The sequence below is a fragment of the Sprattus sprattus genome (assembly GCF_963457725.1).
Source record: "Sprattus sprattus genome assembly, chromosome: 15".
In the NCBI taxonomy this organism is placed as follows: domain Eukaryota; kingdom Metazoa; phylum Chordata; class Actinopteri; order Clupeiformes; family Clupeidae; genus Sprattus; species Sprattus sprattus.
Genome location: NC_137913.1, coordinates 5,961,143 through 6,033,231, shown reverse-complemented (window position 1 = coordinate 6,033,231; position 72,089 = coordinate 5,961,143). Strand labels below are relative to the sequence as shown.

At 41.4% G+C, this 72,089-nt stretch overlaps 8 protein-coding genes across 8 annotated transcripts in view; 1 reads left to right on the top strand and 7 right to left on the bottom strand.

Moving 5' to 3' along the window:
• Positions 1-9,611: 9,611 nt before the first annotated feature.
• LOC308376219 (prolactin-releasing peptide receptor-like) lies at positions 9,612-15,966 on the top strand (the record flags this gene model as incomplete). The annotated part of the gene is made up of 2 exons (XM_080852515.1): positions 9,612-10,105; positions 15,327-15,966. 2 exons carry the CDS (start codon positions 9,612-9,614, stop codon positions 15,964-15,966), a joined length of 1,134 nt encoding a protein of 377 aa, XP_080708641.1.
• A 2,325-nt stretch (positions 15,967-18,291) lies between these two features.
• On the bottom strand, positions 18,292-23,690 carry LOC308376218 (tripartite motif-containing protein 16-like; the record flags this gene model as incomplete). Its single annotated transcript, XM_080852514.1, has 8 exons — positions 18,292-18,834; positions 19,515-19,627; positions 20,979-21,038; positions 21,549-21,581; positions 21,680-21,845; positions 22,053-22,286; positions 22,522-22,617; positions 23,100-23,690. The coding sequence occupies 8 exons, from the start codon at positions 23,688-23,690 to the stop codon at positions 18,292-18,294; spliced, it is 1,836 nt and encodes a 611-aa protein (XP_080708640.1).
• A 3,962-nt stretch (positions 23,691-27,652) lies between these two features.
• LOC308375783 (E3 ubiquitin/ISG15 ligase TRIM25-like) lies at positions 27,653-43,710 on the bottom strand (the record flags this gene model as incomplete). The annotated part of the gene is made up of 5 exons (XM_080851959.1): positions 27,653-28,150; positions 41,164-41,307; positions 41,692-41,793; positions 42,158-42,253; positions 43,120-43,710. 5 exons carry the CDS (start codon positions 43,708-43,710, stop codon positions 27,653-27,655), a joined length of 1,431 nt encoding a protein of 476 aa, XP_080708085.1.
• Positions 43,711-48,521: 4,811 nt separating this feature from the next.
• On the bottom strand, positions 48,522-50,211 carry LOC308375782 (stonustoxin subunit beta-like; the record flags this gene model as incomplete). Its single annotated transcript, XM_080851958.1, has 2 exons — positions 48,522-49,039; positions 50,208-50,211. 2 exons carry the CDS (start codon positions 50,209-50,211, stop codon positions 48,522-48,524), a joined length of 522 nt encoding a protein of 173 aa, XP_080708084.1.
• A 2,156-nt stretch (positions 50,212-52,367) lies between these two features.
• LOC308376155 (E3 ubiquitin-protein ligase TRIM47-like) lies at positions 52,368-64,682 on the bottom strand (the record flags this gene model as incomplete). The annotated part of the gene is made up of 8 exons (XM_080852430.1): positions 52,368-52,402; positions 60,205-60,309; positions 62,071-62,127; positions 62,488-62,520; positions 62,627-62,798; positions 63,025-63,258; positions 63,492-63,587; positions 64,092-64,682. Coding segments are annotated over 8 exons (1,323 nt in total), but the record flags the coding sequence as incomplete, so codon positions are not given.
• On the bottom strand, positions 52,498-54,374 carry LOC308375687 (uncharacterized protein; the record flags this gene model as incomplete). Its single annotated transcript, XM_080851871.1, has 5 exons — positions 52,498-52,520; positions 52,641-52,812; positions 53,024-53,257; positions 53,467-53,562; positions 53,898-54,374. The coding sequence occupies 5 exons, from the start codon at positions 54,372-54,374 to the stop codon at positions 52,498-52,500; spliced, it is 1,002 nt and encodes a 333-aa protein (XP_080707997.1).
• Positions 59,027-59,937, bottom strand: LOC308375686 (stonustoxin subunit beta-like; the record flags this gene model as incomplete). Its single annotated transcript, XM_080851870.1, has 2 exons — positions 59,027-59,547; positions 59,910-59,937. 2 exons carry the CDS (start codon positions 59,935-59,937, stop codon positions 59,027-59,029), a joined length of 549 nt encoding a protein of 182 aa, XP_080707996.1.
• Positions 64,683-68,350: 3,668 nt separating the features above from the next.
• LOC308375780 (tripartite motif-containing protein 16-like) overlaps positions 68,351-72,089 on the bottom strand; it is a gene marked incomplete at both ends in the record, with an annotated part of 6,888 nt that continues 3,149 nt past the window's right edge. The window contains 4 exons of the mRNA XM_080851956.1: positions 68,351-68,871; positions 69,537-69,579; positions 70,993-71,052; positions 71,736-71,885. Coding sequence (XP_080708082.1) covers positions 68,351-68,871; positions 69,537-69,579; positions 70,993-71,052; positions 71,736-71,885 — 774 coding nt within the window. The remainder of the gene's footprint in view (positions 68,872-69,536; positions 69,580-70,992; positions 71,053-71,735; positions 71,886-72,089) is intronic.

The following is a 72,089-nucleotide window of genomic DNA, read 5'->3' as shown; positions in this document are numbered from 1 at the left end:
GCTAATGATGTGCAATCAATAGTCATTCTCACCTAGACTGGAAGCCATTGATTCCATTGTTGTGTAAGTCTGACATCTTGGGGGACCATCTGCTCTTCGAGACTCACAGCATAGATTCCCCTGGGCAGCCAGATAAGGTCCAGTGATGCAGTGGTGTAGTGGTCCCTGGAGAAGTGGGTGTAGCCTACTCTTAATTTTTTTGAAGCAGCCTATACAACACAGGATAAACGCCCTGTTTTGAGAAGTGGGTATACGCAATGCTGACTGAAAAATAAGTGGGTATACTCTTTATACCTGCGTATACCCTGGACTACACCACTGCAGTCATGTAATATCCATTTGTGCTGTTGGAGAATAGTGTTATGGTAATATGGACCAAAGGAACTTATCCTTCAGATCATCCTTTGCAAGTCTATTCATCAAGATATTTGCTTGACGTGGAACATGCATGTTATGTTAGAAAACGTTTTCCAGTCTTGTGACATGTCTTCTTTTTGAGTGCCCGAGAGCAGTTTGGATTGTTGGTCCTGTAGCACAGCTGTTCGTGCTGATGACGTGCAGAGCTGTTTAAAACACACGTTGACAACCCGTAGAAACCTGACGCCTTTCATCAGATTATCTGTATGTTCATCAGAATGGGCTTTAAACATAAATGAAAAGGTTTTTATTAATGGGAATGAAAAATGTACACACACAAAGAAAACCACAGTATTAAATGAGGGCTGGAGTTCATGCCTGGGTCTCAGATCAATGATTCTCAAACTAGGTATATAGAAACTGGAATGCCCTTTCATACCATTTTTCCACATTGCCTGTGGTTGTTATGTGGTTGTTATGTTTGCTGGACCAGTTTATGGCCATTAGGTAAATTAAGCCTTACAGGAGGTTGAGGTGCAATCATTTTTCTCTATAGCTGTGCTAATAATTCTAGCCGTTATTATTATGATAATTCTAGCCGTTCTAATGGCCCAGCGTGATTGTACCAGCTCTGTTCGCATTGATGTGTTAGGTAGGTAGGGTAGGAGGCAAAACAAACACGGTTGATGGAAAGGAGGTCTGAAAACAGCACATGCAGCAAATTAATGTATGTTTCACCGGCTCCGCCACCCTGTCACTGAATGGGTGAACATATCATCTCAATGGACAGAGCATCTTTCTCTGCTCACAATTTGCAAAAGAAAAACCAAATCGCGTCACACTGCCCTCCCTCTCAAATCTCCGTTTAATGGGAGAGAAAACTTTGGCGCGGTGTTTCCTGGCAATAATCACACCGTCAGGGATGCGTGTTTGGACTGGACGTCTCAGCAGTTTTGCAGTGTGGAACGTGGACATCGGAGACAGCAAAATAAACGGACGTTTATAAGGTGCGTTTGCTTTTGTTTGTCTTTTTTATTGAAGTTGAAGTATTCCTCTTCAATTTATATGATTCGATCGATGTGCACGATGTGATGTGAATGTGAGTTGTTTCAACACAGTTGTAGCCAGATTTCGGTTGCAGATGGCCAATGTACAGTATAGATTAGTTTGAATTATAATATAGGTTTGTACAAATCAGTGTTCATATTCTGACTGAGACAAATAAAATCCAAAATATAGTCCAATCTCCAATATCTTCGACTAGGCATCCCCCTGTAGGATTATGTTACATATGGTCACAGTCAATGTTTTAACGCATGGTACTACGATTGTGCAAATTAGTGCATGTATACACATGCGTGCAAATATGTTTAACTCTTTTCACAAAAGCGCTTATTGCCTAGGGTCATGTTGCCTCAGTAGCGTGTTTCTTTCAAAAACATCTTAGAATGAGGACATGTTCCAAAGACAAACACAGGTTTATTAAAACATCTTAGAATGAGGACATGTTCTGGACACAAACACAGGTTTATTAAAACATCTTAGAATAAGGACATGTTCTGGACACAAACACAGGTTTATTAAAACATCTTAGAATAAGGACATGTTCTGGACACAAATACAGGTTTATTAAAACATCTTAGAATAAGGACACGTTCTGGACACACACAGATTTATTAAAACATCTTAGAATAAGGACATGTTATGGACACGAACACAGGTTTATTAAAACATCTTACAATAAGGACATAAGACAAAGACAAAGACAAAGACTCAGAAAGAAATGCAGAAGAGGTCAATGTTGCCCCTTGTCAAAGAGCAACAAGTGCATGTCCTTTTGTTTATTAACCCTGTCAATGACCTCCCATAGCCACACACTGTTCTCTGATGAAGGTGTGTGTGTGTGTGTGTGTGTGTGTGTGTGTGTGTGTGTGTGTGTGTGTGTGTGTGTGTGTGTGTGTGTGTGTGTGTGTGTGTGTGTGTGTGTGTGTGTGTGTGTGTTTGTTTGTGTGTGTGTGTGCTCTTACTGACAGACCACTCATTTGTCTAAAATGACCATTTTTATTTTAGACTGCAATTCCAAAGGCAGTTGCAGTCTTGGGATGGTGACAGAGACATCCACTGAATGATGATAAATCCACATGTTCATGGAATCATTCTCTATCCACCTTTCATGGAATCATTCTCTTTATGTGTGTGTGTGTGTGTGTGTGTGTGTGTGTGTGTGTGTTTGTGTGTGTGTGTGATGATGAATCCACATGTTCATGGAGTCATTCTCTATCCACATGTTCATGTAATCATTCTCTATGTGTGTGTGTGTGTGTGTGTGTGTGTGTGTGTGTGTGTGTGTGTGTGTGTGTGTGTGTGTGTGTGTGTGTGTGTGCGTGTGTGTGTGTGTGTGTGATGATGAATCCACATGTTCATGGAATCATTCTCTATCCCATGTCTAAGCTCACTACCGAGTGATGTGATGTGCAATTTGCAGGTACAGGATTTAGCCCAGCGTTTTTTGTGGAAGTGTGGACAATGAGAGTGTGTGGTGTGTGTGTGTGTGTGTGTGTGTGTGTGTGTGTGTGTGTGTGTGTGTGTGTGTGTGTGTGTGTGTGTGTGTGTGTGTGTGTGTGTGTCAGTGGTGTAGTCCAGGGTATACGGAGTATACCCACTTATTTTTCAGGCTGTGTTCGTGCTTGCACACATAAGCCATGGAGGGGCCATGCAGGGTTTGAATATATATAACAGCAAAGCACTCTTTTATGAGCAGCAAGCTATTGAAATGCCAGTCTTCTGTCACCCCACTCTAAGGGTACATTCATTTTCAAGACATGCTGTTTGCATATATCAGCCTTTCTTAGAGAAGAGAAAGGCCTTTGAAGTCGTAATGTGAAGTTAAATTGTGGCAAACTTTCATCTTTTAAAAAGAAAATCCGACCATTGTATTTCTTGAGCAGTTTGGAGCCAAAATCATTTGCATTGCGCTTGTTAATAGAATAGGACATTTGCCATGCAATCACATAGACTGGCTTCATTCTCACTGTCACTGAGCCGCATTATTCCTTTTAGTTCAAAATGATGCATTATCAATAAAAAAGCAGAGCATCCCAAATAACGAACTATCCTGCTGAGCAAAGCATGTTTTTTGAACTAGAAAATGCATTTCCTGAAGGAAATACCAGTGCATGAAATGCAAAGGTTAAGAAAGGAAGAAGAAAAGAGAGAAGAGTGAAAAAAGGAAAGAAGAAAGGAAAGAAGAGTGGAAGAAGGAAAGACAAAAGGAAAGAAGAGTGAAGAAAGGAGAGAAGAGTGGAAGAAGGAAAGAAGAAAGGAAAGAAGAGTGAAAGAAGGAAAGAAGAAAAGAAAGAAGAGTGAAGAAAGGAAAGAAGAGTGGAAGAAGGAAATAAGAAAAGAAAGAAGAGTGAAAGAAGGAAAGAAGAAAGGAAAGAAGAGTGTAAGAAGGAAAGAAGAGTGAAGAAAGGAAAGAAAAGTGGAAGAAGGAAAGAAGAGTGGATGAAGGAAAAAAGAAAGGCAAGAAGAGTGGAATTGAATTTCCCTCACGGGATTAATACAAGTTTTATCTATCTATCTATCTTGATGCGTCCTGAAATCACCATGGAGCTCAAGCAAGAGCTGTGCCTGATCAAATCAGTGCACGGTCCGCCCTGATAACACAGTTCTCTGCTTTGAAAGCCTTGAGACAAATACTGATGATGTCAGATTGAGATGGAGGGTAATAAGAAAAAACAAGCCCTCTGGGCCATGGAGGGATTAGATAGAGACACAGAATAACAGCCCTGGGGTTAGGATGAGGGGATGAGGGGATGAGATAGAGATATAGAGAAACAGCTCTGGGGTTACGATGTGGGGTTCAATGAAATGGGGTTGTCAGACCAATCAGTCACCTTCACCCTCATTCTATCCATCATTGGACTGGAGAAGGTGTGAATGTGTCACACATCAATGTGTGATGTGTCCTACTCTCTTCAGACCTGGAAGACTGGAGAGGGTCTGATGTGTCCTACCTGTAAGAGGGCACAGACAAATAAGCCATCTATGACATATCCCTGGGATACCTCTTATAAGGTTCTAATTTGACAGTAAAATGGGTGGTTAGGAGGATACCTCTTATAAGGTTCTAGTTTGACAGTAAAATGGGTGGTTAGGAGGATACCTCTTATAAGGTTCTAGTTTGACAGTAAAATGGGTGGTTAGGACGATACCTCTTATAAGGTTCTAGTTTGACAGTAAAATGGGTGGTTAGGACGATACCTCTTATAAGGTTCTAGTTTGACAGTAAAATGGGTGGTTAGGAGGATACCTCTTATAAGGTTCTAGTTTGACAGTAAAATGGGTGGTTAGGAGGATACCTCTTATAAGGTTCTAGTTTGACAGTAAAATGGGTGGTTAGGAGGATACCTCTTATAAGGTTCTAGTTTGACAGTAAAATGGGTGGTTAGGAGGATACCTCTTATAAGGTTCTAGTTTGACAGTAAAATGGGTGGTTAGGACGATACCTCTTATAAGGTTCTAGTTTGACAGTAAAATGGGTGGTTAGGGACGTACAGTACGTTCATAAATAACTCTACAGGGTACTGGTCAGAGAGAGCACGCTGGGTTCTTAAGCACAAGCAATAGGATTTCTACTAAGACGCTGCCCTTATATTACTTATATAATCATAAGAATATCATATCTAGCATTAAGTTAGCTAATAGACCAGCCTAATGGTTCTCTTGAAAGCCTAGAATATAGCAGCATTGTTTTTTTTACAAATGATTTACTGGGCAGAGTTGCAAGCCGGTGGAGAGCCATTTCCATGAAAAGGGATACAGCGTATGTCATCACCGGTACAGCACTCTGAAAGTTCCCCTTATTCACTTATTATTAAGCAGAGCTTAATTATATAATAATATATACACACAGTATAATTATTTCTCCACCTGGTGTTCACTGCTTCACTCCTCCGACCATTCATTTCAAACGTTCAACCATTGTCAGGTTTTTTCTTCTGGGGAACACATTTTTAAAACATAGTGTATGGGCTTAAAGCCCAGAGGGGTTTCTGACTGAGCACTTAATTGACGCGCTTGTTGGAAAATAAAATAACGCTCCAAATGTGCTTTCTGTCTTTTATAATGCAAACTTTATTCCTTGTAGAACGATCCAGTTCATAAGCATGTCCATACATCCAAACTACATATAAAACACCTTTGGTAATATAGATTAAGCGGTCAAAAAACGATATGTACTCCCTCTCCGTCAAGCAACACCTGCTTGCTTGCATGAACTTTCACCATTATATTGGGTGAGCCCAATTAAGGTGGAGCGCAATCTAGTGTCCCAACAAAATTAAAACATGAACCCCAAATGGCTCCTACACATAGTATTTAAGCTCTGCTTAATAATATGGGAATAAGGGAATCTTTCAGAGTGCAGTAGCCGTGATGACCTACGCTGTAACCCCTTTCCAGGAAATGGCTCTCCACCTGCTAGCAGCTCTGCCCAGTGAATCATTTATAAAAAACCCAATGCTGCTGTATTCGAGGCTTTCAAGAGAACCATTAGGCTGGTCTATTAGTCCACTTAATGCTAGCGATGATGCTAGTAATGTGATGAAGTGCACGGTGTACATCAATCCGCCTCTCGACACAAACAAGGCAAAAGAGCTCTGTCCTCTTCCCAAAAAGTATCTATTCTCATCTTCCTTGAGGTGGACAACTGGACATGTGATTCACAGGCTCTGCATCTTAGGATGTTGCTATAGTTCAGTGGTTCTTAACCTTTTTGGAGGTACTGAACCCTGCAAGCTTCATCAGTGCATTCGTCGAACCCTTTGTAATTTGAAAAATAAAATATGATTTCTTCAAAACTACATTGTTAGTGTGAACCAGGCTATACTGTGTGTGTCTTGACACCTGCGGAACCCCTGAGAGTGGCTCAACGAACCCCTGGGGTTCGATCGAACCCAGGTTAACACTCTAAGGTCCAAGGCCTTTTAGACTTTTCTAAGTTGTCTGACATGCCTTGATGTTTTTGTACATTTTGCTTAACTAAAAACATTGATGCACAAATGGAATATATGATTCTATTGTAGAAGACCTCAGCAATAATATTAGAAAAGGGTTCAATGTTTCCGTGGTTGTTCTTTTTATGTCTCTAAGACGAAAACTCAAAAATAAAAATATCCCGGACGAGAGATATAGACCTTTTAGTGTTAAGAACCACTGCTATAGTTGGTTCATTTGTGTGCAGCACACGTTGCCTTGGAACAATCAAGCTCGAAGAGGCACTTTTTTTCCTTGTGCCTCGCGGTGATCACAGACAATCGTTTTCTTCTCGTATCGAGACTGTTGACAGCATGAATAGCAGAAGAATAGGCTAGGGGGCTTTAACAAAGACATCCGGATAATTTACCCGATCGTTATTGTACCTTTAAAACACATTAGCGGGGTGACGCAGGCCGCATACTTTGCAACACAATGATGTGACAAAAAATTGTGAATGTTGGCTGAATGAACATCTGCCACTGTCTTATGCGAAATGACACTGACTGAACCTCACGTCCAAGTGAGCCTACATGTGAGCTTTTTGTCTCTCGATGCCAGGCCCCCATGCTTACTCTCTCAGTCTAAATGGTTACATTATTCAGAAACAGGCAGTGCTTGCTGGTCTGCATTGTGTCGCTCCTGCAGTGGGTTTGAATTGAGATGAGCTGATACATATAATGACTCACACCAAATGTCTGCAAGGGACCAGGCGCAGCTGCAGACACAGTGCCGGAGTGGGGGGCTTTAAACATCCACTGTGGACGTCAGTCTGACATCAGGTTAGACCCCCCCCCCCCAGCACTGCCAACACACACACACAGACACTCACACACACACACACACACACACAAACTCTCACACACACACACAAACTCACACACACACACACACACACACACACACACACACACACACACAAACTCTCACACACACACACAAACTCACACACACACACACACACACACACACACACACACACACACACACACACACACACACACACACACACACACACACACACATACACACACACACAGACACACACACACAAACACACACATACACACACACACACACAAACACACACACACACACACACACACACGTCACACGTTGACATTTTCTAGAAACCATTTTCATGTGGTGATGTATGAATCTCATGGAGGGAACATGATGTGATGGCCTATGTTTCTCTGTCTGTCTCTCTTTCTCTCTCACCCATTCACTTGCTCACTGACTCACTGATGCAAACATACACACTCAATGAGTCACGGATGAATACATACACTCTCACACACAAACAACTAAACACGCTCACACACAAACAACTAAACTAGCTCACACACAGACAAACAAACACGCTCACACACAAACAACTAAACTAGCTCACACACAGACAAAAAAACACGCTCACACACAAACAACTAAACACACTCACACACAGACAAACAAACATGTGCACACACAAACAACTAAACACGCTCACACACAGACAAACAAACATGTGCACACACAAACAACTAAACACATTCACACACAGACAAACAAACATATGCACACACAAACAACTAAACACATTCACACACAGACAAACAAACAGGTGCACACACAAACAACTAAACACGCTCACACACAGACAAACAAACATGCTCACACACAAACAACTAAAAACGCTCACACACAGACAAACAAACTTATGCACACACAAACAACTAAACACGCTCACACAAAGACAAACAAACATGTGCACACACAAACAACTAAACACGCTCACACACAGACAAACAAACATGTGCACACACAAACAACTAAACACGCTCACACACAGACAAACAAACATGTGCACACACAAACAACTAAACACACTCACACACAGACAAACAAACATGTGCACACACAAACAACTAAACACACTCACACACAGACAAACAAACTTGTGCACACACAAACAACTAAACACGCTCACACACAGACAAACAAACAAACATGCTCACACACAAACAACTAAAAACGCTCACACACAGACAAACAAACATATACACACACAAACAACTAAAAACGCTCACACACAGACAAACAAACATGTGCACACACAAACAACTAAACACGCTCACACACAGACAAACAAACATGTGCACACACAAACAACTAAACACACTCACACACAGACAAACAAACTTGTGCACACACAATTTTAGTTTGAAGGTGCCCTCTTTGGTTCGTCCAGGGACATCCAGTGAAAATGTGTTTTTGAAAGTGTGACTGTATTGTTTTCTGCTTAACTTTATTCCTGTGAAGACACACCATGCTCCCTCTCTCACACACACACACACTTACACTCACTTTCTCTCTCTCTCTCTCTCTCTCTCTCACACACACTCACAATCACTTTCTCTCCCTCTCTCTTTTTATCCCTCTCACACACGCACACACACACACACACACACACTCTCTCTCTCTCTCACACACACGCACTCACACACATACACATGCACACACACACACACACTCTCTCGCTCACATACACGCACGCAGACACAAACTGTTCTCACACGCTCTCGCCGCTTCTGTTTTTTTAGCATTTTGAAAATGTTCAGTCCACTGGTTCATCTTCAGTCACCTCCCAAACAAACTTATGCACACACAAACAACTAAACACGCTCACACACAGACAAACAAACATGTGCACACACAAACAACTAAACACGCTCACACACAGACAAACAAACATGTGCACACACAAACAACTAAACACACTCACACACAGACAAACAAACTTGTGCACACACAATTGTTTTCCTTCCCTTAACATTTGTTGAGACCACAGCAAACTGTTATTTGTAAATCAAGTATTTCTATTTAGAGTATAATAACCAAGACATCAGCAGACATTAGAGCATTACGTAAATGATCATCAGTGAAACGTCCTCGGGGCACGTATACGCGATGATCACCTTTTACACCCTTCTGCGTCACAGAGCGAAGGTTGAGCTCGGATGATGATTCATGTACATCTGCTTAAAGTATAATAACCAAGACATCAGCAGACATTAGAGCATTAAATGATCATCAGTGAAACGTCCTCGGGGCACGTAAACACAATGATCACCTCTTACCCCCTTCTGCGTCACAGAGCGAGGGTGAGTTCGGATGATGATGGCTATTCACAGCATGACTGTCTCACCCCTCTTTGCACAGACTAACAACCCGCCGTGATGGATGGCAGCGGAAGCGGCTGGCCCATCAACACGGCGCCGGCCTGCGCACCAGGCACCGGTTCCTGTGAGAACAACGGCAGCAGCAGTGGCAGCGCGGAACAGCACGTGTTCGAGGTGGCGGTGGCGGTCCAGCAGAACATCTCGTCCAATCACAGCCCTCAGTTTGTCGGGGTGGAGCTGCTGCAGTCCTTCAAGAGCCTCATCATCCCCTGCTACGCCCTGGTGGTGCTGGTCGGGGTGTTCGGCAACTACCTGCTGCTCTACGTCATCTGCAGAACCCGCAAGATGCACAACGTCACCAACTTCTTCATAGGGAACCTGGCCTTCTCGGACATGCTCATGTGCGGCACGTGTGTGCCCTTCACCCTGGCGTACGCCTTCAACCCCCGCGGATGGGTGTTTGGCCGCTTCATGTGCTACCTGGTGTTCCTCATCCAGCCAGTCACTGTGTATGTGTCTGTGTTCACGCTTACCGCCATCGGCATTGACAGGTAAGGATTGGTGTGTGTGTGTGTGTGTGTGTGTGTGTGTGTGTGTGTGTGTGTGTGTGTGTAGGTGTCTGTGTTCACGCTTACCGCTATCGGCATTGACAGGTAAGATGGGTGTGTGTGTGTGTGTGTGTGTGTGTGTGTGTCTGTGTGTGTGTAGGTGTCTGTGTTCACGCTTACCGCTATTGGCATTGACAGGTAAGATAGGTGGTGTATGCGTGTGGATGCCTGTGTTTTAGTGTGTGTATGTGTGTGTGTGTGTGTGTGTGTGTGTGTGTGTGTGTGTGTGTGTGTGTGTGTGTGTGTGTGTGTGTGTGTGTGTGTGTGTGTGTGTGTGTGTGTGTGTGTGTGTGTGTGTGTGTGTGTGTGTGCGTGCGTGTGTGTGTGTGTGTGGTTGTGTTATTTCATCTAGTAGCTGCAAACACTTAGGCAGAAATCCAGGCATCTTGTCTTTAATCACTTTTTTGTGCATTGACATTACCACAGAATTTGATGTGGCTGTAATGAGAAAACTATTTAAATCCTGGCCTGCAAGAACTGTGATTATCAATCTAATTAAAAGATTCCTATCATGAATTAAATGACCTTCCTGATATGTTTGGAACTGACAGGAAGTGGTTTTCATCCAAGTTTTCAGCCTGTGAGTAGAAATGAAAAACAGCAAACAGGCAGCCAGCTCACAGGGGGTGTAATAGAAAAATGGAGAGGGGGTTGTAGCTCACACTGGTTATTCTTCTGAGTACTGGTATCTTATACTTACTTTCCTAGTTAGTACCACTATAGGGAGCTCCAGAGACTGGGTACTCATTGGTCAGTGCATCTGGCCCCGTGCATTGACACCTGATCAAGGGCAGTGGATGAACCGCCATGGTTTTGAGACGTGGAAGATCAGCTGGAGAGAACGCTACACGCTATAGAGGCTAACTGCATTAAATTCATCGGGGTAGCCACTTATGATGTCCCCCCACGTCTCCAGAACCTCAGTGGGTCGGTGAAGACGGACTCATATGTTGTCTGGATGTAAATCTAGCCTGACCCAGGGTCACTACACATGGAGACATAATCAGGTTTTTAAATAATTTGCGTGTTTATTTGAGAATAAATAAGTTGAGGTTGACTCTTTGCCCAGGGCAGCGTCAGAAATTAGCGAGGGCAAAGGGCAAAACTGCCCCTAAGAAATATAGTTTTGCCCCTAAAATGACTAGGAGAGGGGCAAAAAATGCCCCCATAATTTTGTGTAATAATAATTTAATGAACGTGTCAAAAACATCGTAGCCTATATGACCCGGTCAGTTGCCATTAAATGTTTTGATTTTCGCCTTGACTGATTGTTGCGTGAAGAACCGAACGTTCTAACTAAAAATATTTGGAGCGCTTCCTAATCAGACCTGTGACTGCGAGAGTGAGGAGGAATGAGGATCAGCGCAGTCTCTGTCACTATCTCAGGTTCTAAAAGATCAAATTAATTCACACACCCAGCGACTGTCAACATTTTTAAGTTAGATTGGCCTGGGGTGGAGGATGATGACGACGACGAGAAAAAGACCAGATTTTTTTTCAAGGCATGTCGGACTTGTGGACAACGAGTTGCCCAAGTCGTTGTCAGCACAGGCAAATGTTTCTGCTGACTTCTTCAAGGGGAGCGAAAACATACAGAAATCCATGGCCTTTTGTCACCAGGCGCCAAGCAACACGCCATCGCCTACGGTGAATGATAACTAGTGATAATACTTTTAGAAATGATTTAGTTCGGTTAAGCTAGTTAAATGTTAGTTAGCTAACGTTAGCTATCTCTGATTGTGCGTTAGCTACAAAGGCTTGCTTGCAAGCTAGCTTACTAGTCTTAGCCTATCTGTATTTCCTGTAGGCCTACTATGGTAGGTATAACATGATTAAAGGTAACACAAAAATCCATAAATATAATGTGTTATTATTATTAAAAAAAGAAAGAAAAAAACGATTGTTTATAGTTGAATAATGAAATAACAATACATAATAATAATATAATAATAATAACAACTAATAACCACAAAGAAATAAGAATAAACGTGAATATGATATGATGTAATTTACGTTGTCTGTTTGGTTTTTCTTCAAAAAATCTAAGAAAACACTTTGAATATGTAGACTAATGCCTAATAGTCTTATTATTGCCATTTAATGACAATTGTTCATATACTTTAAAGTACTTTTTGAGGTATGGTTTTATAGGCAACTAGTTTTGGTACCATCCTCTAATTCATTTTGATAGCATATGGTCATGTGAAGGACAGATCAAGACCTGTGTCTTTCCCACTAGCCATCAAAGATATGCCCTATGTAGTTCTGTGTAATGGGCTGGAACACCCTGCAAAAATGGAAGAAAAGCTTTCACATGCATGACATGCCAGGTACTGCAAAAATACACCAGTTAGTGTGTTGGCAAGCTTCTATCTGTGTCAGCTGGGCTGTTGGTGGTGGTTACAAGGTTTTTGCATGCCTTTTAGGTAGTTAGCGTACTAGTTTTGGAACAGAATTCCGTATTGCTGCTTTAAGCCTAAATAAGTGTGTTTATTATTTTGAACAAAGGTTAAATGTTTTTCACAAGTTTCTAAAAGTGCCCCCAATTTTTTGTGAAATGCCCCTGGATTTCAGTAAGTGGGGGCAAAAATTGCCCCCTAAAAAATATGTAAATTTCCCACCCTGGCCCAGGGTCACTACACATGGAGACATAATCAGGTTTTTAAATCGTTTGCATGTTTGTTTGAGAATAAATAAGTTGAGGTTGACTCTTTGCCCAGGGTCACTACACATGGAGACATAATCAGGTTTTTAAATCGTTTGCATGTTTGAGAATAAATGAGTTGAGGTTGACTCTTTGCCCATTAATGGCAGGGACAGTAGGATTTATTTTGTGCGAGACGGGGACACCAGGCGCATACAAAGTGTAATGACCAGAATGGGGCAAAGTCCAGGACGGGAGATTGTTGGCTGATGGTGTAGTGTATTCTGACTGTGAGCGCATTGTTTACTTTATTCTGTTAACAATTCTCTTTGAAGGTGCAATCGAGGAAGATTTGAAAGGATGAAGCTAAAGTATGCAGAACTGGTAGCAGAAGCGAGGCAGTGAGTTTGGCAAGCACACACAAGAATGGAGATATTATGTTAGAGACTTTGTAGCTAAATCTGCAGGCTTTTTAATTTGTATTTTTAATTTTTTTTTGGATGGTCACTCTAGCTTTAAAGGGAGTTTGAGGCTGCTGGAAAAGGAAGCCAGTGGTTGTGGTTGAGGTGTTTGCAGACTTTTGTCGAGGTGTATCTTGAATTTGTTCTTCTCTGGTAGTTCTAACCCATCATGAGTATGGAGGGGGGTGGGTCTGGGTGCCTTCTGGAAGGGTCATGGACCCAATTCAAAGAAACGCTAAAGAAAGAAGGTGCCTGCTTGAAAACTCCAGTGAAATGCTCACAAAAGGCAGCTTTGTTGATGTTGTTGTATCCTGCTGCTCATGTTCTATGGTCGGGCAGTCGTATTGCTGTGTTCAGCACTCGTGGGCTGCAGACAGCACGTGTTGTGTACTGTGAAGAAAAGCCTTTAAGGATCCCGGGTACAACATGCATGCACGTGTTGCGGCTCTCTCCAGCCAGTTGTGCCTAGTTGTTGTATGCTGCTGAGCTGGATCTATGGTTGGGCAGTTGTTAGATTGGTAAGGTTGCTGGCTGTGAGTAACTGCATGTGACAAGTCAGAGGACTGGCTGCTGTGGTAAGTCCCCAACAGATAGCAAAAGGTTTTTAATGTATTTTATATTATATTATTATGATTTATTATTTCATTTATTAACTTAAATTATGTACCATTTTTGGGGCGCTCCAGAGACTGTTCAGTGGTCACTGACAGGTCAGTGGCCATCAGCCGGTAACTGACACTTAACATTTCAGCAGGAACAACTACTGACACTGTCCAGTGGCCATGCAGGGGTATTTCTGTTCCTGCTGTTCAGGCAAGCATTATCAGGTTGTAATTGAAAATGTTACTGTGCGGTGTGAAATCTATTTACATCTCTGAGCATAGCATCTTCAGATTACCGTCTCACAACAGGGTGGAATTGGTCAATTCCCAGTGCTATGCAAATGATGTCTGTGTGAAAACAAATAAATCACACATTTTTGAAAGGTGATATTCTCTAGAGGGGGCAGGAAAAGTAACAAAAAAGGCTGGTTCACTTCCTGAAATAAAGTAGCACAGGGTCAGTATATTATATTATATTATTTCATTAACATGGCACTGGCTTTTTCTAAAGTCAGCATTTAGTGGAAGTGTTTCAACAGACCAACTAAGGTGCTCTATGAAATAATTAAAGGCACCCAGTGCAACTTTATAGGCTTGAGACACGAAAAATAAACATTCAATTTCTAGTCTTTTTACACGTAGTAAGTTCAAATAACTCCATACCATTACATATCGACATTCAAGGAGCAAAGATGAGACGTCGTTGTGTGGTGAGAACTGATAGAAAATCGTAAACAACAACAATCGCCGGTGGGGAGAGGCCATTTTTCCATTGACTGGAATCCTGCTTTATTTATTGGTGGCACCAATATTTGGAAAAAAAATGGCGGCGATTGTTGTTGTTTACGATTTTTCTATCAGTTCTCACCACACAAGGACGTCTCATCTTTGCTCCTTGAATGTCGATATGAAATGGTTGGAGTTATTGAAACTTACTACGTGTAAAAAAGACTAGAAATTGAATGTTTATTTTTTAAGCCTCGAAAGTTGCACTGGGTGCCTTTAAGAGGCCCTCCTGCTGAAATGATCACTGTTAGTCGTAAGTTGATGATGGTACCCCAGACCAACTAATGTTCAGAAACAGGTGTCAGAAGCACTGATAGAAAGTAACCATTCCCTGGAGCTCCCCCTTCCCCCTTGAGGTCATCTTCATCCACACTCTGAAAAGCAGCCTGCTGTGCAACACTGACAGTACCAGAACATTCTCTCTGACAGTACTAGACCATTTTCTCTGACAGTTCTAGAACATTCTCTCTGACAGGGCTAGAACATTCTCTCTGACAGTTGTAGAAAATTCTCTCTCACTGCTCTAGAGACCATTCTCTCTGACAGTTCTAGAACATTCTCTCTGACAGCACTAGAATATTCTCTCTCACAGTACTAGACCATTCTCTCTGACAGTTCTAGAACATTCTCTCTAACAGTGTCCTTCATGCTCTTGTACATCATCCCTCTAGATACTACGCTACTGTACACCCGCTGAAAAAGCGCATATCGGTGGTGGGCTGCACCTACCTGCTGTCGGGGATCTGGCTGCTGTCCTGCGGCCTGGTGGCACCGGCCGTGGCGCACACCTACCACGTGGAGTTCAGGGACGAGGGCTTCACCATCTGCGAGGAGTTCTGGATCGGCCGTCAGCGCCAGCGGCTGGCCTACGCCTACAGCATGCTCTTCATCACCTACGTGCTGCCGCTCTCCACGCTCTGCATCTCCTACCTGTGCATCTCCGTCAAGCTGCGCAACTGCGTGGTGCCGGGCCACCGCACCCAGAGCCAGGCGGAGGCGCAGCGCGCCCGCAAGCGCAAGACCTTCCGGCTGGTAGCGCTGGTGGTGGCGGCGTTCGCCGTCTGCTGGCTGCCCATCAGCGTGTTCAACGTGCTGCGCGACATCAACATCGACCTGATCAACAAGCGCTTCTTCCTGATCATCCAGCTGCTGTGCCACCTGTGCGCCATGAGCTCGTCCTGCTGCAACCCCTTCCTGTACGCCTGGTTGCACGACCGCTTCCGCGCCGAGCTGCGCAAGATGTTCACCTGCCGCCACCGCCGCATCGGCATCCCCGCCAACCAATGCGCCACCGGCAGCGTGGTACTGTGAATAGACGAGGTGATGGTGAGACCGTGGCTGTGATGTTTATATCGCGGTTCAGAATGTGCCACCTCAGACACCGTAGCAACAATGTTAAGCCCCAGCTCACAGTCTTGCTGGGCTCCTCTAATGGTTTAATGCTTTGGGAGGTTCATTGAATCTAAACGAACTGAAGTGGAATTGATCTTTGTATCAATAAGCTGCAAGCTGTATTTTGAAAAGAACTCTCCAGTAAACACCTTTAATTGTGTAGTGGTTAGAAACATTATATGACATACAAGTTGGGAAGTTATTGCAAGAGCAAACCTTCAAATTCACCCAACATCTTTCTGCGTTGTTGAAATGGAGAGTGTGAGCTGGGAGCTCCCCTTAGACGGAGGTCTCAATATCTTAATCGTTTCTAAGAGTTTCAATGAATACTGATCTTGGCAGATTATTGCTACATAATTGATTAAATTGAAACCTCTAATTGAAGCAGCTCAGATTTCTTTTGCTCATTTCAGTATGAACACATTTGGACAAATGTACACTGTGGATCAAAGAAGCATCTCATGTACTATTTAATGAGGGACTCCAGGTGAAACTGAGCTTTGAAGAAAAACTACAACTGCAGCTTGAAACCTTTTGAACTCTAAATGAGATGGGACTGACATGAGCGTGACATGAAATATAATTTCCTGTGAACTCTGAGGCTCATCAGAGACAATGCAGAAGGCAGACGGGGGTGTGGACAAAAAGAACAAAAGCTGTAAGACATCTCTTCAAGTGGAGCATCTCTTCGAGTGGACCTATCTTTTCATCTTCTGTAAGGCGTTCTTAATTTCACTTGTGGGTTGAATCTTGTCTGCAAATGTTTTGGGGTCAAGCTTTCATTTCATTTCTCTGGGTAATGGCTTTAAAGAGCAATCTTTTTCATTTGCTATTGTCATAAAGTGATTTGTAATCACACAGGCAGTAACTACACAGAGAGAATTTGAATGTGCAGATGAAAATGATGTATTTTAGTTGAAAAAAGATGGATGAAAATTGCACATACTGTAGGTCAATAACACTGAACCTGTCTACCCTCAAACTAGTGTTTGTGTGTGTGTGTGTGTGTGTGCGTGCCTGCGTGCGTGCGTGCCTGCGTGCGTGCGTGTGTGCGTGCTGTGTGAACAGAAGGGCTGACAACAGAATAACTTCTACTCTGAAAACATCAAATCTTTTTTGAAACATCATGACGCTTAATTGAATTGTTGTGACAGTTGTTGCTCTGTCATTCCTGGTTGATCTGTATGTTGTTGAACTGTTTTTATGTTATTGAGGTGTTACTTGAACTCAAACTAAATTAGCATTCGTAGACATCTGAGACATGCCTTGTTCTGTGGTGTAGTGGAACATCTGAGTCATGCCTTGCATATTGTTTATAATGCTGTGAAGTGAGAGATATTAAATTCTTCATGTCAAACACATTTCTAGGTTTACACTGCAGAGCAACCCTTTGTGTCAGAGCTTTATTGATCGCTTGTCTTGACAAGACACCACATTTATGACTTTCTTTCTGTGGTGATTTTAGCCTGGCATTTCTGATGGGGCAATTTTTAATGACGTCATGCCATCTTCACAAAAATAGAGCTAGCTGATTATTATATTATTATATAAACACTTTTTTCAACAAGGAATATAAACTGCATTTTGAGTGCTGGCAGGGAGCAGAAATCCTACTTCAATTACATTCCACATGCTTCAGTTCTCAGCGTCACACAAAGATGTCGCATAAAATACAGCTACAAAGTAAATCAAACACATCATAAACTAAATCAACTAAAAAGATTAGATAGACACATAGTTCAAATAACTTGCATGCTTTATTAAGCTTGTGCCACACGCATACAACATGAAGGGAAAGGTACAACTGAAACAAATAACAGCAACAAATCATGCTGTTAAATAAACAAAACTTACATAAAATGTTGTCTTATAAACAGAAATGATTTCAGGCTGCAGCCAGAAGGGGAAGAACAGCAGAGAGCAGGCAGCATTTCACATAGCAAGCACAAACACAGAACCACACACAAATCAAATTACTCCAAAACAGCACTATAATGCTTGTGAGTCTAGTTTATTCACACACACATTTACAATGGAATCGCTACTTTGCATATAAAATGAAATAAGATATATTTTGCCACAAAGCACAGATGCATTGAGCCTTCTGCACCACAGCGCCATCATGATCTGGTGGGGCAGTGACACATGTGCCCCTAATGTATAAACGCCACTGCTAATGTGTGATTGATGTGTAAATTATGTGATGTGTGAGATGTATGTGCTAACAGCATCTACACATGTCAGTCACAGCAGCTTCACTGATCCAGAATCATAAACCCAAAACCCAGGGTAGAGTGTGTGAGTGAATGTGGTCTGGACTCTGTGCAGGAGGGTCATTGTGGCAGAGATGTTGTAGAAGGCCAGAGTTCCTGCCCTGTGATCGACATACACTCCTATTCTGGAGCTGGCCACTAGGGGGAGTTTAGTCCCTTTATTATTGTGCCAGAAAAAGGAGCTGCGGGGGCTGAGCTCCAGTCTCCAGGACTGATCATTACATCCAAACAGACACTCTTTACCCTCTCCTCTCCTGCTGATGCTTTTATATGAGACTGCTATACTAACCCCCAGTCCACTACACTCAACATCCCAGTAGCAGCGTCCAGACACACCCTCTCTACACAGCACCTGCTTCCACACATCAAATCTCTCTGGATGATCAGGATATGACTGGGCCGCAGCTCTCCTCTCCACCCTCCTGTTCCCCTCAGACAGATGGAGGTTTCTGTGTGCTGTGTTTGGATCCAGTGTGAAGTGACAGGAGTCTGATGGAGGAGAAGACAGGACAAACTTAGGTATTTATATTTGTCAGGTGTGTTTGTTATGTGTGTGTGTTAGGACTGTGTGTGTGGTTGTTGTTGTTATTTTATATGAATCTTTGCGTGTGGGGGATGAGATTTATTTCTGTGATTTCTTCTATGAGGGAATGTTTCACATATAAGTGAGATTTGTTTTTCTATGTGTGAATCTGTATATGTTTGTGAAAGTGTACATGTGTGAATGTCTGTATTCAAAAGTTCAAAAGTGAGTATGGCTTGTGTGTGTGTGTGTGTGTGTGTGTGTGTGTGTGTGTGTGTGTGTGTGTGTGTGTGTGTGTGTGTGTGTGTGTGTGTGTGTGTGTGTGTGTGTGTGTGTGTGTGTGTGCATGTGTGCGTGTGTGTGTGTGTGTGTGTGTGTGTGCATGTGTGTGTATGCATGTGTGCATGTGCATGTGCGTGTGCGTTTGCGTGTGTGTGTGTAAAAGGCAGTGTGTGTGTTTGGCTGAAGGTAGCCCTTTCTAGGAATTAATGATGTTGGGTATTTGAGAGACACTGAGGGTGTAAAGGTTCCAGTGGCTGTATATTAAAAAGTTCAAAAGCATGAATGGATGTGTGTGTTTGTATGTGTGTGTATGTGTGTGTGTGTGTGTGTGTGTGTGGGGGGGGGGGGGTCATGATTTTAAGCATGTGAGTGTATCCCTGTGTGTGCACGTTGTGTGTGTGTGTGTATATGTGTGATAGCTTGCATGTCTTTATGTCCAACTTACACTGTGAGAACTCCTCTCTGGTCGCTGGTTCAGGAAAAACAGCCTGGACTTCAGACACTGAGACAGAAAACATCACATTACAGCCCATTTAACTGAATGAGAAGGGCATTCATAAACACCACAACAAGCTAATTTTTCATATTCTCATATATAAAGAATGCTGTCTCTCCTGTTGGGTTCATATATAGACTCAGGGTGTTCACAGGTCTGTTGGAACCACAACAGTATTTGTTATTATTATCACAACCACAAGAATTCATAAATAAATACACACAAAACAAAATGGAGGGAGAGGAAAGATTCCCATGCTTTAAATATGACTGCAACTGCATATGACTGCAACTCTGTCTGGATATATGAGTTTAAATATTACAGAGGGCATCTGTCTCCTAGTTCAAACCTTTATGAAATATGGGTCCAGCAGACCCGAACATAACATATGTTAGAAAATAAGTAAGTGAGGTGGGGTTCAATATGCACTCAATAAAGTTAGTTTACTGACAAAAGAAGATGGAGATGCACTCAATAGAGTCACTCATCTTCATTAGGATGGTAAGGGCATTTAAAAGTCCTTCAGTTCTTAAACCATTACATTTATTCATGAACACAAACTAATTGCAGACATAGTGGGTACAATCAGTTTAGAGTATTGGTCTTTAGGCTCTTTCAGATATGAACTCTGGAGAATATCCACAAAATAGGATCCAGAGTTTGCCTGGGCGCAGCCATTCAGTCTAACACCTTACTGTGTCTTGGAATGATATGCCACGCCCCTATCAACTGATCGCAAATTTTGCCTATATCATTTTAAACTCTCACTAACCGTTGCTGCCACGCCCCCGTCCCCTGATCTCAAATATATACAGAATATTTCCTTCAGAGGGGCAACTTCAGTTGAGGAGGGCAAACGGGCAGTTGCCCGAGCAACCTTATCCCACTTCTGTGCACATCCTTGATCAAGGCCATTATTTCAAACTCTGGAGCCCAACCACACCTCAGTGATAAGAAACCGTCAAACTCCAAAATGTTAGTTTTTCTTTAGTTTACTCTCTCTGTGTTTTATTATAAAAAAAAATGTCTATCTTTTTCTTTCATTCCCTTTTTTTTCTCTTTTTTTCTTTCCTTCTCTTTTCTATTTTTTCTTTTCCCTTCACCTAGAGACAGGTGTGACCTCTACAGGGGTATGAGGTGTCGGTGGGTGTGTGGGAGGGGGGGTGGCGGGTACTGTTAATTGTAAAATTGGGAAAAATGTGAGCATTGTATAGTATCTTTTTTATGTCCTCATTTTGTATCGTTGATGCTCAATAAACATACGTATAAAAAAATCAAATAAAACGTCAAACTATTATTTCTGTGCCCCCTGATGTAAAGGCTTAGAGGCTGTTAGAATCAGTCAGTAATGACTTACTCGATGGTGGCAGCAGCCCCTTACTGTTTGTTCTTCTGACTGGGAGCTCAGGATCAGCATCTGGGATCCCAACACAGAGAGACACTCATTCACCCAGGGTTTACCCTTTACTAAGGGTTATTCAGCTTTACAGTGCTTATAATATAAAATAAAATGTAACATAAAATTGTCACTGGTGTCCAGGAATATTACCTAAACCCTGTTCACAATATGTTTAATGATGTGTCTAATGCTTCGACCCAAAACTGAGATCAAATTTCAAATGGAGTTTAACTCATAGTGTAAATGCTAATACAGACACGTGAAGTGAGAACACCATATTTCATCAGATGACTTCAGCAAACTAGAACTCAGAGGGCTACAAAACTGAACAGTGTAATAACTATTGATACTGTGTGTGTGTGTGTGTGTGTGTGTGTGTGTGTGTGTGTGTGTTTGTGTGTTTGTGTGTGTGTGTGTGTGTGTGTGTGTGTTGGTGTGTGTGTTCGTGTGTGTGTGTGTGACAGATAGAGAGAGCGAGAGACAGATAGAGAGGGAGAGAGAGAGAGAAAGAGAGAGTGAGAGACTCACATTCTAAAGTCTGGATGATCTGGACGTTCGTCACTGTTGAGACATACAGAAAAATGAATCAAAATGAAGTGGGATCCTTGTGTTCTCAAACTTTGAAATAAGGAATTTTTTAATACTACAAGTTTATCCACCTGCTGCAGATATCCTGATTACTTCCTGACTGAAGATGTCATCCAGTTTCTCCTCCAGCTGCACCTTCAATCCAGTCACAGATTCCTTCACAGCCTCAAAAGAGAAGCTTTGGTTGAAGGTCACACTGGGCGAGGAGAGAGAAGAGTCTCTGATTGGCGGGAAATTCTACAGAGAGAGATACATAAAAGGTGAGGCAGACCTCCTGAATATTCAGCCCTGTTTGTTTTTCCCTTAAGGCTGCAGACATGATGGGTGAATTCAGTTGGTTTAGTGTGTATGCACTAATGTGTTTAGGTATATGAATATGTTAGACACATTATGCCTTTTTCCTCTCTTAAACCCACATGGATGCTTTATTACAAATTCTGCTACCTTAATCAAATGGATGTGATCCTCTGTGTGTGTAAGCTGCTCCAGCTCAGCATCTCTCCTCTTCAGGTCAGCAATCTCCTCCTCCAGTCGCTTCAGGAGTCCTTCAGCCCGACTCACCTCAGCCTTCTCCTGAGCTCTGATCAGCTCTTTCACCTCAGAGCGCCTTCTCTCAATGGAGCGGATCATCTCAGTAAAGATCTTCTCACTGTCATCCACTGCTGTCTGTACAGAGCTCTGTTAGGAGGCACACAAAGAGGAGGGGGGCAGGAGACTCACAGAGGTAAGTGAAGGAGCAAACTCACTTGTGGTGTGACTAGGTCTTCTTGATCAAATGACCAAGGGCAAATCCTGCCAAAACCATTTATTTTTGTGATAGTCTGTATCATGAAGAGATGGCAGCATAACGGTGATAACACAATAAAAAAAGTGATCGCTGAGCCAGCTGTTGTCTTATGTGGTCAGTTCTCACCTTGAGAGTCTCCACAGCCTTCCTTAGCTCCTGCAGCTCCTTCTCTCTCTCCTGGATTCTCTTCTGAAATCTCCTCTGGGTCTGCACCAACTGCCTCTGTTTAAAAAAGAAAAACAAACAGCCTCTTTTCACCATATTATCGGTGGATTATTTACAACAATAATTATCAGATATCACACAACAACTGAATATTTATAGTTCATTTGAGACTTTTCAAGAGATTGATTTAATGACACATTGAAGCAGTAGTTATCACATCTACAAGTGAAAAGCCATGGGCTCAAGAGGAGCACTAGTATTAAACAGCAAGACAGAACATTATCTTGCAAGGTAAAACTGTGTTCATTTTGAAGCCGACAGGTTAATGTTTCACTGTTTTTACAGCACAACACTGGACCTTGCACCTGATAATCATGTTCTGATTCTTCCTTTCTCTAACGGGCAAAGTCATTGCAGAAACAGCTAGACTTAAAGACTGTTGAGATAGTATTGTTGTACTTATAGTATTACGTTCACAGTTAGTATGTATAAGAGCCCTCATAGAAATGTTGGTCACATACAGTATGTAGCTCCAGTACCTGTTTGTCTTTCCATTCTGCTGCAGCTGAGACTGTGTCATGGCCTTTATGTTCGTCCATCGTGCACAGATAGCAGATACAGCTCTGATCGGTTCGACAAAATATTTCAAAAACCTTCTTATGATGAGAGCAGATCCTGTCCTGTAGATGGCCTGTGGCATCAGTCACCTTGTGTTTTTGTCCAGGAATGAGTTCATTGTGAGCTTTGTAGTGAGTTTCACAGTATGACACCATACATTCCAGACAGGATTTGACAGCTTTGAGTTTTCTTCCAGTGCATACGTCACACTCCACGTCTCCAGGTCCGGCATTAGAGGGAGTAATAGGAGAAGCTTGGATTCTGGTCTTCATAAATGTCTCCACCATTTCAGCAATCAGAGGATTTTTTTTTAGTTTAGGTCTGGGAGTGAAGGTGTCTTTGCACAGGGGGCAGCTGTAGACTCCTCTCTGTTCCTCCTGATCCCAGCAGCCCTCAATGCACCTCATGCAGAAATTATGTCCACAGGAATTAGTCACGGGATCCTTCAGCAGATCTAGACAGACTGGACATGTGAAGGAGTCCTCTTCTTTCTTGAAAATAGCCTCTGCCATTTTGTTTGCTTTCTCTCACAACGACGAAAGACGTGCCATGTACTTTCGTTTTCACCAGATCAAGGTGTGCTGAGGAGTGGCTTCCTAGTTGTCATTTTGCGTCGGTCTTTTAAGTTCAGGTGGAGGCGGGGAAATAGGCTACGTGTGTGTTCGTTGGCTGCAGTAGAATACATACCTTAGTCAAGCGGAGAGCTGCCTCAGTCAAGCGGAGAGCTGAGATAAAGAGACTGGTGACTCAGCTCCGGTTGAAATAGAGATATATGTGCGTACAAACTAATTTTTCACGCCTTCAACACAAACATTAACCCACTCAATAGCACCCCCTCACTGTCACTCTGTCAAAAGCCATTCACTTCACTCCTTTATCAGGTCCGCAAAGGAGACAGTTCAGGACATTCAGTATACGTGTATAAGATGCTGCTTAAGATCACTGTTCAGTACATACAGTATGTATACGTGTATAAGATGCTGCTCAAGATCACTGTTCAGTACATACAGTATGTATACGTGTATAAGATGCTGCTTATGATCACTGTTCAGTACATACAGTATGTATACGTGTATAAGATGCTGCTCAAGATCACTGTTCAGTACATACAGTATGTATACGTGTATAAGATGCTGCTCAAGATCACTGTTCAGTACATACAGTATGTATACGTGTATAAGATGCTGATTAAGATCACTATTGTTTGTAATAATAACATCACGTACGGTTAAGATACTGTCATCTTCTCTCAGTAGAGGGGGCCGTGACCTTTCCACATCCTCACGCACCCCATCAACTAGTGGGAAGGGCTTGGGTGAGCGAGTGCTTGGGGCAGTGGCGAAACCACCGGGGTGGCAAGGGGTGGCAGCTGCCACCCTAAAAAAAATGCTTGCCACCCCACTTGCCATCCAGGTTGTCAGAAGTGTCTCCTGTAATAAACTCTTGAATTTATTGAATGGTATTGTATTTTTGCTACTTATATTTTTGCTACTTAAGCGGTTGATCTCTTTGGTAACTTGCTCTAAAATCTTTAAGCTCCCCCTCCCCTGTAAAATGGTTGAGTCCATGAGTCCGCTCTAACCGTGTTTGCCCATCTCCCGCTCCATACTATTGAGGAGATAATCGGTTTGAAAGCATTTGAGAAGCCAAAAACAAACTGGAGACAAGCCTACTGTAGGCTTGTAGTGCTGAAAGAATCAATGTACAGTACTGATGAATCGTGAATAAAGAAAATGTAATGGGATGTCATATGTGATAGACAGTTCCGTTGTAATTTCAATCGTTTATTTAATTGCTAGCTTGCAAAAGTCGGTAGCATACAGTAGCTAGCTTTCTTGTGCTAACTAGCCTTGAAGTTACCACTGTTACCTTAGCTACCCCAACGTCTTTAGTACAGTAAGGTGGACTGATTATGTATGTAACCTAACTGTTAAGCTATTCCGAAATCAGATTTTAGATACCACTAACAGTTTTCTCAAAAAGCCTTTTTCTGGCTGTTTTTAAGGTACTCCGTCATGTAGCCTACAGTAAACTCAGTAACAGTAAAAAGTGCATTCTTTTGTCCACTCTATCTTTCGCTAGCTAGTAGTCTAGCTTTGCTTTGGTATATTATTTTGTATGTGATAACCTAATAGAACAACAAGCCATTAGAAATTCAATTGGCCATTAAGAAAAGAATTTGTCTTTATGAAGGGAAATATGTCATATACCGGTATGTCAATAGACTTTTAGTGCTGTGGTTTCTGAATGCAGTTTTCTTTTATTTTCTTTTGTTAGAGAAATCAAATTTGGACTTGGAAAAAAACCTAAATGTAAGTGTTAACACATATCTAATGGGCTCCATTAGACCATAGCCTATTTAACTTACCATCCAAATGCCAGCAAGCACTAAATCAGTTGTAAATCAAACGGATAGCACTGTTCCGATATCAGATCCTCTTTAAAACTAAACCACTAGTAATATTGCAGTTTCAGGGGCCAAAAATGAAGAGAAAAGCACAGGACATCGAGACTTTTCTCAAGACAAGGCTTTTTGTAACAATATTTAGACTCTTGGCAACACATTGCTGTTTTTTCACTATCTGGATTTGTATAAATAAATACATATAGGCACCAGGCATGTGTGTGTGTGTGTGATGTGCCATCCTTGAATTTCAACTTGCCACCCCTCTGCCACCCCATGTAAAATCTTCTAGAATCGCCACTGGCTTGGGGTATATTGAGCATTCTTCCGGGTTTTTCAAGTAACACTATGCAACAATTTGACACTTTTTGAGGTATGGTTTTATAGGCAACTAGTTTTGGTTCCATCCTCAAATTCTTTTTGATATCATATGGTCATGTGTAGGACAGATAAACACCTGTGTCTTCCCCACTAGCCATCCAGGACATGCACTATGTAGTTCTGTGTACCAGGCTGGAATACCCTGCAAAAATGAAAGCTATACTGCCAAGACACCAGTTAGTGTGTTGGCAACTTGTGTTGTGTGTGTGTGTGTGTGTGTGTGTGTGTGTGGGTGTGTGTGTGTGTGTGTGTGTGTGTTTGCATACCTTTTAGCTAGTTACTGTGCTAGTTTTGGAACAAAACTCCTTATTGCTGCTTTAACAGAGGGCTCAGTCCTTGAAGTAATTTGCTGAGGCAAGATTGCATAGAATCACTTTATTCATACATACATCATTCCATAAAGGCATGTGCTCATATCTATATGCAAGATCAAGTACAGTGGGAGATCTTCAAAGTATAACAAAGGCATGATGAGAAATAAAGTCAAGCCATTTAAGACAAAAAATAAAAACGTACTTATTAACATAACAATTTAAGTGAAAAGTGGAAAAGCGATTTCATTTTCATCAAGACGACAGTCGTTGTATTGCATATTGACAAACAAACAAGGCACCGTCCCGGACATGAGTATGATATTGTGACTGATTCAGACAGCATGCTGCTCCCTTTGGTACAACTAGTTTGGTCACTTTAAATAATGTAGTGAAGACATCTTAAGAAAAGCTTAATGTAGCATGTTAACATTCAGCATTTTAAAACAAAATGGAACATTTTAATTAAATAACTGGATAAATATATGTACCAGAATGGAAGATAAATGTGGAATGTTTTCGGTTGAATTAGCATTTCTCTACAGTCATCACTAATACAACCTGCAAGTCATTATTCAGATGACTTACCACAGCACTTATATTGCCCCATCTCAAATGATCCATTAAACACAGGGAGAGCCCGGTTACAAATGGCAAGGCTTAATATGATGTCAGATATAGCGGTCTGACATTCTTTGAATGTAAGGCCATGGCAGGAACGCATCCCAAAGGCGCAGAAAATAAAAATGCTCCTAAACCATAACCTAAATGCATTTTGGTACCTAAACAGTATAAGAAATATTATTTTTAAAAGAACGTGACCTTACTGTGAAATAATGTATGGGAAGACAGCGTTAAAACTCTGCTGTGCTATCTCAGAGTGAGAGGCATTTCAATCTGACGCATCCAACAGCAGCACATTGTTCTGGCCAAGCTTGTAGATCACATGACCAATAACTGCCAGGTGTGGAGGTAAATAAACACACAAGAGAGAAGCCCTACTCATAATCAACAGATTATCACACACACACACACACACACGGACACTCACACACACACGGACACTCACACACACGGACACTCACACTTGTAAGCCTAACAGCAGTGTAATAAATATTCATGAATGTTCCAGTTCTATACACTCCCAGCAACACAGTCAATCAGTCAAAAGCAGTTACAATTAAGTTGTTAAGCGATAAAGGTCACAACTGAATGTCTGTCATTTTTTGAGTGTTACAATTAAGAGCACAGGGTGACATACAGTTTTCATATACACTATGTCAGCCACTCAACTTCTGTAGAAACAACAACATTGAATTAGTCAGTTTCTTTATCTTTGATTTCTGACATAAGTCTTGAGTTTCTTGATTTCCACCAGTCACAGCAGCTTCACTGATGATCTATAACCTAGCCCAATCCCAGGGTTGAGTGAGTGAGTGAATGTGGTCTGGACTCTGTGCAGGAGGGTCATTGTGTCAGAGATACTGTAGAAGGCCAGAGTTCCTGCACTGTGATCCACATACACTCCTATTCTGAAGCTGGCCACTGGAGGGAGTTTAGTCTCTTTTTTATTGTGCCAGAAATGGGAGCTGCTGGGGGAGAGGTGCAGACTCCAGGACTGATCATTACCTCCAAACAGACACTCAACACCCCCTTTCCTGCGGGTGCTTTTATATGAGACTGCTATACTAACAAACTCCCCACTCCACTCAACCTCCCAGCAGCAGCGTCCAGACACACCCTCTCTACACAGCACCTGCTTCCACACATCAAATCTCTCTGGATGATCAGGGTATGACTGGACCTCATCTCTCCTCTCCACCCTCCTGTTCCCCTCAGACAGATGAAGGTTTCTGTGTGCTGTGTTTGGATCCAGTGTGAAGTGACAGGAGTCTGATGGAGGAGAAGACAGGACAAACTTAGGTATTTATATGTGTTAGTTGTGTAACTGTGTGTGTCTCTGTGTGTGTGTGTGTGTGTGTGTGTGTGTGTGTGTGTGTGTGGTTGTTGCTGTTTTTTTATTTGAATCTTTGCATGTGGTAGATGGGATTTATTTCTGTGATTTCTTCTGTGAGAGAATGTTTCACATATAAGTAAGAATTGTTTTTGTGTGAGTAATTCTGTACATGTTTGTGCAAGTGTACATGTGTGAATGTCTGTATTGTGTGTGTGTGTGTGTGTGTGTGTGCATGCGTGTGCGTGTGCGTGTGTGTGTGTGTGTGTGTTGAAGGTAGCCCTTTTTATGAATGAATGATGTTGAGTTTCTGTAAGTATTTGGGTTTGCTTGATTTGATTCCTTTGTGTGAAATGAATCCTTTGTGTACAGGAGTACTCAAAGTGTTCCAGTGTGTTTGTAGGTGAAAGTCTGCCGGCTCCAAGCAGATGGGTCCCCCCTTATGTGCCCCGGTTCTGCTTAAGGTTTCCTCCTGATTAAAAGGGAGTCTTTCCTTGCCCCTGTCGCCAATGTGTGTGTGTGTGTGTGTGTGTGTGTGTGTGTGTGTGAGTTTGCTACTATGATCATGATATCATGCATGTGAGTGTATCCCTGTGTGTGCACGTTGTGTGTGTGTGTGTATATGTGTGATAGCTTGCATGTCTTTATGTCCAACTTACACTGTGAGAACTCCTCTCTGGTCACTGGTTCAGGTAAAACAGCATGGACTTCAGACACTGAGACCGAAAACATCACATTACAGCCCATTAAACTGGGTGCGAGGGCATTCATAAACATCACAACAACATTATACTCATATAAAAAGAATGCTGACTATCCTGTTTTTATCATAACAACCACAAGAATTTATAAAAAAAGAGATGTTGACTTTTTCTCAATTAGACCAAGATTTCTACAATAATTTTCAAACTTGTGTCAATACTCTGTACACTTTTATAAAACACTTAACACACTCACCATATCAGCAAACTTTGTGAACTAAACTTTGGATACTTTTGCATTGCTTGGATACAAAATGTAATCAATGACAACTTCTTCATAAATTCAGAAGAGTGATGTGCTCTGGTGTGTGCAATATGCACTCAGTAAAGTTAGTTTGTTTACTGACAAAAGAAGATGGAGATGCACTCAATAGAGTAATTGTAGACAACTACTAGATCTTTTGATTGTCGTCGAGAGGCTGTATTGGGGAATGCTTTAACCTGCCAGACGCGCTTGCTGTTTCTGTATGTGAATAAATCCAGTGACTCATTAGTCCATAAATCCAGTGTTTTTTCCTTTTATTGTTCCTTTGGTAATTCGTCAGAATTAGAACATCCGTAAGTTCAGGTATCCAGTAACTTTACATTGTACAAGCAGCAGTATAAATGCGGTCAGCAAAAGTAGGGCTTGCCCCATCACCCTCTTTCCGTTCATTACTACCACACTAAATGAGCAATTGATATAATGCGTTACACACACACCAGGTGACCCGATTACCGTAGGCACCCGCATAGGTGCACACACCACGGCACAATTCTCATCATCACCAACACCTGTGCGCCCCAATTACCATACACACCCACATTCACGCAACACAGAGGAAAACGTCATTCTGACCTCAACAAGAGTCACTCATCTTCATTAAGATGGTAAGGGCATTTTAAAGTCCTTCAGTTCTTAAACTATTTAATTAATTCATGAACACAACCTAATTTCAGACATAGTGAGTAAAATCAGTTTAGAGTATGTACACTGGGATGCCCCTTTCAGATATGAACTATGGACAATATCCGCAAAATGGGATCCGGAGTTTGCCTGGACGCGATGTTTTGGAATGATGTGTCCCAAATCTATTGCTGTTTTAATGTCAAATTCCCAGAGTTAAGATGGAAAACTTGAGAGAAGTTCATAGGGAATAATGAGAGAGCAGTAGCTTAAGTCCGATCACAGCCCTGATGTTGAAAAACGAGGCAGCTTTAGTTTCCATTGCATTGATACTTTATTAGTAAAGTGAATCACTAGTGTGTGGGGTAGAATTCAGTGTAAATGGTGATGACATGACCCTGCCAGCCCCCTAGTTCAGTGCCAGGACAATGCCCAGGTGAGCTCGTGTGTGATCAGGGGCAGGAAACTGTCCAAACCTGTCCTTGTTTTCCTGCATGCATGGGGCTAGGCTGGGCATGTTGCTTCCATCTCCGCTACTTGGCCTGCAGGGCTCTTAACAACATAACCATTAAGTACCGTTACCCACTGCCATTAGTCCCTTCAGCACTTGAACAGCTTCGTGGGGCCCGATACTTCACCAGGTGAGGATCAGGCAAGGAGATGAATGGAAAACTGCATTCTCCACTACCACTGGTCACTATGAATACCTTGTTTTACCGTATGGGTTAGTCAATGCTCCTTCTGTGTTCCAGTCATTTGTGAATGAGGTTCTCAGAGACATGCTCCAAAGGTTTGTTGTTGTTTATATTGATGACATTCTTATATACTCAGACAATGTTCAGGATCATGTAAAACATGTGAAGGCAGTACTTAACAGACTGCTTGAGCATGACCTCTTTGTCAAAGCTGAGAAATGTCTCTTCCATCAGTCTTCCATCTCATTCCTAGGCTACGTGTTGAATTCACAGGGAGTGCAGATGGATGAGGAAAAGGTGCAGGCTGTGCTGAACTGGCCGAGGCCCAAAACTACAAAGGAACTTCAAAGATTTCTTGGCTTTTCTAATTTTTACCGCAGGTTTATTAGGAATTTCAGTTCTGTAGCAGCTCCTCTGACTTCTCTCCTGAAAGGATCTCCTCGTTTTTTTTCCTGGTCACCTGAAGCAGAGGAGGCATTCAGGACTCTCAAAACAAGGTTCACATCGTCCCCTCTACTGAAGCATCCTGACCCTGCGCTTCCTTTTGTTGTAGAGGTGGATGCCTCAGAGGTGGGGGTAGGCGGCATCCTGTCTCAATGTCAAGGTTATCCTGCTAAACTCTTCCCATGTGCTTACTTCTCCAGGAAGCTGACCCAGGCTGGGAGAAATTACGATGTGGGTAATAGGGAGCTACTGGCCATCAATCTTGCCCTGGAGGAGTGGCGTCACTGGCTGGAGGGGGCGCAACAGCCTTTTGTGATATTTACAGATCACAAAAATTTGGAATATATCCGCACAGCCAAGCGGCTCAACCCCCGACAAGCCAGGTGGGCCTTATTCCTCACTCGTTTCCAATTCAACATCTCATATCGTCCTGGTTCAAAAAACACCAAAGCCGACTCACTCTCTCGCATGTTTGAAGCAATACCACATCCTGACACCCCAGAACCCATTGTCCCTCCCACCTGTATTGTAGCCCCCATTCGGTGGGATCTGGAGAGAGAGCTCCTGGAGGCTTCAGCTCAGGACCCAAAACCACCTGAATGCCCTCCGATCAGGCACGTACCTGATTCTTTGCGCAGTCGTCTTATTACCTGGGCGCACACATCTCTTGGCACGGGTCACCCTGGCACCACTCGCACACAACAGCTGCTATCCTCTCAGTATTGGTGGCCTACCCTAAACAAGGATGTTCAGGCCTGTAGTGTTTGTGCTCAATCAAAGGTCCCCTGACACCTACCTGCAGGCACCCTGGAGCCACTGCCTTTACCTCAGCGTCCGTGGACCCATCTGTCCATAGATTTTGTCACCGACCTGCCTCCATCTGAAGGTAATACCACAATTTTTGTTATAGTGGACAGATTTTCAAAGGGTTGCTGTCTTGTTCCTCTGCCGGGTATCCCCACAGCTCTCCAGACTGCCGAGGCCATATTCCACAATGTCTTCAGACGTTTTGGCCTCCCTGAAGACATCGTCTCTGACCGGGGCACTCAGTTCACCTCACAGGTTTGGTGGGCCTTCATGGAAAGGCTGGGGGTCACGGTGAGTCTGACCTCAGGTCATCACCCGCAGTCTAATGGTCAGATCACCCTGCCTGTCCTGACAGTAGCTTCGGAGGTACTGCCCGAGTTCCTGGTCTTCAGCTCACGTTCACCTCCAGAGGGCCATCAAGAGGCATAAGGAGGCAGCCGACCGCCATCGCAGAGAGGCTCCAACCTACCATCCAGGCCAGAGAGTGTGGTTATCCACAAAGGACATCAATCTCCGCCAGCCATGCAGAAAGCTTGGGCCACGCTTCATTGGACCATTCAAGATCCTAAAACAAATAAACAGGGTAACATATCGCCTGCAATTACCATCACAGTTCAAAGTCTCACCCTCATTTCATGTTTCCCTCATTAGGCCGGTGGTTCCAGGTCCACTGCAGGAGGCAGAGCCCCTGGACACTCCACCTCCAGTATTTAATGTTCATGGAGAACCTGCATATGCTGTGAGAGCACTGCTGAACTCGAGACGGAGAGCTGGCCGACTCCAATACCTCGTTGATTGGGAAGGGCATGGCCCAGAGGAGCGATCTTGGGTGGCGTCTAATGACATCCTGGAACCCATGTTCAAAGCAGAATTTCACCGGAGATGCCCTGACCGTCCTGCGCCACGTAAGCGAGGCCGTCCCCCCGGTCAGCATTCTAGAGCATCTGGAGCTGCTCGTCAGAGGGGGGATTCTGTCACAACCTTAGCTGCACGCTCCTCTGTTTCTGTTCCTACTCTTTCTCCATATGCTACTCCAACCCGTTCATCCTTTTCTGTGTTTTAGTATTTCCCTCACTACTTAGATTTTCCTCGATGTTTGGTTTCCTCGATGTTTCCTTTCCTCGATGTTTGGTTCACCTGTAGGCAATGTGTTAATTACAGTGCATGAAATGCCCTGTATTGTTATTCCTAGGCTTCTTCTTCTTCTTATTCTTGTTACCTTTTTCTGCGATTAATTCAGCCCGAACCGCTTAACGTAGAAACTTCATTCAAACTTTGTCGCGTAGGTCTTGTAAACGACACTTATGCTATGTATTTTTCACTTTTCAAAACTTTATACTTTTTAAGATATTAAATAAAAACGAATCGAAATTTTCCCATTGACTTACATTGGGACATTATGACGTCATAATAGGGTCTTTAAACTGGCTTGCACCTGTGCTTTACTGACAGCTGCGCCAAATCAAAGGAACCTCTTTGTCCCTCTCAATTTAACTGTAACTACACTGTAAAAAAAGCAACTTGTATTTGTTGGCCTAAAACAGTACTTTATGTTGGTAAAACTTGAAAATATATAGCCCTCTTTGTTGTGACATGCGGGAAAAAGCCAACTGTCCGTTGGCACTTTACAATTGAAGTCTCATTCTGGCTGTGCTGCTGTCTCTTGCTGGAGTCCAAACAGGTACGTTTTAAATCAACCTTTAATTAAATTAAAATGATGCGCGAATTTTATTCTGAGTTGTGTTGTGCAGTAGGCCTATGTTGTACGTCGTTTAATGGAGAAAGCGACCAAGACATTTACACAAAGCTTTTCAGTCATTAGAGAAAGCTAGCATCAGTCAGGCAACCTATTCAAACAGGACAGGCATGTTATCTTCTGACTGTTGGTATTGTGTTAAAGTAACACAATGCAACAATTATACTTCAGGATTATGGTTAGGATAATCAGTTTAACCTAAAAATAACAGCTTGAAAAAAATTGGGGCGCTACAATGACTTTTAATATAGAGAATTGCATCCGCGCCATTGCTATGCAGGGTCTATAGGCATATAACTTCGTTCTGTAGTTTTGCCGCCCAACTTTCCACTGTCTGCTGAACTAGTAAGCTTATTTGCCATCTTGCTTTGTCTTGTGTTGCACTTGCTTGACTGTGTAATGACAGTTGTTGAGTAACTAGTTTGTAATAATGTCAAAGTCAGCACATTTCAAGAGATTTCGTCAGTTTTAGCTGATAGCATATAGCAAGCGTATAGCTATTGATCCGTTGTGCTGCTTTAATTCGTGTTTGCCAGCTTGTTACAGATACAATAAAGACATTAGGGTATTAATGCTAACTCAAAATTGTGGTTGCAACATTAGCTGACATTTTATGCCATCTTTCAGAAGTGTAGTGTTACTACACAGTGGTAGTCATGCTCCGTCTCTGCTCCAGGTAGCAGGTGAGCAGGCTGGTTTAGTAGGGACAGAGAGAGCGCGGGGCCAGCGACAGGTTGCTGCTCGGTTCTGCAGTTAGTGTGCTGCCTGCCCCACCAGTGGCGGCTGCTGATCTTTCAAAGAGGGGGAGCTCATTTTTTGGGTACATCATACAAATATTAGCATTGTCTGCCATCGTGTGTAGTTTGTTACCTGGCTAGTTCACACTTACGACCAGTGGCGATTTCTCTAAAGCTTGGCTTCCCCTAATAGGTGGTGGGCCGAGGTGCGATTTCGTGCATTTTAACGTTCCCTGGATATGGAGAAGCCATGTTTTTGTAAATATGTTCTACTTTTGTATTCACGTTTAGACAAAAATTGTTGCCACTTGCAGTTATTGCTTATTAAGTTGTTATCGATAACTTTATTCCCGAGGCAAATGGAGAGGGCAGCTACACTTTGGGTCCGATAATCGTGACGTTTTGACGTTGTTATCCAATCGCGTTCTTGGAATTGCTCCAGTGAAGTTAATGAGCAGTCCAACAACACTGTTTACATCTTTGTCCATGTAGTGTGAATTGTGGAATATATAGGTCATTTTTAGACGTTTTTGATTCAGTTTTCAAATCGAGGTGATATAGCGGCTTTTTCTTGTTAAACAAAGGGTATTTTAATCTTAAAAACAAAAAGACATTGCTCTGTGGGGAGCCTTTTCATAATGTTGTCAGACACTGATAATGATATGAGCCTGTCAGTGACACAAAAAGCACCTCCAGTGGATATACCTTCACAGTGAGCAATCGTAATCGTAGCAATCATTTTGGATATTGAAAAGGACAGCTGCCTGCATGTTTACTCTACTTCTTATATGTCAATTACATCTTGTAATGTTTCATGCAACTCTTGTTTCAGACATCTGACATCTCTGCACATAGACAAACTGCAGCTTTAAAGGGCCTTCCCTTGTAAACATTTTTTTTTTGGTTGGTTTTTCTGAAACATGTTACATGGTCTCGATAGTTTGCATTTACTTGCCCCTTTTGGAAGGGATTTGATACAGTATAAATAAAACAAATGTTTTGAATGTATATGTTGCGTCTGTAATTATCTATACATTTGATTAGAAGTTCCTGGTTATAAATTATAAAGTTGAGTTACATTATAAACTATTGCAGTGTGCGATTTTAAATTCCTCTTAAATTATTCTGCTAAACCCATTTAAAGTGAATTCTGTATAAGATTACAATGTAAAATTATAAATTACTACAATTTACAGGACAGTTAGCTGAAGTGAGGATTTAAAGTTATTACAACGTTAAATAATAAGTTAGTACAATTTAGGGGAGAGTTAGCAGAAGTAAGGATTAAAAGTTATTACAATGTTAAATAATAAGTAAGTACAACTTAGGGGAGAGTTAGCACAAGTAAGGATTAAATGTTATTACAATGTTAAATAATAAGTAAGTACAACTTAGGGGAGAGTTGGCACAAGTAAGGATTAAATGTTATTACAATGTAAAATTATGAGTTAGTAGAACTTACTCTTGAGTTGACCAAAATCAGAATTCAGAGTTGAGCAAACTCAAAAGCAAAACTTAAAATATTGAGTTTAATTGCCCAACTTAAAATTTTACTGAAGTTTGTTGCCTTAAAATTTTACTGAAGTTTGTTGCCTTAAATTTTTTTTTTTTTACAGTGTAGGAACATTAAGACACCTTCCATTCTCTACTTTTTTTCTCTCCATCTCTCCATCTTTCTCTCTATCCCTCTCAGTCTATTTTCTCTCACACTCAATCTCTCTTCTTCACTCCATTTTTATCTCCTTTTTTCAATATTTTCACTCTTTTTCTCTTTCACTCTTCTTTCCTTCTTTCACTTTTCTTTCCTTTCTTCACTCTCCTTTCTTCTTTCCTTCTTTCACTCTTCTTTCCTTTCTTCACTCTTCTTTCTTTTCTTCCACTCCTCTTTCCTTTCTTCACTCTTCTTTCTTTTCTTCTTTCCTTCTTTCACTCTTCTTTCCTTCATCCTCTCTTCTCTCCTTTCTTCACTCTTCTATCCTTTCTTCTTTCCTTCTTTCACTCTTCTTTCTTTTCTTCTTCCTTTCCTAACTTTTGCATTTCATGCACTGGTATTTCCTTCAGGAAATGCATTTTCTAGTTAGGTTTAGTTCTCCCCTCTAGCCATTGTGTTAATTACAGTGCATGAAATGCCCTGTATTGTTATTCCTAGGCTTCTTCTTCTTCTTCTTCTTCTTCTTCTTATTCTTGTTACCTTTTTCTGCGATTAATTCAGCCCGAACCGCTTAACGTAGAAACTTCATTCAAACTTTGTCGCGTAGGTCTTGTAAACGACACTTATGCTATGTATTTTTCACTTTTCTAAACTTTATACTTTTTAAGATATTAAAGAAAAACGAATATAAATGTCTCCCATTGACTTACATTGGGCCATTATGACATCATAATAGGGTCTTTAAACTGGCTTGCACCTGTGCTTCACTGACAGCTGCACCAAATCAAAGGAACCTCTTCTCTCTGTACCTCTCAATTTAACTGTAACTAGGAACATTAAGACACCATCCATTCTCTATTTTTTTTCTCTCCATCTCTCCATCTTTCTCTCTCAGTCAACTTTCTCTCACACTCAATCTCTCTTCTTCAATCCATTTTTATCTCCTTTTTTCAATATTTTCACTCTCTCTTTATCTCTTCATCCAGAGCCACTCTTGTTCACTATTCTTTCCTTCTTCCACTCTTCTTTCCTTTCTTATTTTCTTCTTTCACTCTTCTTTCCTTTGTTCTTTCCTTCTTTCACTCTTCTTTCTTTTCTTATTTCCTTCTTCCACTCTTCTTTCCTTCCTTCACTCTTCTTTCCTTTCTTCTTTCATTATTTCACTCTTCTTTCTTTTCTTCTTTCCTGTCTTCACTCTTCTTTCTTTTCTTCTTTCCTTCTTTCACTCTTCTTTCCTTTCTTCTTTCTTTCTTCTGCTCTTCTCTCCTTTCTTCACTCTTCTTTCCTTTTGTCTTTCCTTCTTCCACTCTTCTTTCCTTCCTTCACTCTTCTTTCCTTTCTTCTTTCATTATTTCACTCTTCTTTCTTTTCTTCTTTCCTTCTTCCACTCTTCTTTCCTTTCTTCTTTCTTTCTTTCACTCTTCTTTCTTTTCTTCTTCCTTTCTTAACCTTTGCATTTCATGCACTGGTATTTCCTTCAGGAAATGCATTTTCTAGTTAGTTTAGTTCTCACCTGTAGCCAATGTATTAATTAAGCTCCTACACTCTAAAAACAAATGCGTTGGCTCAACGCAGAAAATTAACGCAACAGTTTGCATCAATCTTTTTTGAGTTATGACCACTTCTAATGAAATTAAGTTCAACCAAAGATCTAAATTGAGTTGGGGGAATTAGCTTTTCCTCTACAACCAAGGGAATTTTTAAGTACCACTAACTTAATTATTGTTAGCATAAACAAAAGTTTTTAAGTTGATAACTCAAAAAAATTAAGTTGTTCCAACAAGTTTTTCCACATTATTTAAAAGGAGTTTTTAAGCGTTATGTACTTAATTACCATAATCAGGAACACAAGTTTTTAAGTTGGCAACTGTTTAAAAAATTAAGTTGCTCCAATTAGATTTTTTTTCAGTATTTTGTTTTTCGCTTTTTCATGTTTTTGTTCATGTAGCTTTTAAGAAATTATTTAATTCAAGAACAAAATTGTTAGGCAATTAACTTTTTCTATATTAAATTGCAGTTGAGTACTTGAACACTCAATATATAAATCTTGAAAAAACAACAACACAAATGTAAATTGCCCAACAAATTATAAATTCATACATTTGCAATATTGCCTTAAGTAAAGTAGTAAGCATACTCAGTTATGCCATCACAGCAAAGTTATAGGCCTTTGTGTATTTAAAACCACAGTGCCAAACGTGTAAAATGTGTGTTGTTAACTCCAGTTTAAAAATTATTTTGTAAAACATTTGTTAACATTTAGCAAACTTTTACAACTCTCATTAGTGAAGGACCCACTTGCAGACATCACAGCTCAAGTTTCAAAGATTTTAATCAAACTCATAGGCAATGATGCAAAGGGAAAAGGCAGTCTCGTGGTCAACAGGCAGGCATAGGTCAAAAATCCAAGAATCAAAACCGAGTTCATGGCAGAAGTATCCAAAAAAGGAATCCAACAGGCTCAGGTCAAGGAACAGGCAAACGTCAAAAACATATACAGCCAGGATGAACATGAACACCTAACATGAATACAAAAACAAGACTCAAACAGCACAGTTACTAACAGAAAAAGGTGCAATTTTCAAATAATGCTAAAATACAACGATGCAAAGGGAAAAGACATGGCAGAGGTTGCCCATGACCATGGCGTAACCTGTAATGTTTTAGCAACCCTGTTTCTGTAGAGGTTTCAAATGTACACATTTTGCAGCCCCAGACCATTTTGCCCAAGATATGGGCCAACGTATATGCTAAACTAATGTATGTAGCCTTTTAGACCATGAAAAATGCAAACTTTAGGTTGTATCACAATAGTAACCAAAATCGAAAATCATTTACAATGCAAAAAAAAAAAAGAAACCCTCTTCCTCTACTACTTTAGTCTCTATCACAGAAATATCAACAATCCAAAGGCTAGGCTACACTTGCTAACAGTTGATGGAATGTTGTAGCTAAACAAAGCTAATGCTAGTCATATTTAGCAGTGAATTTTGGCCATCCAACCCTTTAGTTTAGCATAGCAGTGGATAAGAATGATTAAGTAGAGTTTAATTGTAAATTAAATGAAACTTGCCTTGAAAATGTCCTTTATATTATACCACTTTGTAATAGAACTTTGTTCTGCCTACAGTTCTTCTAACACAGTCTTAACTGTCTGAAGTTGTCCAGGAATTTGAACTGGGTAGAGGAGGAGCCTAGAACTCCTGAACTCAAGGTGGAGAAAAATTAAGTTGTCAAGCCAATTACATTAAGTTACTACAACTTAAATTTAGTTTTAATTCAATGAATGCAGAAATTTGAGTTTGAATTACAAATAATATTAAGTTGATGTAATTACCAACATTATTAAGTCAACACAACTCATTTAAATAATGTTTGCAACTTAAAAGGTTGATCTAAATCGGTAAATTTGAATTTTTACCTTGAAACCATGCATTTAATTAAGTAGTGGTAAAAGGTCCCCTGAATTACTTTTTAGAGTGTATGTAAGCCTTGGACTTTTCCTTTGTCTTTGTGTGTAATTGTTTGTGAGCAGTAAGACATGCTGTGTTCTCCAGTCCTGTGAACTTTGCCTTGTATGCCCATCGTGGCACTTTGATTTATTTAAGTAAAACACGCCTTGAGCGTTTGCATCCTATTTCTTGTTTCAAGTCTCCAGTTTGTGACAGATACGTATGAACTCAATGCCAATATCCACAAAATAGGATCCAGAGTTTGCCTGGGCGCAGCCATTCAGTCTCACACCTTACTGTGTCTTGGAATGATATGCCCCAAATCTGCTGCTGTTTTAATGTCAAATTCCCAGAGATAGAAAACTTGAGAGAAGTTCATAGGGAATAATAAGAGAGCAGTAGCTTAAGTCCGATCACAGCACTGATGTTGAAAAACGATGCCCGGGTGAGCTCATATGTGATCAGGGGCAGGAAACTGTCCAAAGCATTTATGCTGTTTTAGGGAACAAATGTTTGTTTGCAGAGATATAGCTTCTGAACCTAAAATTTAACTCCATCTCTGACATCCATTGGCTTCCGTTTTGTCTGTGTTTTCCCTGATCAAAATGTAAATTTTAAGATCGAGTAGTTATGCTTTATATCTTTTAATCTCTCGATAAATACATCTTGAATATGAAGGCCATTATTTCAAACTCTGGAGCCCAACCACACCTCCAATCCTCCTATGTCTCACAGCTGAAAGAGGGTTTTATTGAGATTAGATTATTTCAGTCATGAGATGCAGTGAAACTATTGTTTCTGTGCTAGACACCTGATGTAAAGGCTTAGAGGATGTTAGAATCATTAATTAATGACTTACTGTTTGGTGGCAGCCACTCATTACTGTGTGTTCTTCTGACCGGGACCTCAGGTTCAGCATCTTGGACCACAACACAGAGAGACATTCATTCACCCAGGATCTGAATACCAGACTCACACACTTATTCTCACACACTGACTAAGCCCATATAGCTTGAGCTGGCTTCATCTTTGGGTGATTGTTTTTCTTTAATGTTTTTTTTTAGCAACTGTGACAGACCTATGAAAAGATGTTTCACTTCAGCTTTAAAGGAAAGGTTATTTCTTAGGCAACTGTCTCTCCTTTACCAAGGGTTATTCAGCTTTACAGTGCTTAGATATAACATAAAATTGTCACTGGTGTCCAGGAATGTTACCTAAACCCTGTTCACAACATGTTCACTGATGTTTTAAGTGTCTAATGCTTCAACCCAAAACTGAGATCAAATTTCAAATGCAGTTTTAACTCATAGTGTAAATGCTAATACAGGCACTGGAAGTGAAAACACCATATTTCATCAGATGACTTCAGGAAAATACAACTCAGAGGGCTTCAAACCTGATCAGTGAAATAACTAATAATGCTGTGTGTGTGTGTGTGTGTGTGTGTGTGTGAGAGAGAGAGAGAGAGAGAGAGAGAGAGAGAGAGAGAGAGAGAGAGAGAGAGAGAGAGAGAGAGAGAGAGAGAGAGAGAGAGAGAGAGAGAGAGAGAGAGAGAGAGAGAGAGAGAGAGAGAGAGAGAAAAAAATAAATACTCACATTCTAAAGACTGGATGATCTGGATATTTGTCACTGTTGAGAAAAATAAATCAAAATTAAGTGAAATCCTTGTCTTCTCAAATTTTGAAATAAGGAATTCATCATTGAGTCAGTTCTACATGTTTATCCACCTGCCTTTATCCTGACTACTTCCTGCCTGAAGATGGCATCCAGTTTCTCCTCCAGCTGCACCTTTACTCCAGAGACAGATTCCTTCACAGCCTCAAAAGAGAAGCTTTGGTTGAAGGTCATGCTGGGCGTGGAGCGAGGGGAGTCTCTGATTGACAGGATATTCTACAGAAAGAAATACATAAAAGGAGAGGCAGACCTCCTGAATATTCAGCCAGGTCTGTGTTTCCCCAAAGGCTGCAGACATGACGGGTGAATTGAGTTGGTTTAGTGTGTATGCACTCATGTGTTTAGGTATGTGAATATGTTAGACACATTAAGACATTACATTAAAAGATCTAAAAATGATGCCTTTTTCCTCTCTTGTACCCACATGGATGCTTTATTTAAAATGATATTACCTTGAGGAAATGGATGTGATCCTCTGTTGGTTTAGTGTGTATGCACTCATGTGTTTATGTGAATATGTTAGGCACATTAAGACATTACATTAAAAGATCTAGAAATTCTCTTCAACCCACATGGATGCTTTATTTCAAATTATGCTACCTTAATCAAATGGATGTGATCCTCTGTGTGTGAAAGCTGCTCCAGCTCAGCATCTCTCCTCTTCAGCTCAGTAATCTCCTCCTCCAGTCGCTTCAGGAGTCCTTCAGCCCGACTCACCTCAGCCTTCTCCTGATCTCTGATCAGCTCTTTCACCTCAGAGCACCTTCTCTCAATAGAGCGGATCATCTCAGTAAAGATATTCTCACTGTCATCCACTGCTGTCTGTGCAGAGCTCTGTTAGGAAACACCCAAACAGGAGGGGGGCAGGAGACCCACAGAGGTAAGTGAAGGAGCAAACTCACTCATGGTGCGACTGACTCTTGTTGATCAAATGACCCAGGGTAAATCCTGCCAAACCATGTCTTTCTGTGATGGTCTTTATCATGTAGAGATGGCAGCATAATGGTGATAACACAATAACAAGCGATTGTTGAGCCACCTGTTGTCTTATGTGGTCAGTTCTCACCTTGAGAGTCTCCACAGCCTTTCTCAGCTCCTGCAGCTCCTTCTCTCTCTCCTGGATTCTCTGCTGGAATCTCCTCTGTGTCTTCCCTAACTGCCTCTGTTTAAAAACAAAAACAGCTTATTTTCACTGTATTATCGTTGGATTGTTTACAACAATGATGATAAAACATCTCACATGACAACTGAATATTCATAAGCAAAAACTTTCAATTACATTTGAGTTTTTAAGAGAATTAATGACACATTGAAGCAGTTGCCATCATCTTCAAGTGAAAATCAGGATAAAGCCATGCGCTTAGTTTAAAAGATATCATATTGGGATGTTGGATAACGGTATGTGGTCCATGTTATGCGTAACGTTTAGTTTGTTTCAATAGGAGTGTTTTATTTTGCTTGTATGTTTGGGTTGTCGTGTCTTTAATTAGGATCATAACTGGAACTCTCTTCTAGGCACCACCCCCTTGACTGCACCTAACCAGCGGCTGACTGCACGGTAACTGGTGCTGGTGATTGCCAGCTATGATTGGCACCTTTTTAAATGAACAGCCCTGTGCTTGACATCCCTTAGGATTCGTTAGAGTGCCATGAAGGCCAAGTCTGCTGCGCGAGATCACGGTTCTAATTTTGCCGGCTGCTTCACCTTGGCGCTGAAGTTGAGGTCTGCTGTATGAGACACACACCCCGGGAGGGCAGGGAGTTAGATATGTCTACTTTTTGTATTGATTTACTATACACTGGTATTTAAACAGCAACAACTTGTCAAGATGGCTCAGAACCGTAGAACCTGTTTTTACGCTGGATCTTGCACCTGATAAACATTTCCTGATTCTTCCTTTTTGTAATGGGTGGGGTCATTGCGGAAATGGTAAGACTGTAATACTACAACAATACTTTTACAGTTAGTATGTACTGTATAAGAGCCCTCATAGAAATGTTTGTCAAATATGTAGCTCAAGTACTGACCTGTTTGTCTTTCCATTCTGCTGCAGCAGTGACTGTGTCATGGCCTTTATGTTCGTCCACCATGCACAGATAGCAGATACAACTCTGATCAGTTCGACAAAATATTTCTAAAACCTTATTATGACTGGAGCAGATCCTCTCCTGTAGCTGGCCTGTGGCATCAATCACTGAGTGTTTTCTTCCGGGGTTGACATTATTGTGAAATCCAAAGTGAGTTTCACAATAAGACAACAGACAATCCAGACAAGACTTCACAGCTTTGAGTTTTCTTCCAGTGCAGACGTCACACTCCACATCTCCGGGTCCGGCATTAGTGGGAGTAATAGGAGAAGCTTGGATTCTGGTATTCCTGAATGTCTCCACCATTTCAGAAATCTCAGTATTTTTGAAGAGTGTAGGTCTGGGAGTGAAGGTGCGTTTGCACAGGGGGCAGCTGTAGACTCCTCTCTGATCCTCCTGATCCCAGCAGCCCTCAATGCACCTCATGCAGAAATTATGTCCACAGTGAATAGTCACTGGATCCTTCAGCAGATCTAGACAGACTGGACACGTGAAGAAGTCCTCTTCTTTCTTGGAAACTGACTCTGCCATTTTGTTTGCTTTCTCTAACAACCAAGCGCACAAGCACTCTGAGAGAAAGACCTGCCAAGTGATACTTAAGTTTCATTTTCACCACAACAGGGTGTGCTGAGGAGTGGCTTCCTAGTTGTCATATTGCGTCAGTCTTTGGAGTCCAGTTTAAATGTTAAAAGGTGTGTGTGTTTGTGTGCGTGTGTTTGTGTGTGTGTGGTACACCCCTGAAAAGCAGGGATAAATAATAACAAGCTGATGATTCCTCATTGAGAACATTTACTCGAATCAATCATCAAACACAGAGTTTACAAACAAGCAACAGGCTGGCTGTAGTAGATTACAAACCTCATTTACGTTACAATCATATTCAAGCTACAACCATATGCAGGGTTTCCCTGAGACATAATTCTCATTAACTTTACCGCTGCCGGTAAATAGCATGCAGCCATAACTGAATAGTCACAAAACCTATTAAAGTAACTAAAGGAACAACATACAGATAGCCGTGTAAAATATGTCTACATCTCTCAAACTATAAGGGTTACTAAAGAAACAAAACACAAATGACTATGAAATACCCTGTCATATGTGCACAGGTGAATTTGCAGTCATGGGTTAAACTCTGCTAACAAGCTGTGAGGGTTTCACACACACACACACACACACACACACACACACACACACACAATCATACTGAGGAAACCTTTACACCCACTTTCATCAATGTTCCATACACACTCTCCTTAAACTCGTTTGAGAAAATAATAACAACCACTTGACAGTGTAAAATATCCACAATTACAATTCATTTATGTTATTTATGTTATATAACACCATACACGTTTTTAATGGTTTTAAACAGATCTCATTAACGGTTTCTCATGACCATATGATTCGGTTCATTTCTCCACAGAATTTTAACATTGTGACAGACCCTTAGTGTATTATCCTTTTAGGGTCACATTCATGGCCTTGTCCTTGGTTGCTTGTCGTTCACTGAATTACTGAATTACAAAACCACTACACGGGTCTGTGGACATTTAATTTTTTAATGACCCCTGTCACGCTTATTATTTCTCTTTCTGTCCCTTCTTCCAGAGCCATATGAGCTTTTGGACAAATAATAAGTCACTTATTAAGGTGATAAGCTTCCTTGGAACTCAAATAAGCTACATTTATTACAAGGGCTATGGCCAGCTAGGGCCATATAGCTGCTAATATGTTTGGCTTCAACCATCTTGGCGTGGCTGTAGACAAAGGCCAACAATCAGGGTCTAATATCTCTTATCAAAAACACACAAAAGCCCAGGAGCCAAGCATCTGTGTAGCGCGCTCACGACAGAGAGGGAGAGGGACCTAGAGACTGTGCGTGAGGCAGTGTGCGTGTGTGCCTCAGGAGCATCCTGATTTACCTGTTTCGGTAAGTCAACAAATGAATTTTCAGTGTGGGCGGGCTTTTATCTCTTCTCCCGACCGAATTAATCAATAATGAAATTAATCAGTTCAGTGTATCTAGGAACAGGGCACAGGGAGAATGCCCCCCAAAAAGAAATGTAAGACATTTTACAACAGACTATACAAAGGTGTACATACCCCTGTCTTATAAAAGTAAACCACAATTACAGTCTTGCACACTGTACTATCTGTAACAGTGATTTCAGCATTGCCCATGGTGGGTTAAATGACTGTAAAAGACTTGTTGTTCATTTTGTATGGCCCTACCTCTCTTGCACTCATTCTTATAATGTTAAGTTAAGTTATACATGTTTATATGTTTTTAAAGTAATATAAGTTTATAATCTTTAAATATCATTTGTTGCGGGTTTTTTATGTGCCCCCCTGGTTAAACCCGGGCCCCTCCTTGGCCCCCCTAGTAAAAATGGTCTAGAACCGCCACTGATTCTCAGTAATGCTTTTGAGTTCCTTGCTTGGGTTCAGACAGTCCTCTGCATGTTGTTTTTCCCAAGGAGTCCTCATGAGCAAACAGCATGATGGTGTACTGAGAAGTGTCTCTCGATCCTGAGGTTAGGGTTTAGGGTCTAGGGTTAATGAGAAGTGTCTCTCGATCCTGGGGTTAGGGGTTAGGGTTTAGTGTCTGTATCCTAACCTGGGCACCAGCAGAGACACGTGAGGTCCAGGTGAGGAGAGATGGGACGACCTTCTTAATCTCTTCTTCCTCTTCCTCCTCTGTCAGGATTGTGTTGAAGACTCCAGGGCGGTCTATCACAGAGACATGGACAGAAGCTACGGTGGCTGCTGGGAGACAGGACCGTAATTCCGCCTGTTACAGTACTATTGTAGAGCCAATGCAGCATACTGCTGTAAATTATTTTGGTCAATTAGAGTGAGTAAGACCATCTTACCATAGAACTGTAGAACTCATGCTTATTACTATTGCCAAATTAAATGGAGGACATTCAAGTACATCAAAGTGCCTCAAGCGGAGAGCTGTAATAAAGAGACTGGTGACTCAGCTCCGGTTGAAACAGAGATATATGGACATACAAACTCATCTATGACGCCTACAACACAAACACCAACCCACTCAAAAGCACCCCCTCGCTGTCACTCTGTCAAAAGACATTCACTTCACTCGTTTATCAGGTCCACAAAGGAGACTGTTCAGTACATACAGTATGTATACGTGTATAAGATGCTGCTTAAGATCACTGTTCAGTACATACAGTATGTATACGTGTATAAGATGCTGCTTAAGATCACTGTTCAGTACATACAGTATGTACATACGTGTATAAGATGCTGCTTAAGATCACTGTTCAGTACATACAGTATGTATACGTGTATAAGATGCTGCTTAAGATCACTGTTCAGTACATTCAGTATGTATACGTGTATAAGATGCTGATTAAGATCACTATTGTTTGTAATAATAACATCACGTACGGTAAAGATACTGTCATCTTCTCTCAGTGGAGGGGGCCGTGACCTTTGAGCCACCTCCTCATGCACCCCATCAACTAGTGGGAAGGGCTTGGGTGAGCGAGTGTTTGGGGTTCTGTTAACATGTCTGAGCATAGTGTCTTCAGAATACAGTCTCACAACAAAGAGGAAGTGGTCAATTCCCAGTGCTATGCAAATGATGTCTGAAAACAAATCAATCTTGAATGTGTGTTGCTAGGTGATATTCTCTAGAGGGGCGGGACTGACACAAAACTCTGGTTCACTTCCTGAAATGAAGTAGCACAGGGTCAGTATATTATATTATATGATTTCATTAACATTACATTGTCTTTCTAAAGTCAGCATTTAGTGAAAGTGTTTCAACAGACCAACTAAGGGGCTCTATGAAAAGTGCCAGTGCCCCATATCTAGTTTCTGACCAGTTTCAAGAGGTCCTCCTGCTGATATCATAACTGTTAGTCGTAAGTTGATGATGGTACCCCAGACCAACTAGTGTTCAGTGACAGGTGTCAGAGGTTCTGACTTAAAGTAACGATTCCCTGGAGCTCCCCCTGCTGGTACTAGCTAGTACTTAGTACATGGTGTGTGTGGTCTTACCAGTTTGAGCTACAACTGCTTCTGGAAAAATGTAACATTCCAAAACAGCCTTTCTTTACAAACAGCCTTGAGGTCATCTTCATCCACACTCTAAAAAGCAGCCTGCTGTGCAACACTGACAGTATTATACCATTCTCTCTACCTATGTCTTTCATGCTCAGTACTAGAACATTCTCTCTGACTATGTCCTTCATGCTCTTGTACATCATCCCTACGCTACTGTGCACCCGCTCAAAAAGCGCATATCGGTGGTGGGCTTAGGGAGTGTCTCACAATACCATGTACTAATACAAATGTGACTAGAGTTAGGGTTCATCCACTTCTATCAAGTGAAACTAACAAGAGTTACACATAGCAACAGTCTTATGTTTGCAGTGCTGCCCCAGAAGGGGAGGGACAGCAGAGAGCAGGCAACATGTCACAGAGCAAGCACCAACACAGAAACGTATGCAAATCAAGTTACTCCAAAACAGCACTAAAATGCTTGTGAGTCTAGTTTATTCACACACACCTTTACAATTAAATCACTACTTTGCATATGAAATGAAATAAGATATAAACGGATGTATTGAGCTTTCTGCACCACAGCGCCATCTGGATCTGGTGGGGCAGTGCCCCATGTGCCCTTAATGTAGAAACGCCTCTGCTAATGTGTGAGTGATGTGTTAAGGGTGACAAACAACCAGGGGGTCCAGCTCGGCCCACCAGATGACTTTGCTAAGCGTGAAAATAACAGAAAGACATCAATTGCATTTCTATAAAAGTAGCTGCTTTCTACAAATTGCACTTGTTTCTTAATGCATTTAAAGGGTTGTGAATCAGAATGTCCCTTAAGAATATGGAGGTTTATGTAATTTTTTAAGCAATCCAGCAATTGCCTCAAAAACAGCATAAATGCGATGTGTGCTCCGGAGGCAGAAACGCTTATTGCCACAGGCAGCAGTGCTCACTTTATGACGTGCTTCACGTCGAACGCGTCACAAGGCGAGGGAATCTGCAAAGACGAGCCCAGGCAGATAAACAGTGGGCTGACATTTAAGTTTTTGGTCTTTATGTTTGTAGTTTATTATAGAAAGACCTTAAAATAGGGTTTATTATCAAAAAACCTGAACAAAAACCTTAACCAATGATTTAAACATAGAGAAATGTTGTTGTTATGTATGCTTTATTATGCTATGATTTTACTGGCCTGGCCTACTTGAGATCAAAGTGGGCAGTATGTGGCCCCTTAACTAAAATTCATTTGAGACCCCTGTGTCAAATCATGTGATGTGCGAGATGTATGTACTAACAGCATCTAGACATGTCAGTCACAGCAGCTTCACTGTTGAATCAGAAGCTAGCCCAAACCCAGGGTAGAGTGTGTGAGTAAATGTGGTCTGGACTCTGTGCAGGAGGGTCATTGTGTCAGAGATGCTGTAGAAGGCCAGAGTTCCTGCCCTGTGATCCACATACACTCCTATTCTGAAGCTGGCCACTAGAGGGAGTTTAGTCTGTTTATTATTGTTCCAGAAAAGGGAGCTGCTGTGGGAGAGGTGCAGTCTCCAGGACTGATCATTACCTCCAAACTCACACTCATTGACCTGTCCTTTCCTGCTGATGCTTTTATATGAGACTGCTATATAAACCTCCCGCCCACTCCACTCAACCTCCCAGTAGCAGCGTCCTGACACACCCTCTCTACACAGCACCTGACACCACCCATCAAATCTCTCTGGATGATCAGGATATGACTGGGCCTCAGCTCTCCTTTCCACCCTCCTGTTCCCCTCAGACAGATGGAGGGTTCTGTTTGCTGTGTTTGGATCCAGTGTGAAGTGACAGGAGTCTGATGGAGCAGAAGACAGGAGTGTTAGGTGTGTGTGTGTGTGGAGCAGAAGACAGGAGTGTTAGGTGTGTGTGTGTGTGTGTGTGTGTGTGTGTGTGTGTATGTTGTTGTTATTTTATATGTATCTTTGCGTATGGGGGATGAGATTTATTTCTGTGATTTCTTCTGTGAGGCATATAAGTGAGATTTGTTTATGTGTGTGTGATTCTGTACATGTTTGTGCAGGTGTACATGTGTGAATGTCTGTATTTAAACGTTCAAAAGTGATTATGGCTTTGTGTGTGTGTGTGTGTGTGTGTGTGTGTGTGTGTGTGTGTGTGTGTGTGTGTGTGTGTGTGTGTCTGTGTGTGTGTGTGTGTGTGTGTGTGTGTGTGTGTGTGTGTGTGTGTGCGTGTAAAAGACAGTTTGTGTGTTTTGGGGGGGGGGGGGGTTGTATTTGTATGTGGGTTTGCTACTATGTTCATGATTTTATGCATGTGAGTGTATCCCTGTGTGTGCATATGTGTGTGTGTGTGCACGATGTGTGTGTGTGTGTGATGGCTTGCATCTCTTTATGTCTAACTTACACTGTGAGAACTCCCCTCTGGTCACTGGTTCAGGAAAAACAGCATGGACTTCAGACACTGAGACAGAAAACATCACATTACAGCCCATTAAACTGAGTGAGAAGGGCATTCATAAACATCACAACAAGCTCATCATATTCTTATTTATAAAGAATGCTGACTCTCCTGTTGTGTTCATATTTTTCTAAGACACTGGGGTGTTCACAGGTCTGTTGGAACCACAACATTATTTGTTATTATTATGACAACCACAAGAATTCATAAATAAATAAAAAAACACTAAAGAGATGTTGACTTTTCCTCAATTAGACCAAGATTTCTACAATCATTTTCAAACTTGTCTCAATACTATGTACACTTTTTCAAAACACACTCACCATATCAGCAAACTTTGTGAACAAAAGTAGTGATATGTTTGCATTGCTTTGATACAAAATGTATTCAATGACCACTTCTTCATGAAGAGCGATGTGCTCTGGTAAAGCCCACTGGTTGAATAGTTTTGATAGTATAGTTTTGAAGTATACATGGTATAGAGACAAGCATGAAAACAATTGTGAACAACTGAAATACAAGTGACAAAGGATGGAGAGGAAAGATACCCATCCTTTAAATATGACTGAAACTGCATATGACTTGCAACTTTGTCTGGATATAAGAGGAGTTTCAGATATAACAGAGGGCATCTGTCTCCTACAGTCTAAACCTTTATGAAATCTGGGTGCAGCACGCCAAACATAACATATGTTACAAAATGAATTAGTGAAGGGGATGGATACAATATGCACTTAATCAGAAGTAGTTCAATATGTTCTTTTTAAAACAAATTATCCAAAGCCATTGAGTTTCAGGTTAAAAATGTTTCTTCTTGTATTTAACATTGACAATGGGTCCCACAGACCAAACATCCCATGAGGGTTAAGTGACATTATAAGTCTCCCACAGGTGGGAAATAGTTTTTTGTTTTTGTTCTCAATATGCCTTAAATCTCTTTTTTTTTCTAAAAAAGAACACCCCCCTAAACCTTAATCTTCTACATATATGCCACTTTCTCATCAATGTTTTTTAGTAAGAGGAAATATACAAAAACATCAAGGCATGCCAGACTACCTAAAAAGGTCTAACAGGCCTCCAACCTCCCACTGACAAGAGAAGATGGAGATGCATTCAATAGAGAGACACTCATCTTCATTAGGATGGTAACAGCATTTAAAGGTCCTGCAGTTATTACTGTAAACCATTTAATTGATTCATGAACACAACCTTATTGCAGACATAGTCGGTAAATCAGTTAAGAAGATGTTAACTGGGATGTCTTTAGCCTCTTTCAGATATGAACTCTGGAGAATATCCACAAAATAGGATCCAGAATTTGCCTTTGTCTTGGAATGATGTGACCCAAACCTGCTGCTGTTTTAATGTCAAATTCCCAGAGTTGTGATAGAACACTTCAGAGAAGTTAATAGGGAATAATGAGAGAGCAGTAGCTTAAGTCTGATCACAGCCCTGATGTTGAAAAACGAGGCAACTTTAGTTTCCATTGCGTTGATATTTTAATAGTAAAGTGAGTCACTAGTTTGTGGGGTAGAATTCATTGTAAATGGTGTGGACATGACCCTGCTAGCCTCCTAGTACAGTGCCAGAACAACGACCAGGTGAGTTCATGTGTGATCAGGGGCAGGAAACTGTCCAAACCGTTTATGCTGTATTAGAGAACAATTGTTTGTTTGCAGAGGTATTGTTTCTGACCCTGAAATGTACACCCCCGTCCCCTGATCTCAAATATATATATTTCCTTCGGAGGGGCAATTTCAGTTGAGGAGGGCAAACGGGCAGTTGCCCGAGCAACCTTATCCCACTCCGGTGCACATCCCTGATCAAGACCATTATTTCAAACTCTGGAGCCCAACCACACCTCAGTGATAAGAAACCGTCAAACTCCAAAATGTTAGTTTTTCTTTAGTTTACTCTCTCTGTGTTTTATTATAAAAAAAAATTCTATCTTTTTTTCTTTCTTTCCCTTTTTCTCTTTTTTTCTTTCCTTCTCTTTTTTCTTTTCCCTTCACCTAGAGACAGGTAGGGGTGGGACCTCTACAGGGGTTTGAGGTGTCGGTGGGTGTGTGGGAGGGGGGATGGCGGGTACTGTAAATTGTAAAATTGGGGAAAATGTGAGCATTGTATAGTATCTCTTTTATGTCCTCGTTGATGCTCAATAAACATACGTATAAAAAAAAAAAAAACGTCAAACTATTATTTCTGTGCTAGACCCCTGATGTAAAGGCTTAGAGGCTGTTAGAATCAGTCAGTAATGACTTACTCAATGGTGGCAGCAGCCCCTTACTGTTTGTTCTTCTGACTGGGAGCTCAAGATCAGCATCTGGGATCCCAACACAGAGAGACACTCATTCACCCAGGGTTTACCCTTTACTAAGGGTTATTCAGCTTTACAGTGCTTATAATATAAAATAAATATAACATAAAATTGTCATTGGTGTCCAGGAATATTACCTAAACCCTGTTCACAACATGCTTAATGATGTGTCTAATGCCTCAACCCAAAACTGAGATCAAATTTCAAATGGAGTTTAACTCATAGTGTAAATGCTAATACAGACACTTGAAGTGAAAACACCATATTTCATCAGATGACTTCAGCAAACTAGAACTCAGAGGGCTACACTGAACTGAACAGTGTAATAACTATTGATACTGTGTGTGTGTGTGTGTGTGTGTGTGTGTGTGTGTGTGTGTGTGTGTGTGTGTGTATGTGTGTGTGTGTGTGTGTGTGTGTGTGTGTGTGTGTGCGTGTGTTCGTTTGTGTGTGTGAGACAGATAGAGAGAGCGAGAGACAGATAGAGAGGGAGAGAGAGAGAGAAAGAGAGAGCGAGAGACTCACATGCTAAAGTCTGGATGATCTGGATATTTGTCACTGTTGAGACATACAGAAAAATAAATCAAAATTAAGTGGGATCCTTGTGTTCTCAAACTTTGAAATAAGGAATTCATCATTGAGTCAGTTCTACATTTGTATCCACCTGCTGCAGATATCCTGACTACTACATTCCTGAAGATGTCATCCAGTTTCTCCTCCAGCTGCACCTTCACTGCAGAGACAGATTCCTTCACAGCCTCAAAAGAGAAGCTTTGGGTGAAGGTCATGCTGGGTAAGTCTTTAGAGCGAGGAGAGTCTCTGATTGGTGAGAAATTCTACAGAGAAAAATACATAAAAGGTAAGGCAGACCTCCTGAATATTCAGCCAGGTCTGTGTTTCCCCAAAGGCTGCAGACATGACGGGTGAATTGAATTGGTTTAGTGTGTATGTACTCATGTGTTAAGTATGTGAATAGAACTATATTTAGAAATTATGCCTTTTTCCTCTCTTTAACCGACATGGATGCTTTATTTTAAATGCTGCTACCTTAATCAAATGGATGTGATCCTCTGTGTGTGAAAGCTGCTCCAGCTCAGCATCTCTCCTCTTCAGCTCAGCAATCTCCTCCTCCAGTCGCTTCAGGAGTCCTTCAGCCCGACTCACCTCAGCCTTCTCCTGAGCTCTGATCAGCTCTTTAACCTCAGAGCACCTTCTCTCAATGGACCGGATCATCTCAGTAAAGATCCTTTCACTGTCCTCCACTGCTGTCTGTGCAGAGCTCTGTTAGGAGACACAAAAAGGAGGGTGGCAGGAGACCCACAGAGGTAAGTGAAGGAACAAACTCACTTGTGGTGTGACTAGCTCTTCTTGATCAAATGACCAAGGGCAAATCCTGCCAAACCATGTCTTCCCATGATAGTCTGTATCATGTAGAGATGGTGATAACACAATAACAATTGATTGCTGAGTCTTATGTGGTCAGTTCTCACCTTGAGGGTCTCCACAGCCTTCCTCAGCTCCTGCAGCTCCTTCTCTCTCTCCTTGATTCTCTGCTGGAATCTCCTCTGGGTCTGCCCCAACTGCCTCTGTTTAAAAGACAAAAACAAACAGACTCTTTTCACAATAATATTGGTGGATTATTTACAACAATAATTATCAAATATCACAAGACAACTGGACATTTATAAGCAAAATCCTTTAAGTATATTTAAGTCTTTTCATGAGATTTAATGACACATTGAAGTAGTCGTTATCATCTTCAAGTGAAAATCTGAATGTTCAAGTGGAGCACTGTTATTAAACAGCAAAAACGTGTCAGGCTGGCTCAGAATCTATTAAACAGAACAGAACATTATCTTGCAAGGTAAAACTGTGTTCTGTGATCACAAATCTGATCGGTTCGACAAAATATTTCAAAAACCTTCTTATGATGAGAGCAGATCCTGTCCTGTAGCTGGCCTGTGGCATCAATCACTGAGTGGTTTCTTCCAGGAAAAAGTTCATTGTGAACTTTGTAGTGCGTTTCACAATAAGTCAACAGACATTCCAGACAGGACTTCACAGCTTTGAGTTTTCTCCCAGTGCAGATGTCACACTCCACATCTCCAGGTCCAGCATTAGAGGGAATAATAGGAGAAGTTTGGATCCTGGTCTTACTAAATGTCTCCACCATTTCAGCAATCAGAGGATTTTTGAAGAGTGTAGGTCTGGGAGTGAAGGTGCGTTTGCACAGGGGGCAGCTGTAGACTCCTCTCTGATCCTCCTGATCCCAGCAGCCTTCAATGCACCTCATGCAGAAATTATGTCCACAGGGAATAGACACTGGATCCTTCAGCAGATCTAGACAGACTGGACATGTGAAGGAGTCCTCTTCTTTCTTGAAAATAGCCTCTGCCATTTTGTTTGCTTTCTCTCACAACGACGAAAGACGTGCCATGTGATACTTTCGTTTCCACCAGAACATGGTGTGCTGAGGAGTGGCTTCCTAGTTGTCATTTTGCGTCGGTCATTCAAGTTCAGATGGAGGCGGGGAAATAGGCTACGTGTGTGTTCGTACATGTCGTGTGTGTGTGACACCCCGGAAAAACAACAACAAGCTGATGATTCCTCATTGAGAACATTTACTCGAATAAATAATCAACCTCAGAGTTTACCAACAAGCAACAGGTTGGCTGCAGTGGAATTACATAGCCTACCTTATTTACGTTAACACCATATTTAAGCTACAACCATTATGCAGGGTTTCGCTGAGACACAATTCCCATTTTCTTTACCGCTGCCGGTAAATAGCATGGTGCATTAATACATAGACTGTCACTAAACCCAAGAAGTTACTGAAGGAACAAAATACAGACAGCTGTGTACAATACGTTTACACCTCACAAAACCTTTAAGGGTTGCTAAAGAAACAATACACAACTGACTGTATGAATTACACTGACATATGCACACGTCAATTTGCAGTCATGGGTTAAACTCTGCTAAAAATCTGGGAGGGCTTTGTTCAAACACACACACACGCTCTAACATACTTTACACCGACTTACTTAAATGTTTCATACACACTCCTGAAACTCATATGAGAACATAATAAAAACCACTTAACTGTGTAAAATATCCGCAATTACAATGAATTGACGTTAACTCCATTTAACACGAGTACGAGTTTTTAATGGTTTTAAACGGATCTCATAAACTGTTTCTCATGACTGTATGATTCTGTGAATCTCATCACAGAATTTTTACATTGTGACAGACCCTTAGTGTATTATCATTTTAGGGTCACATTCATGGCCTTGTCCTGGGTTGCTGAATTACAAAACCACTAAACGTGTCTGTGGTCTTTCATGTTTGAATGACCACTGTCACGCTTATTATTTGTCTTTGTGTCCCTTCTTTCAGAGCAACATGGGCTTTTGGACTATACTGACTAATAATAAGGTAATAAGCTTCCTTGGAACTCAAATAAGCTACATTTATAACAAGGGCTATGGCCAGGTAGGGCCATATATATGCTAATATTCATGGCTTCAACCATCTTGTCGTGGCAAAGGCCAACAATCAGGGTCTAATATCTCTGACTCACACACACATAAGCTAGGATCCATGGCTGATGGCCCTCAACATAACCTGACTGTTCTCTCCTGGTGCTATTCAAGCTAAGAGTGGGGACTATTTGAGATGTGGTCTGGTAGGTTAAGTTATGGTCTGATATATGAAATTCACCTAAATCTAACACAGCTTTGTCTTTGTCAAATTATTGTAATTTCTTTTTCATGTGAAGTGTATAGTTTCATTTGTCTGTCAAAATACAGCATCTTTCCATCTAAAGTGATCTAAATTTGGTCTGGTTTGGAGTTTCTACATTTTTGCAAAAGTTGCTGTAGTTGTGTTAAGAAATTTGAAAAAGTGGTATTGAGACGAGTGTGAAAATGATTGTATAAAACTGTAATGTGACCGTGACCAGTGGAGCTCTATAAGGCTAATATTAAAAACCTGCCTGTGGAGACAACTTTTTAAAGTTTATTTTCTTAAAGGGGTTGCCTTTCCTTACATTTTAATTGATTATATATTTAATCACAGTGAAGTCTGGACCCATAGAATGGACAGAACGCCAACAGCACTCAGAATCAAGGACACGGAGAGATAGATAAACTCGCTCTCCCTCCCTCTCTCTTCCTCCCTTTCTCCCTCATCGTATCACAGGTTTGTTAGTTGGGCCAGTGGAGGACATTCACGTACATCAAAGTGCCGCAGAGCGGAGAGCTGTGATAAACAGACTGGTGACTCAGCTCCGGTTGAAATAGAGATATATGTGCGTACAAACTCATCTATGACGCCTACATCACAAACACTAACCCACTCAATAGCACCCCCTTGCTGTCACTCTGTCAAAAGCCATTCACTTCACTCGTTTATCAGGTCCACAAAGGAGACAGTTCAGGACATACAGTACGTATACGTGTATAAGATGCTGCTTATGATCACTGTTCAGTAAATACAGTATGTATGTATAAGATGCTGCTTAAGATCACTATTGTTTGTAATAATAACATCATGTACGGTAAAGATACTGTCATCTTCTCTCAGTGGAGGGGGCCGTGACCTTTGAGCCACCTCCTCATGCACCCCATCAACTAGAGGGAAGGGCTTGGGTGAGCGAGTTTTTGGGGAATATTGAGTATTCTTCCGGGTCTTTAAAGTAACAATGTCACTTTTTGAGTTTTGGTTGATTTTATAGCCAACTAGTTTTGGTTTCATCCTCAAATTCATTTTGATAGCATATGGTCGTGTGTAGGACAGATAAACACCTGTGTGTCCCCACTAGCCATCCAGGACATGCACTATGTAGTTCTGTGTACCAGGCTGGAATAACCTGCAAAAATGAAAGCTATACTGCCAAGATACCAGTTAATGTGTTGGGAAGCTTTTATTAGTGTCAACTGGGATGTTGGTGTTGTTTGCAAGGTTTTTGCATACCTTTAATGTGTGTGTGTGTGTGTGTGTGTGTGTGTTTTTTTTGCATACCTTTTAGGTAGTTAGCGTGCTAGTTTTGGAACAGAACTCCTTATTGCTGCTTTAACAGAGGGCTCAGTCTGTGAAATAATTTTGAGCAGAGGCAAGATTGCATAGAATCACTTTATTCATACATACATCATTCCATAAAGGCATGTGCTCATATCTATATGCAAGATCAAGTACAGTGGGAGATCAACAAAGTATAACAAAGGCATGATGAGAAATAAAGTCAAGCCATTTAAGACAAAAAATAAAAACGTACTTATTAACATAACATTTTAAGTGAAAAGTGGAAAAGCGATTTCATTTTCATCAAGCCGACAGTCGTTGTATTGCATATTGACAAACAAACAAGGCACCGTTCCGGACATGAGTTTGATATTGTGACTGATTCAGACAGCATGCTGCTCCCTTTGGTACAACTAGTTTGGTCACTTTAAATAATGTAGTGAAGAAATCTTAAGAAAAGCTTAATGTAGCATGTTAACATTCAGCATTTTAAAACAAAATGGAACATTTTAATTAAATAACTGGATAAATATATGTACCAGAATGGAAGATAAATGTGGAATGTTTTTGGTTGAATTAGCATTTCTCTACAGTCATCACTAATACAACCTGCAAGTCATTATTCAGATGACTTAGCACAGCACTTATATTGCCCCATCTCAAATGATCCATTAAACACAGGGAGAGCCCGGTTACAAATGGCAAGGCTTAATATGATGTCAGATATAGCTGTCTGACATTCTTTGAATGTAAGGCCATGGAAGAAACGCATCTCAAAGGCGCAGAAAATAAAAATGCTCCTAAACCATAACCTAAATGCATTTTGGTACCTAAACAGTATAAGAAATATTATTTTAAAAGAACGTGACCTTACTGTGAAATAATGTATGGGAAGACAGCGTTAAAACTCTGCTGTGCTGTCTCAGAGTGAGAAGGAGTTCAATCTGATGCATCCAACAGCAGCATATTGTTCTGGCCAAGCTTGTAGATCACATGACCAATAACTGCCAGGTGTGGAGGTAAATAAACACACAAGAGAGAAGCCCTACTCATAATCAACAGATAATCACACACACACACACGGACACTCACACACACACACACACACAGACACTCACACACACACACACACGGACACACATACACACACTTGTAAGCCTTACAGCAGTGTAATAAATATTCATGAACGTTCCAGTTCTATACACATTCCCAGCAACACAGTCAATCAGTCAAAAATAGTTACAATTAAGTTGTTAACCGATAAAGGTCACAACTGAATGTGTCATTTTTTGAGTGTTACAATTAAGAGCACATGGTGACATACAGTTTTCGTGTACACTATGTCAGCCACTCAACTTCTGTAGAAACAACAACATTTAATTAGTCAGTTTCTTTATCTTTGATTTCTGACTTAAGTCTTGAGTTTCTTGATTTCCACCACTATAGATTTCCAGCATTATTAACTACAGTACTGCCATTCTTCATTTGCTACCCCTTCATGAGAGTCCATCAACAGATAGTCCATCAAAAGTGCATATTACAGCCAAGGGTAGTGCCAGAGAATGAAACTCCAGCTGGAGAGTAGAATAGAGTTAGGGTTCATCCACTTCTTTCAAGTGAAACTAACAAGAGTTACACATAGCAACAGTCTAATGTTTGTAGCACTGCCCCAGAAGGGGAGGGACAGCGGAGAGCAGGCAGCATTTCAAAGAGCAAGCACAAACACAGAAACACACACGAATCAAATTACTCCAGAACAGCACTATAATGCTTGTGAGTCTGATTTATTCACACACACATTAACAATTGAATTGCTACTTTGCATATGACATGAAGTAAGATATATTTTGCCACAAAGCACAGATGTATTGAGCTTTCTACACCACAGCGCCATCTGGATCTGGTGGGGCAGTGACCCATGTGCCCCTAATGTAGAAACTCCACTGCTAATGTGTGAGTGATGTGTAAATTATGTGATGTGTGAGATGTACTGTATGTGCTAGCAGCATCTAGACATGTCAGTCACAACAGCTTTACTGATCCAGACCCATACCTAAACCCAAACCCAGGGTAGAGTGTGTGAGTGAATGTGGTCTGGACTCTGTGCAGGAGGGTCATTGTGTCAGAGATGCTGTAGAAGGCCAGAGTTCCTGCCCTGTGATCCACATACACTCCTATTCTGGAGCTGGCAACTAGAGGGAGATTAGTCTGTTTATTATTGTGAGAGAAATAGGAGCTGCTGCTGGTGAGGCCCAGACTCCAGGATTGATCATTATATCCAAACAGACACTCATCACCCTCTCCTCTCCTGCTGATGCTTTTATATGAGACTGATATATAAACACACCGCCCACTCCACTCAACCTCCCAGTAGCAGCGTCCAGACACACCCTCTCTACACAGCACCTGAGGCCACCAATCAAATCTCTCTGGATGATCAGGATATGACTGGGCCCCATCTCTCCTCTCCACCCTCCTGTTCCCTTCAGACAGATGGAGGCGTCTGTATGCTGTGTTTGGATCCAGTGTGAAGTGACAGGAATCTGATGGAGGAGAAGACAGGACAAACTTGGGTATATATACAGTATATGTGATAGGTAGGTGTGTGTGTGTGTGTGTGTGCGTGTGTGTGTGTGTGTGTGCACGTGTGTGTACGTGTGTGTGTGTGTTTGCGCGCGTGTGTGTGCGTGTGTGTATGAAGGTAACCCTTTTTATGAATGAATGATATTGAGTTTCTGTAAGTACTTGGGTTTGTTTGATTTGATACCTTTGTGTGAAATTAGTCCTTTGTATATAGGAGTGTGAAAGTGTTCCAGTGTCTTTGTATGTTAAAGTCTGCCGGCTCCAAGCAGATGGGCCCCCCCTTATGTGCCCCAGTTCTGCTTAAGGTGAACTCCTGATTAACAGGGAGTCTTTCCTTGCCCTGTCGCCATTGTGCTTGATCTAAGGGGGTTCAGGCCTTGGACTCTGCAATGAGTCAATTTTATTGTTTTGATGGTATATCAATAAAATTGTGTTTGTGTTTATGTGTGTGTGTGTGTGTGTGTACGTGTGTATGATAATGGGGGTATAAATGTTCCAGTGGCTGTATATCCAAACGTTCAAAAGCATGAAGGTGTGTGTGTGTGTGTGTGTGTGTGTGTCTGTGTCTGTGTCTGTGTGTATGGGGGGGGGGGTCATGATTTTATGCATGTGTGCACGATGTGTGTATATGTGTGATAGCTTGCATGTCTTTATGTCCAACTTACACTGTGAGAACTCCTCTCTGGTCGCTGGTTCAGGAAAGACAGTCTGGACTTCAGACACTGAGACAGAAAACATCACATTACAGCCCATTAAACTGAGTGAGAAGGCATTCATAAACATCACAACAAGCTCATTTTTAAATCACATCATATGCTCATATAAAAAGAATGCTGACTCTCCTGTTGTGTTCTGAAGGGACCGGTCATTTGAGATTCATAGTTAATAAGGATATGCCATAGTCAATAATTCAATCTTATTTATACCTAGTATAAATGTTACACTTATTTGTTTCTAACTAGCATGTCAGCATTTCCTGGGCTTGACCTGGGAGAGAGGTGTGATATTGCTGTAACCTTCCCCCTCCAGGTCGAGACAAAGGGGCCTTGTCCCAATGGCCTATTTGAAAAGATGGTAACACCCCTTAATATCAGTGTATAAAACTCACTATCTCACAAGGGATAGGCAGATAAGCTTAGGTGAAACGCTGTGAGTGAGTGTGTAACTTCAAGCCTCTGTCTCAACAATGTGTGGCCACCATTGTTCAAGAATAAACCTGGATCATGACTGACAAATCTAAGACTGAGTTTCCAATATATGGTATGAAGCTAAATACTATCAGTTCATATTTTCTAAGACTCAGGGTGTTCACAGGTCTGTTGGAACATTATTTGTTATTATTATTACAACCACAAGAATTCATAAATAAATTAAAAACACAAGAGAAGTGCATATGGTATTGAGACGAGCATTACAACATAAGTGAACAACTGAGACACAAGTGACAGAAAGAAGGGAGAGGAAAGATTCCCAGGCTTTAAATATGACAGCAACTGAATATGACTGTAACTCTGTCTGAATATATATTAGGAGTTTTAGATATTACAGAGGGCATCTGTCTCCTACAGTTTAAACCTATATGAAATATGGGTCCAGCAGACCCGAACAAAATATATGTAAGAAAATAAGTAAGTGAGGGGGGCTACAATATGCACTCAATAAAGTTAGTTTAACATGTCCTTTTTAAAACAAATGATCCAAAGCCATTGTTGAAAAAAAATTGGTAACATTGACAATGGGTCCCACAGACCAAACACCACATGAGTCTGCAGCTAAATCTCTGCGAGTTTTTGTCCTAAAAAGAACATCCCCAGAGACCTTTAATCTTCTTCATATATGTTAGTTAGAGGAAATATACAAAACATCAAAGCATGTCAGACTACCTAAAACGGTCTAACAGGCCTCCAACCTCCCACTGACAAGAGAAGATGGAGATGCACTCAACACACTCATCTTCATTAGGATGGTAAGGGCATTTAAAAGTAAAGTGAATCACTATTTTGTGGGGTAGAATTCAGTGTAATGGTGCTGACGGTGTCAGGAAAACACCTAGGCAAGATCGTGTGATCAGGGGCAGGAAACTGTCCAAACCATTTATGCTGTTTTAGGGAACAAATGTTTGTTTGCAGAGATATTGTTTCTGAACCTGAAATTCAACAACATCTCTGACCTCCATTGGCTTCCGTTTTGTCTGTGTTTTCCCTGATCAAAATGTAAATTTTAAGATCTAGTAGTTATACTTTATCTCCTAATCTCTGGATGAATAAATCTCAGGGCATTTTTACACATGATTAATATCAAGGCCATTATTTCAAACTCTGGAGCCCAACCACACCTCTATATCTCCTACGTCTCGCAGCTGAAAGAGGGTTTTCTTGAGATCAGATTATATCAGTGATAAGATACAGGGAAACTATTATTTCTGTGCTAGACCCCTGATGTAAAGGCATAGAGGCTGTTAGAATCAGTCAGTAATGACTTACTGTTTGGTGGCAGCTCCTTACTGTCTTTTCTTGTGACTGGGAGCTCAGGATCAGCATCTGGGATCCCAACACAGAGAGACTCATTCACCCAGGGTTTACCCATTACCAAGCGTTATTCAGCTTTAAAGGAAAGGTTGTTTCTAAGACAACTGCCTCTCCTTTACCAAGGGTTATTCAGCTATACCCTGTTCACAATGTTTACTGATGGGTCTAATGCTTCAACCCAAAACTGAGATCAAATTTCAAATGCAGTTTTAACTCATAGTTTTAAATGCTAATACAGATACTTAAAAGGAAAACACCATATTTCATCAGATGGCTTTAAACAATCTAAAACTCAGACCTGATCAGTGTAATAACTAATGAAACTGTGTGTGGGTGTGTGTGTGTGACAGAGAGATAGAGAGAGAGACTCACATTGTAAAGACTGGATGATCTGGATATTCGTCACTGTTGAGACATACAGAAAAATAAATCAAAATGAAGTGGGATCCTTGTGTTCTCAAACTTTGAAATAATTAATTCATAATTGAGTCAGTTCTACATGTTTATCCACCTGCTGCAGATATCCTGACTACTTCCTGCCTGAAGATGTCATCTAGTTTCTCCTCCAGCTGCACCTTCACTCCAGAGACAGATTCCTTCACAGCCTCAAAAGAGAAGCTTTGGTTGAAGGTCATGCTGGGTAAGTCTTTAGAGCGAGGAGAGTCTCTGATTGACGGGAAATTCTACAGAGAGAAACACATTAAGGTTGAGGCAGACCTCCTGAATATTCAGCCAGGTCTGGCCAAAGGCTACAGACATGATGGGTGAATTCAGTTGGTTTAGTGTGTATGCACTCATGTGTTGAGGTGTGTGAATATGTTATGACACATTAAGACGTTAAATTAAAAGATTTAGAAATTATGCATTTTTCTTAAACCCACATGGATGCTTTATTTCAAATTATGTTACCTTGAGGAAATGGATGTGATCCTCTTTGTGTGTAAGCTGCTCCAGCTCAGCATCTCTCTTCTTCAGCTCAGCAATCTCCTGCTCCAGTCGCTTTAAGAGTCCTTTAGCCCGACTCACCTCAGCCTTCTCCTGAGCTCTGATCAGCTCTTTCACCTCAGAGCGCTTTCTCTCAATTGAGCGGATCATCTCAGTAAAGAACTTCTCACTGTCTTCCACTGCTGTCTGTGCAGAGCTCTGTTAGGAGGCACACAAAGAGGAGGGTGGCAGGAGACCCACAGAGGTAAGTGAAGGAGCAAAACTCACTCGTGGTGCGACTGGCTTTTCTTGATCAAATGACCAAGGGTATATCCTGCCAAACCATGTCTTTCTGTGACGGTCTGTGTCATGTACAGATGGCAGCATAAAGGTGATAACACAATAACAAGTAATTGCTGAGCCAGCTGTTGTGTTATATGGTCAGTTCTCACCTTGAGAGTCTCCACAGCCTTCCTCAGCTCCTGCAGCTCCTTCTCTCTCTCCTGGATTCTCTTCTGGAATCTCCTCTGGGTCTGCCCCAACTGCCTCTGTTTAAAAAAATAAAAACAATCAGACTCTTTTCACAATAAAATCGGTGGATTATTTACAACAATAATGATCAAATATCACACGACAACTGAAGATTCATAAGCAAAATCCTTTAAGTTCATTTGAGTCTTTTCAAGAGATTTAATGACACATTGAAGCAGTTGTAATCATCTTCATTTGAAATCAGAAGTTCAAGAGCAGCACTGTTATTAAACAGCAAAAACTTGTCAAGCTGGCTCAGAATCTATTTAACAGAACAGAACATTATCGTTCAAGGTCAAACTTTGTCCATTTTGAAGCCGACAGGTTAATGTTTCAATGTTTTTACAGCGCAACAATGGACCTTGCACCTGAAAATAATTTCCTGATTATTGTCATTGCGGAAACAGCTAGACTTAAAGACTGGTGTGATAGTATTCTTGAAATTATAGTATTACATTCACAGTAAGTATTATAAGAACCCTCATAGAAATGTTGGTCACATATGTAGCTCCAGTACTGACCTGTTTGTTTGTCCATTCTGCTGCAACAGTGACTGTGTCATGGCCTTTATGTTCGTCCATCGTGCACAGATAGCAGATACAACTCTGATCGGTTCGACAAAATATTTCTAAAACCTTCTGATGACGAGAGCAGATCCTCTCCTGTAGCTGGCCTGTTGCATCAATCACCTTGTGTTTTCGTCCAGGAAAGAGTTCATTGTGAACATTGTAGTGAGTTTCACAGTATGACACCAGACATTCCAGACAGGACTTCACAGCTTTGAGTTTTCTTCCAGTGCAGACGTCACACTCCACGTCTCCAGGTCCAGCATTAGAGGGGGTAATAGGAGAAGCTTGGATTCTGGTCTTACTAAATTTCTCCACCATTTCAGCAACCAGAGGATTTTTGAAGAGTGTAGGTCTGGGAGTGAAGGTGTGTTTGCACAGGGGGCAGCTGTAGACTCCTCTCTGATCCTCCTGATCCCAGCAGCCCTCAATGCACCTTATGCAGAAATTATGTCCACAGGGAATAGACACTGGATCCTTCAGCAGATCTAGACAGACTGGACATGTGAAGGAGTCCTCTTCTTTCTTGAAAATAGCCTCTGCCATTTTGTTTGCTTTCTCTCACAACCACGAAAGACGTCCCATGTGATACTTTCGTCGTTTTCACCAGAACAAGGTGTGCCTAGGAGTGGCTCAAGTTCAGATGGAGGCGGGGCAATACGTGTGTGTTTGTGCTTGTTCTTGTGTGTGTGTGTGTGTGTGTGTGTGTGTGCTTTTGAGTTCCTTGCTTGCATTCAGACAGTCCTCTGTATGTTGTTTTTCCCAAGTCGTCCTCATGAGTAAACAGCATGATGGTGTACTGAGAAGTGTCTCTTGATCCTGGATTAGGGTTTAGGGTCAGGTGTAATGAGAAGTGTCTCTCGATCCTGGGGTTAGGGTTTAGGGTTACTGAGAAGTGTCTCTCGATCCTGGGGTTAGGGTTTAGGGTTAGGTTTACTGAGAAGTGGGGTTAGGGTTTAGGGTTACTGAGAAGTGTCTCTCGATCCTGAGGTTAGGGTTTAGGGTTTAGGGTCTGGCTCCTAACCTGGGCACCAGCAGGAACACGTGAGGTCCAGGTGAGGAGAGATGGACCGCTTTCTTCATCTCTTCCTCATCTTCCTCCTCTGTCACAGAAACATGGACAGAAGCTATGGTGGCTGCTGGGAGACAGGACTGTAATTCTGCCTGTTACAGTACTATTGTAGAGCCTATGCAGCATATGGCTGTAAATCACAACATCATTTTGTTCATTTAGAGCAGGGGTTTTCAACTGATTTTGTCCCAGGGACCACCAATCTGACTAGAAAGAAATCCGCTGCCCACTGATGTGCCTGCGCAGACCTGTCAGTGTAATATCTGGGCATGGTGAAGTCCACACAGCCTGACTATTCGTGGCCAAATGGTAGACAGTGTCAGTCTCATATCATTCTCTGGTGCAAGCCTTGCCCTGCACTTATTCTTCAAGTACACAAAAAAAACGCTCTCACACAGGTAGTTTGCAAGGCACAACAGGCTACCATAGACTGGATAGGTACAAGGCTACATTCTGTCAGCCTGAATCTCCTTTATATTATTTTAGACATATTTTTCTTATTTCAGACATTTTCAAGAGTAATCTGAATAAAAAACTGAATATTATTTTTATTTTTTTAAATCAATGGTGGATGAATCAACATAGGCTTATTTCGCGGACCCCCTGCAATGCCACCGCGGACCCCCGGTTGAAAACCCCGGATTTAGAGTTTTTACTTACATTTGATTTGATTATATTTTGATAACTCAATGAAGTCTGGACCCATAGAATGGACAGAACGGCATCAGCACTCAGAGTCAAGGACACGGAGAGGAAGATAGACTCGCTTTCCCTCCTTCTCTCTTCTTCCCTTTCTCCCTCATCTTATCACAGGTTTGTTAGTTGGGCCAAATTCAATGGAGGACATTCACGTACATCAAAGTGCCGCAGAGCGGAGAGCTGTGATAAAGACACTGGTGACTCAGCTCCGGGTGAAATAGAGATATATGTGCGTACAAACTCATCTATGACGCCTACAACACAAACACCAACCCACTCAAAAGCACCCTCAATCACTGTCACTCTGTCAAAAGCCATTCACTTCACTCGTTTATCAGGTCAACAAAGAATCAGAATCAGAATCAGCTTTTATTAAAGGAGACAGTTCAGTACATACAGTATGCATAAGTGTATAAGATGCTGCTTAAGATCACTGTTCAGTACATACAGTATGTATACGTGTATAAGATGCTGCTTAAGATCACTGTTATTTGTAATAATAACATCACATACTGTTAATATACTGTCATCTTCTCTCAGTGGAGGGGGCCGTGACCTTTGAGCCACCTCCTCATGCACCCCATCAACTAGTGGGAAGGGCTTGGGTGAGTGAGTGTTTGGGGTATAAAATAAAATCTGTCTCATCATGTCTGAACATAGTGTCTTCAGAATACAGTCTCACAACATAGAGGAGTTGGTCAATTCCCAGTGCTATGCAAATGATGTCTGAAAACAAATCAATCTTGAATGTGTGTTGCTAGGTGATATTCTCTAGAGGGGCGGGACTGACACAAAACTCTGGTTCACTTCCTGAAATGAAGTAGCACAGGGTCAGTATATTATATTATATTATTTCATTAACATTGCATTGTCTTTCTAAAGTCAGCATTTAGTGAAAATGTTTCAACAGACCAACTAAGGGGCTCTATGAAAAGTGCCAGTGCCCCATATCTAGTTTCTGACCAGTTTCAAGAGGTCCTCCTGCTGATATCATCACTATTAGTCGTAAGTTGATGATGGTACCCCAGACCAACTAGTGTTCAGTGACAGGTGTCAGAGGTTCTGACTTAAAGTAACGATTCCCTGGAGCTCCCCCTGGTGGTACTAGCTAGTACTTAGTACATGGTGTGTGTGGTCTTACCAGTTTGAGCTACAACTGCTTCTGGAAAAATTTAACATTCCAAAACAGCCTTTCTTTACAAACAGCCTTGAGGTCATCTTCATCCACACTCTAAAAAGCAGCCTGCTGTGCAACACTGACAGTATTATACCATTCTCTCTACCTATGTCTTTCATGCTCAATACTAGAACATTCTCTCTGACTATGTCCTTCATGCTCTTGTACATCATCCCTACGCTACTGTGCACCCGCTCAAAAAGCGCATATCAGTGGTGGGCTTAGGGAGTGTCTCACAATACCATATACTAATACTAATGTGACTAGAGTTAGGGTTCATCCACTTCTATCAAGTGAAACTAACAAGAGTTACACATAGCAACAGTCTTATGTTTGCAGCGTTGCCCCAGAAGGGGAGGGACAGCGAAGAGCAGACAGCATTTCACATAGCAAGCACAAAACACAGAAACACACACTAATCAAATCACTCCAAAACACCACTATAATTTTTGTGAGTCTAGTTTATTCACACACAAATTTACAATAAAATCACTACTTTGCATATGAAATGAAATAAGATGTAAACACAAAGAACAGATGTATTGAGCGCTCTGCACCACAGCGCCATCTGGATCTGGTGGGGCAGTGACCAATGTGCCCCTAATGTAGAAACGCCTCTGCTAATGTGTGAGTGATGTGTTAAGGGTGACAAACAACCAGGGGGTCCAGCTCGGCCCACCAGATGACTTTGCTAAGCGTGAAAATAACAGAAATTGCATTTCTATAAAAGTAGCTGCTTTCTACAAATTGCACTTGTTTCTTAATGCATTTAAAGGGTTGTGAATCAGAATGTCCCTTAAGAATATGGAGGTTTATGTAATTTTTTAATTGCCTCAAAAACAGCATAAATGCCATGTGTGCTCCGGAGGCAGAAACGCTTATGGCCACAGGCAGCAGCGCTCACTTTAGGACGCGCTTCACGTCGAACGCGTCACAAGGCGAGGGAATCTGCAGAGGAGAGCCCAGGCAGATAAACAGTGGAATGACATTTAAGTTTTTGGTCTTTATGTTTGTAGTTTATTATAGAAAGACCTTAAAATAGGGTTTATTATCAAAAAACCTGAACAAAAACCTTAACCAATGATTTAAACATAGAGAAATGTTGTTGTTATGTATGCTTTATTATGCTATGATATGCTACTGGCCTGGCCTACTTGAGATCAAAGTGGGCAGTATGTGGCCCCTTAACTAAAATTCATTTGAGACCCCTGTGTCAAATCATGTGATGTGCGAGATGTATGTACTAACAGCATCTAGACATGTCAGTCACAGCAGCTTCACTGATGATCCACAACCTAGCCCAAACCCAAGGTAGAGTGTGTGAGTGAATGTGGTCTGGACTCTGTGCAGGAGGGTCATTGTGTCAGAGATGCTGTAGAAGGCCAGAGTTCCTGCCCTGTGATCCACATACACTCCTATTCTAGAGCTGGCCACTAGAGGGAGTTTAGTCTCTTTATTACTGTGCATGAAAAAGGAGCTGCTGGGGGAGAGGATCAGACTCCAGGACTGATCATTACGTCCAAACCCACACTCAATACGCCTTCCTTTCCTGCTGATTCTTTTATATGAGACTGCTATATCAACCCCCCACATACCACTCCACTCAACCTCCCAGTAGCAGCGTCCAGACACACCCTCTCTACACAGCACCTGAGACCACACATGAAATCTCTCTGGATGATCAGGATATGACTGGGCCTCAGCTCTCCTCTCCACCCTCCTGTTCCCCTCAGACAGATGGAGGTATCTGTTTGCTGTGTTTGGATCCAGTGTGAAGTGACAGGAGTCTGATGGAAGAGAAGACAGGACAAACTTAGGTATTTATATTTGTCAGGTGTGTTTGTTATGTGTGTGTGTTAGGACTGTGTGTGTGGTTGTTGTTGTTATTTTATATGAATCTTTGCGTGTGGGGGATGAGTTTTATTTCTGTGATTTCTTCTATGAGGGAATGTTTCACATATAAGTGAGATTTGTTTTTATATGTGTGAATCTGTATATGTTTGTGCAAGTGTACATGTGTGAATGTCTGTATTCAAAAGTTCAAAAGTGAGTATGGCTTTGTGTGTGTGTGTGTGTGTGTGTGTATGTGTGTGTGCATGTGTGTGTGTGTGTGTGTGTGCGTGTGTGTTTGTGTGTGTGCATGTGTGTGTGTGTGTGTGTTTGTGTGTGTATGCATGTGTGCATGTGCGTGTGCGTGTGTTTGTGTAAAAGGCAGTGTGCGTGTTTGGCTGAAGGTAGCCCTTTCTATGAATGAATGATGTTGGGTTACTGTAAGTACTTGTTTTTTTTAAGTAATTTTGATTAAAAAGTTCAAAAGCATCAATGGATGTGTGAGTTTGTATGTGTGTGTGTGGGGGGGGGGGGGGCTCATGATATCATGCATGTGAGTGTATCCCTGTGTGTGCATATGCGTGTATGTGTGATGGCTTGCATGTCTTTATGTCTAACTTACACTGTGAGAACTCCTCTCTGGTCGCTGGCTCAGGAAAAACAGCCTGGACTTGAGACACTGAGACAGAAAACATCACATTACAGCCCATTTAACTGAGTGAGAAGGGCATTCATAAACACCACAACAAGCTCATTTTTCATATTCTCATATATAAAGAATGCTGTCTCTCCTGTTGGGTTCATATTTTTCTTAGACTCAGGGTGTTCACAGGTCTGTTGGAACCACCACAGTATTTGTTATTATTATCACAACCACAAGAATTCATAAATAAATACACACAAAACAAAATGGAGGGAGAGGAAAGATTCCCATGCTTTAAATATGACTGCAACTGCATATGACTGCAACTCTGTCTGAATGTATTTTCAAATATTACAGAGGGCATCTGTCTCCTACAGTTTAAACCTTTATGAAATATGGGTCCAGCAGACCAAAACATAACATATGTTACAAAATAAGTAAGTGAGGTGGGGTTCAATATGCACTCAATAAAGTTAGTTTACTGACAAGAGAAGATGGAGATGCACTCAATAGAGTCACTCATCTTCATTAGGATGGTAAGGGCATTTAAAAGTCCTTTAGTTTTTAAACCATTAAATGTATTCATGAACACATGCTTATTGCAGACATAGTGGGTAAAATCAGTTTAGAATATGTACACTGGGATGTCTTTAGCCCCTTTCAGATATGAACTCTGGAGAATATCCACAAAATAGGATCCAGAGTTTGCCTGGGTGCAGCCTTTCAGTCTCACACCTTTCTGTGTCTTGGAATGATATGTCCCAAATCTGATGCTGTTTAAATGTCATGTTATGATATAAAACTTGAGAGAAGTTCATAGGGAATAATGAAGAGAGCAGTAGCCTAAGTCCGAAATCACAGCCCTGATGTTGAAAAACGATGCAACTTTAGTTTCCATTGCGTTGAAACTTTAATTGTAAAGCGAATCACTCATTTGTGGGGTAGAATTCAGTGTCAATGGTGCGGACATGACCCTGCCAGCCCCCTAGTACAGTGCCAGGACAACGCCCAGGTGAGCTCGTGTTTGAACAGGGGCAGGAAACTGTCCAGACCATTTATGCTGTTTTAGGAAACAAATGTTTGCCTGCAGAGATATTGTTTCTGAACCTGAAATTTAACTCTAACCTGTATTGGCTTCTGTTCTGTCTGTGTTTTCCCTGATCAAAATGTTAATTTTAAGATCTAGTAGTTAGGCCTTATATCTCTTAATCTCTCGATAAATAAAGCTCATGGTATATTTACACATGATTAATATCAATTATTTCAAACTCTGGAGCCCAACCAGACCTCCATGCCTCCTATGTCTCACAGCTGAAAGAGGGTTTTCTTGAGATCAGATTATATCAGTGATAAGAAACCCTCAAACTATTATTTCTGTGCTAGACCCCTGATGTATAGGCTTAGAGGCTGTTAGAATCAGTCAGTAATGACTTACTGTCTGGTGGTAGCAGCTCCTTACTGTTTGTTCTTCTGACTGGGAGCTCAGGATCAGCATCTGGGATCCAAACACAGAGACACTCATTCACCCAGGGTTTACCCTTTACTAAGGGTTATTCAGCTTTACAGTGCTTATAATATAAAATAGAATATAACATAAAATTGTCATTGGTGTCCAGGAATGTTAACCTAAACTTTGTTCATAACATGTTTACTGATGTGTCTAATGCTTCAACCCAAAACTGAGATCGAAAATTAAAATGTTGTTTTGACTCATAGTGTAAATATTAATACAGACACTTAAAATGAAAACACCATTTTTCATCAGATGGCTTCAGCAAACTATAACTCAGAGGGCTACAAAACTGATCAGTGTAATAACTATTGATACTGTGTGTGTGTGTGTGTGTGTGTGTGTGTGTGTGTGTGTGTGTGTGTGTGTGTGTGTGTGTGTGTGTGTGTGTGTGTGTGTGTGTGTGTGTGTGTGTGTGTGTGACAGAGAGAGAGAGCAAGAGAGACAGAGAGAGAGGGAGAGAGAGAGAGAGAGAGAGAGAGAGAAAAGAGCGCGAGAGAGACTCACATTCTAAAGACTGGATGATCTGGATATTCATCACTGTTGAGACATACAAACAAATACATCAAAATGAAGTAGGATCCTTGTGTTCTCAAACTTTGAAATAAGGAATTGATCATTGAGTCAGTTCTACATTTGTATCCACCTGCTGTAGATATCCTGACTACTTCCTTCCTGAAGATGTCATCCAGTTTCTCCTCCAGCTGCACCTTCACTCCAGAGACAGATTCCTTCACAGCCTCAAAAGAGAAGCTTTGGTTGAAGGTCATGCTGGGTAAGTCTTTAGAGCGAGGAGAGTCTCTGATTGACGGGAAATTCTACAGAGAGAAACACATAGAAGTTGAAGCAGACCACCTAAATATTCACCTAGCTCTGTGCTTCCCCAAAGGCTGCAGACATGATGGGTGAATTCAGTTGGTTTAGTGTGTATGCACTCATGTGTTTAGGTATGTGAATATGTTAGACACATTAAGATATTACATTAAAGATCAAGAAATTATGCCTTTTTCCTCTCTTAAACC